The 72,089-nt window shown below is 31.6% G+C and overlaps 4 protein-coding genes across 4 annotated transcripts in view; 3 read left to right on the forward strand and 1 right to left on the reverse strand.

Annotated features, from left to right (window-relative positions):
- Nucleotides 1-9,572: 9,572 nt before the first annotated feature.
- LOC143052744 (uncharacterized) lies at nucleotides 9,573-22,687 on the forward strand. The gene is made up of 5 exons (XM_076225849.1): nucleotides 9,573-10,030; nucleotides 14,312-14,470; nucleotides 16,406-16,529; nucleotides 20,327-20,512; nucleotides 22,441-22,687. Exons 1-5 carry the CDS (start codon nucleotides 9,609-9,611, stop codon nucleotides 22,630-22,632), a joined length of 1,083 nt encoding a protein of 360 aa, XP_076081964.1. The 5' UTR covers nucleotides 9,573-9,608; the 3' UTR covers nucleotides 22,633-22,687.
- A 5,550-nt stretch (nucleotides 22,688-28,237) lies between these two features.
- Nucleotides 28,238-46,639, reverse strand: LOC143052745 (ferrochelatase, mitochondrial-like). Its single transcript, XM_076225850.1, has 11 exons — nucleotides 46,541-46,639; nucleotides 44,409-44,487; nucleotides 41,926-42,045; nucleotides 41,378-41,526; nucleotides 36,708-36,780; nucleotides 36,277-36,448; nucleotides 35,644-35,742; nucleotides 35,061-35,168; nucleotides 33,834-33,998; nucleotides 33,085-33,141; nucleotides 28,238-32,027 (listed from the first exon to the last, which is right to left on the reverse strand). Exons 1-11 carry the CDS (start codon nucleotides 46,560-46,562, stop codon nucleotides 31,842-31,844), a joined length of 1,230 nt encoding a protein of 409 aa, XP_076081965.1. The 5' UTR covers nucleotides 46,563-46,639; the 3' UTR covers nucleotides 28,238-31,841.
- On the forward strand, nucleotides 46,547-54,534 carry LOC143052746 (uncharacterized). The gene is made up of 4 exons (XM_076225851.1): nucleotides 46,547-46,788; nucleotides 50,058-50,120; nucleotides 51,042-51,544; nucleotides 54,155-54,534. Exons 1-4 carry the CDS (start codon nucleotides 46,743-46,745, stop codon nucleotides 54,518-54,520), a joined length of 978 nt encoding a protein of 325 aa, XP_076081966.1. The 5' UTR covers nucleotides 46,547-46,742; the 3' UTR covers nucleotides 54,521-54,534.
- A 13,411-nt stretch (nucleotides 54,535-67,945) lies between these two features.
- Nucleotides 67,946-72,089, forward strand: part of LOC143050890 (IgGFc-binding protein-like) — a 4,622-nt gene continuing 478 nt past the window's right edge. The window contains exons 1-3 of the mRNA XM_076223995.1: nucleotides 67,946-69,156; nucleotides 69,980-70,067; nucleotides 71,323-71,439. Coding sequence (XP_076080110.1) covers nucleotides 67,963-69,156; nucleotides 69,980-70,067; nucleotides 71,323-71,439 — 1,399 coding nt within the window. The 5' untranslated portion in view covers nucleotides 67,946-67,962. The remainder of the gene's footprint in view (nucleotides 69,157-69,979; nucleotides 70,068-71,322; nucleotides 71,440-72,089) is intronic.

Raw genomic sequence — 72,089 nt, forward strand, 5'->3', positions numbered from 1 at the left:
CCCTTTTTATCTAATTTTTTGGGAGTAAATTATTTTCTTTTTTTCTTCTTTTAGCTCTAATCACGACCCTCATTTACGTTTGTTGTGCATGCGAGATATAAACTGCAGTCTCGCAAAGCTATACCTGTGTGAACTTAAGACAACTTAACAGTATCAATGTTTCATATACTTACTATGAAGTAAATATAATGCATTTCTTTACGTACATAAATACATCCGACAAATGTTTGCAAAAATAAGCAAATATTTGTCAGCATTTACTTTGGTTGTAAATGTTTTATAAACCGCGGTCTCTCAAAACTTTGCATACGTCTATAAAGATATGTTGCAAATATTAATATTTATCAAAATAACTATGATAGTGGAAAGTATTAGTAAATAAAATACATGTCTTTACATACATAAACTATATCGAGAAATGTTTGCAAATATAACACAAACATTTGACAGCATTTACTTTGGCTGTAAATGTTTTATAAACCACGGTCTCTCAAAACTTTGCATACGTCTGTAAAGATATGTTGCAAATATCGATATTTATCAAAATATTTATGATAATGGAAAGTATAAGTAAATAAAATGCACTCCTTTACATACATAAACGATATCGACAAACGTTTTCAAATATAACACAAACATTTGACAGCATTTACATTGGTTGTAAATGTTTTATAAACCGCGGTCTCTCAAAACTTTGCATACGTCTGTAATGATATGTTGCAAATATCGATATTTATCAAACTAACTATAATATTGGAAAGTATTAGTAAATAAAATACATTTCTTTACATGCATGAACGATATCGAAAAACGTTTGCAAATATAACATAAACATTTGACAGCATTTACATTGGTTGTAAATGTTTTATAAACCGCGGTCTCTCAAAACTGCCCACACCTCTGTAAAACAAATATGTAAATTTTAAACTTTGCATACATCTCCTATCCTGGAAAGTGCATGCAAATCTAAGGCCTATCTTTACATATCTTTAGAATATGAATAAAGATATGGAGATGAAATTATTATCTTTATCATATCTTTGAGAACGTCCTAAATAATGCCAAAGGAATAATGCATTTACATATACATTAGTAGGTCCGCAAATATATCTGGCAGAAAAGTAGTTACATTTGTCAAACATTTACATGATTGACCAAATTGTTGTAAATCTGCCTTTTCGTGTAGTGTTAATACCAATTTAGATACAAATTAGTGTCATTCATGACAACCTAAACAGAATCCACATGATATATGCGACCATTCTTGGATGAAATCAATATGTATAGATTATAACATGCCCTTTTCTATATTAGCCCTGGTATCATCCCGAGACTCCCATATCGGTCTCGAGGCTTAGCCGAGGGCCGATATGGGTCGAGGGATGATACCAGGGCAAATATGGAAAAACATGTTATAATCTTTTAGCTATTTATCACATATTTAAGTGTTGCAGAAAAGGGGGGAAAAAGTTCAATTATAACAATTTAATGAAACATAACAGGTAAATCTTAAAAATTTATCCGTATCCGTAACAAATATGTGATAAGATATAAATAACACATAGCTGAGAGGGTGATAGAGCAGATTGGGTCCCGAGAAAACATTGTCAACCGCGGCGAAGCCAAGGTTGACAATGTTTTTTCGAGGGATACCGATCTGCTCTATCACCCTCTCAGCTATGTGATATTTGATTTATTATACTGAATGTCCTATCATCATTTTCTTTAACAGATGAGTTTTATTATAAAGTATTTTCTATGTAGTCACGTACTTGACAGCGTATAAACGGGTATTTGAAAAATCATCCGACGTGAAGTAAATAGACGATAGTAGTGCATTGACTTGACATATCAACGATACAAGGATTAGGCCCGAAACGGGAAAAAAGCTCTGCTTTCAAGAAAAAAAAATATTTTCAATTGTTGTTATTTTGTTATTGTTATTTATTTTATTTAAATTTTGGGTAAATATCCCTTTCAAAAGGCCTCATATCTGGCTGAGAAATATACATCACAATGAACATGATGAAATGTACATCACCAGTTGAAACCCATCGATGGTGAACGAATGCGTTTAATATCAACAATAAGCATAACACACAATGATTTATAGGTTTTAAAGTAAAAATATTAACAAGTGAAATACGTTTTTCCAACAATTGTAAAAAAAATAAGTTTGAGTTTTACGCTTCGTTGTATAGTAAATTAGAACTTTAAGCATTGTCTATAAAATAACTTGATGTAGATTCAATTCATTGTCGTTTAAACTGCCGATTTTTGATTGGTCTAGCCGAGAGGGTGACATTCCAAAAAATTGTCACCCGCTCAGCCATGTGATAGAGTAAATTAACACCTTCGTATTAGGCAATCAAAATATGGCATTTTAACATGATGTATAATAATACTTTAATATTACACTTTTTTATATCAGTTTTCAATATTCATGGCCTAAATTCATTGTTCATGTCAGTGTTTCCGTATATATTATGTTTCATTGCTCATGTGTTGTTTCCGTATATTTTAGCCACTCATCTTGAGCCTACCCATTTGATCCGATAACACCCCATACAGCAATACAATTATACTTGTATTGCCATTCATAACTCTTAACAGACCAATTAACAGACCGGGTTTTATACATCCGACCCATTAACAGACCAGGTTTTAAATAAAGATTGATTTATGTCACCAAAATACAGATTTTTGTGTAGATTTTTCACACAATGATATCAATATGGTTAACAAACATAATGCCTGTCTTTGTTTGATGTTCAAAATATCGAATGCAAGTAAATTCAACCAACGTGTCTTTTTGTGTACATTTTGTGTGTGTAAAATGTGTATAAATTTATTGATGAGTAACACGCCTTTTCATTTTATAGATCGTACATCGAAGCTAGAAAAATAATAATTACACCACTGGATTCAGTACACTGAATTGTTTTGTTAGACATGAATAATTTTTATGATAAACATATATTTAAAAAGTTATACAATGAAACATGCAGAATTTTCAATGATTTCCTCGATAACACCTGATTAACAGACTTTAGCCAACCCGATTAACAGACCCACCGCCGATATAGCCACATACTCAATATAGATTAACCGACCAATCTCTCGGTTAGCCGAGTGTCGGCCGTGTATTTCCTTGGTGTGTTCTCATTTAGCCTTAGCTGTGAATTCCAGGTGAAAAAGGTAAAAAATATACTAAGGCCAGATGAGAATTGAACTAAGGCGAAATGTGAATTTAGATAAAAATATTAAATAAACAAATTTCACCTCTGTGTTTTTATAACAATTTAAACAACATGTAATTAGGGAATTGTTTCTCTTGAATTATTATTTTTAATATAAGTTACCATTTTTATGATTTCAAAAATTGTGAAATCAGGAATATCTACAATAAAAAAAAATGTAGTTGGAAAGTTGTTTCTCTTGAAATATTGTTTGTTTCATATTTAATAAAAGTTTCAACTTTTTTTAATTCTTGCAGTTAGAAAATCAAAATAATTTAATTATCCTTCACATTATGCAACACAAAAAGTTTAATAGAAACAAAAACCACATATTTTCCCACAGACTTGTTTTAAATTACATAACAGAAACTTTGATAAAAAAAAAATATTAAAAAATCTTCAAAACTGTGCTAATTATATTTTTAAAGCAAAATCCATGGTATTCAATGACTTGACCTCTTCAAGAACAAATAACTAATTATTAGTAAATATCATGAGATGCACAGACCATTGAGACTGCACAAAATCTGCCTTCATTCGGAAGCAGGAGATCAGCACTCTACCAGACAAAACTGCAATCACTTTACCAAATACTTAACCAAGAATACACACCTTGGAAAACGCACCACAGATTAATGGTGCACCAAGTTAACGTATAATTGTGATATGAAGAGAGGGCAGATACCCACAACCAACCTGGAACCACCACCAGACAGAAGGACCCAGGACAAATAAGCATTTAGAGGGCTGGCATAACAATCTCAAAAAGAGAGCCAAAACAGCACATCCAAACATATTTTAAATTATCAATGTGTTCAAGAAAGAGCAAGCAGCTTACGAGGCAAAGAAAGTACAGTGTACGACAGATGGCAAGATGAGAGGAAAAGCAAAGATAGTATAGATAAATAGAAGAAATATTCACCACTTTAAAGGAAACCCTACACAATGGTACAACTGACTACATTCAGTATGGAGATGCAGCATCTTACATCCTCAAACTTGGAAACTAAATTAACCTTGAACATTCAAATGCGTATATCAGTGCCTTGTACTTGTATGATATTTTTCTTTATTTATTCATTAAAATATGAAATGTTCATATCCAATTTGTCATCTCTAATAAGACTTTATTTACAAAATATAACACATGAGTAAAAAAAAAAACACTCTCAGAAAAAAAAGAGCAACTATAAAAAGTGGGACACCAAAAAATAAAAGAAATACCTTTCCTTTAAAAAGTATTTCATGGTAGAATTTGACATCAAAATAACAAATATCAACTAATTGTAATACAAACAAAACATAACTTAAATACATTGTTTACAGAAGCTCTCATTTCGCCTTAGCTGTCAAAATTTATATATAAAATTAATCCCAGTTTGCCTAAGTACAAATTTTCAGGTACACAAGAATTAACTAAGTTGATATTTGTTATTTTGATGTCAAATTCTAAATGAGCCTTTTCCTTTTATTGTTTAGTAGTATGGAACCATTTTCTGGCATTTAAATTATAGTAGTTGACTATGGTTACGATTTTAAATCCAATGAGCATGTATATATGCACATTAAATAAGAAAGAAAAACAAAACAAAAAACATAAACATAAACATGAAAAATATGTCATATAATTTTATATTTCAAATCTGAGATAATTCCTTTGAAAATAAAAAAAAAGTCATTGGACAAACGCCAAATTTCATCCTAAAATTTAGGAGATATCAAATTGCACAATTTATTGATGTTAATTAACCCATTCAACATATTACAACCTCTTATCATACTCCCTGCTGGTACAGATTAGAATGTCAGATGATTGGGTATGAAACTTTTATCTTTGACCATGGTAATCAGACCACTGACCATAGACTAAATCAGAAACAATATATTAGTGTATATTTCAGAATTTGTAGAACACTATTGAATAGAAACTTATAGCGTGAAATCTGTTCCAGGCTAGGAATACAACATGTGTAATATGTATATTAATATAAATATTTTTAAAAGAGTTCTTTGTATAAATATATTTGAAAGGATTTTTACAGGAATTAATTACTAAATTAATAAAGGATTTTGAAAAGGGGATGCAACAAGGCACCGTAAGGAGTACCTACATTTGAATATGACTCTAATAAAGTCTTGAATTAAAATTATTTGAAAGCATTTTTTATCAATATCATTACCGGTATTTAGAAAATAATTCAAAATTAAGGTTTGAGAAGGTTATTGATATTTGTTAACTTAAACCCTAGACTGTATCTTCTTAATATTTATTAAACAAAAATAGTACGTTCTAATCATCAGCAAAAAAACAGAACAGTTCAAATAAAAACAAGACAAAATGATATCACCGCACTCCACTGTGAAGTTACTGTATTATAACAAAGTCAATGTTGGATTTTCTTAAAAGATACTATTGTGTCTGGAAAACAAAAATGATGCCCCCCCCCCCCCCCCAGATGCAAAGTGTTATTCAAGTTTAAGTACACAAAGTTAAGCATGGGAGTACATAGGTCTATGGTTCACTGTTCAAGGAGTTATCCAGAAAGCAATGCACCTCTGATGCAAGTATATACTCCAAAAATGACAAAATTCAACTATTCCCCGAAAGGACAAATTCTAATGACAAGAGTGCACAATCATAAATGTCGACTTCTTTACAGACCATTGATTTATGATCCAAGATAATGAGGTCAAGGTCAGATAAACCAAACCAAAAATACATGTACACCCAGCTTACATTCATTCAATACACCAAATATAGTTGACCTATTGCTTATGGTTTCTATGAATCAGACTTAAACTGGAAAACTAAACATTATCAAATGAATCATGAAAATAAGATCAGATGAACCAGACATGTACATGCACACCTTACAATCAATCTGTGCGTTAAATATAGTTCACCTATTGCTTATAATACATGTATCTAAAAAATGTACATGAAAAAAAAAACTTAACCATGAAACCAATGAACCATAAAAATAAGGTCAAGGTCAGATGATTCCTGCCAGACAGGTATATACACCTCACAATCATTCCGTACAACGAATAAAGTAGACCTATTGATTATATAAAGCTTTTAAGAAGTTAGCTGACGCCACCACCGAATCACTATCTGTATATCACTTTCTGCGACAAAAGTCACAGGCTCGACAAAAATCAAAAGCCTGACCACTTTCACATCTTCATGCACATACAGCCAGTAAAGTAAAAACTTCCTAGCATTCAAACTTATAAAAATTATGTGGAAAAGCTATATACCCATAAAGGGACAGACGGACAGAAAGATGGAAGGGCGCAGGAATTACGAACCAGGGGTAAAAATACCATAAAACAATATGCCCCCTCTCAACTTTCAGTTGCGGGGTCATTAAAACAAATTTTGCTTTTCTTAAGTTGCCTTTTTTTAATCATGATGAAAATTCTGTCCCTGTTAAAAAAATTCGATAAAGTTATAGATATTAATTTGAAACTTTAACCCAAGACTAAATAACAGTAAAATATTGAGAAAGGTTATAATTTAGTTTAAAAACAGTATTTTATTTTTCAAAAGTGCACATGTTGCAATAATACAATAGAAATGTAGGGATTTGGAAACAAGAAAAACGTATATAAATCTGTTCCCCATAGAAGGATTGTTATGTCTAGATTTGGCCACTGTATATGCAGGCTTGACAAATAGCAAATTGTACATGTAAAACTGGAACTATTAAAAATGTCAAAACTTGTGTTGGATTTTTGACACCGTTACTAGGCTTAAAAGAGAAAACATTTTCAAAGTGTGCCTGTGGAACAAGAAAATTAAATTCGATAACTTCTCAAGTTTCATTAAAGTATACAAAAAATTACTTTACAAAATCAGTAATTTCTTGTTCATATTTATATTGTAAATTTAGTTATACGCTTAAATATAAAAAATAAAATACTAAACACAAATACTTTGCTCTCAAATGTTTGCATTGCCAAAATTTGTATCATAAAAAAGGGGGGTCTTGTATAGATAGAATTCAAAAGTCATAATATTTGCCACTAGCTGATTCTGATAACAATCTATTTATGTGGAACAGTCCTTGACAGTACATAGTACACATGTGGTCATTTCTGGTCAGTCATCTAAAATATTGTGGTAATCAGAAGATTTCCTGCTGTGAAGACAAATAAACAAGTGTTTGAATAAATGACTTATCAATAATCTGTTAATTGGATAATGTTCTGGCTATTTTGCTGAAGAAACTAAAAATCTGGCGTTTGTCCTATAACTGCAACATTTTTGTAATTTTTTTCTTAAATCTATTTATCAAAAGATCAAATGTTATTTTCAAATTTCAGAAAAATATTTTGAGAAATAAAAGGGTAATTGGCAATTTCATCTGGTCCTGTCATTGTCGAGGTTGGTCATGTCAGTCAGCGATGGTCATGTCACGTTTTCGAAATTTTTTGAAATAAATCTATATATTTTTATAACATTTTGGTTTCAAAATATGACATATCATTTTATATTTCAAATCTGAGATTATTCCTTTGAAAACTAACAAAGTTATTACTGCGCACTTTTATTTGGTCCTGTCATTGTCAATGTTGGTCCTGTCATTATCAGAGTTGGTCATGTCACGTTTTCTAAAGTTTCTTACATATTTTTTTATTTTTTTTTTCATAAATCTATTTATCAAATGATGAAATCTTATTATATTTTAAATTTGAGATCAATCCATTGAGAAATGAAAAAGTTATTAAAATTGAGAATGGAAATAGGGAATGTGCCAAAGAGACAACAACCCGACCATAGAAAAAAAACAACAGCAGAAGGTCACCAACAGGTCTTCAATGTAGCGAGAAATTCCCGCACCCGGAGGCGTCCTTCAATTGGCCCCTAAACAAATATATACTAGTTCAGTGATAATGAACGCCATACTAATTTCCAAATTGTACACAAGAAACTAAAATTAAAATAATACAAGACTAACAAAGGCCAGAGGCTCCTAACTTGGGACAGGCGCAAAAATGCGGCGGGGTTATTCTCAGATCTGTAGTGACATGTAACTGACCAATCAATGATTAGAATTTGTGTAATGTAAACAATGTTGAGAGGTGATGCGAAGAAGAATCCTCTAGACTTTCCATAGACTTCAATGCAAATTAATTTAATTGATATATGTTGTTACCAGTTGAATATAGTAATTTTACTCTTTTAATATTGTTAAAGACACTATATAATATCTCCATTTTGATTTTTAACATACTATAACCTCTGGTTAAAAAATAATTGGCAATATAAATAATCAGTAATCACCTTCAAATAGATGAAAAATCTAGAGGATTCCTGTTCGCATCACCCCCTGAAAAATGTAAATGCCAGGATACACAAGAAACTAAAATTAAAAATAATATAAAGACCAGAGGCTCCTAATTTGGGACAGGCGCAAAAATACATGTTTGTGAGATCTCAACCCTCCCCCTATACCTAAACTGGACCCCTGTTGTGTTCACTTATCGCTACACTGACAACAGGTATGGCCTAAATCCCGTGGTCAGAATTCTGACCACGGGATTTAATAATTCGACGAGACTAGTACATCATGGGCTATGTTTAATTACTGATAGCAAATCAAAGAAAAATTAGCACATTTATTAGCCTACTGAGTTATCAAGGGAATAAAAGATACCGGCTCAGTTTGTCAAGAACATGTTAACATGCTCGTTGGTCATTTATCTGCGCTACTACCATGGGGTTAATTAACAGATATTTGTTTATTTTGCGGCATCGCAGTATTAACATTTGAGGTCAATTTCCTATCACTTTAATTAGCCCATTTTATTAGCGAATCGTTGAATTTGTAAGACTGGTCCAATAAATGCCAATGTGACAATAGTTCCAACCCGTTCCTTCGGTGCAAAGCTATAGATAGAACGGCGGACCAGTTTACCCCTATACCTCTAGCCAATGTAGAAAAGTAAACGCATAACAATACACACATTAAAATTCAGTTCAAGAGAAGTCCGAGTCTGATGTCAGAAGATGTAACCAAAGAAAATAACAAAATGACAATAATACATAAATAACAACAGACTACTAGCAGTTAACTGACGTTCCTCAATCCTCAATCTTATGGCCTTATGGCACAACTCTTCTCATTGGTGCATATTACGCCCTATGTGTATCTTCCTCCATGTATTTTCCTCCATGTACTTTAATTTTGTTATTGCTGTTACGATTGAGGTTGCGGATGTTCGGGTAAGTCGAAACGTCCTGTTTTTGAGATAAAGGCCGCATTTTTCATTTGGTCCTGTCATTCGGTCCAGTCATTAGTGTAACCCGATGTTGTGTACCGACTTACTGTGGGGCGAACTGTCCTAATAAAAAGCATCAATATGGCGTCGTTGAATATGAAAGTAGATTTGTCAAAACAATGTTTTCCTGATTCATCACATGGTGTGAAACGGAGCCGCTCTGATTATGAAAAACAACCACTCTCCAATGATTTCCAAATCAAGTTCGACAGTGACACTTATACTTCAGAAGATTATGACGTATTTACGAAGGGTATTTTGCACTTTATTGAAAACTCAACATGTTCTGTAGTATTCAATCTTTTTTTGAAAGGTCGAAGAGAGGATATTGAAAAATATGAGTGTTTTCAGCATGCACTTCTTGATGTTTTTGACATTGACTGTTGTGATATTGATGATATTGATAATGAGGACCTACAGAAATTAAACCAAAAGATTGAAGACTGTCATTGGATTGACAGTTACATCGCCAGGACCGATTGTAATCAACGACTAGTCAGAAGGTAGTTACAGACCATAGTTCAGCCCAAGATACACTGTTTTTAGGAATTAGCTCTGACAGACTCCTTCTACATGCTCTAAGCAATGCACATTTACACTTTAGAAAACAATTAGAAATGTGTGCTTTCAACAGGTTGGACCCAATCTCCCTATATGTTGATAAGACCTGCATAGAGTGAATGAACACTGTTCGCCAAAAATCATGTTCACTCATGTTCTGGTTGGTATCAGATCCTTACAATACCACTATACGTTCACCGAAGAGGTCTGTTCGCACCCTACCTCAGTCAAGGGTCTAACTTAAATAAGTTATCAGAGAAAAATAACATGCATGTGTTATTACAGAAACTTTCATGGGTTGTCTACTCTTTTTTCCTTAATCTGTAATAACATATGTTTGTTATGGGTTAAATATATTTTATCTTTAATGGGCACTTGGAAATTCTTATAACTTTGCGCAGTAGCTTAATATATGGACCATAATTTGCTATTGGGCTCGTTTCCTATAACTATAGAAAAGTGATAAAAATGTGTATTACTGTACTGCTGTAAGAAAAGTTGTGACTACATCTAAAGATGCCTTAATTTTTATCAACATACAAGTGTATGCTACTCTTCCCTAAAAAAAAATTTGAAATTAACAAATTTTAAAGATTATACGACCGTATTTTTGTGTCGTTTCTCGCGTTACTTTTCGCATCCGAAGTGCATAACGCTGACTGATTTATAGATAATCGTCACTGGCAAATTCGTAACTTTTGCTTTCAAATAATAAAGAACATCGACCAATAAGAATAGTCAGAAGAAAATGCCGAGAACTATAAGTATTTCTGTAGCAGGTGTAAGAACACTAGCGTTACTTTGGTTTCCAATTTCGTAAAGCAAATTTTAGATGATGTAATCTGCTTTGTTGTTATAGAATTCTTTATAACAATATGTAAATATGAACTCTCGCGAGATGTTCAAACAGGTAAATCAGAGATGATTTACATTCTAGTTTTGTTCTTCGTAATAATTAAGTTAGAAAATGACGTTATCGTTATGCGTTACATTACTAACGAAACAGAAGTCCAGTTATTTCCTTTTTTTTATTAAAATTGTTTTTGTCGTTAAGTTCTAATCATTTCCGGTCATACGTGAAACATGTGACTAACATGTGATCACACCCTTACAGCCGGATGTATGAAATACTAGGTCTAAACATTGTTTTTGTTTCCAACGGGATGTTAGCAAACATAATCTGTAGACTTGTTTCGTCTTGTTTAAAAAAGGAAAATACAATTTTCAAAGAGATTGCGCCGGGGGTCTATTATTTTTCATATGTGCATAATGTTACATACGATCTTGTGTGAAAATAAATGCCCAATGACTTGACAAAATCGATTTCAGATTTGACAGACGTTATAACACACTTTGTTTCCTGATAACGATGTAAAGGGTCCTTGGAAAATTCAATAGACATTACGTCTCTTATCATTGTGCCGATGCTCGTTAGATTGATTTTGCTTCAGTAGTAAATATTACTGGATATTTTAGGTGCATAAAGATAATTTAATAAAAAATACATGTTAATATACCGTTACACTTGGAATGTACAAAGTTGGTATCTTTGTCACAATTTTTAATTATTTTTTTTTTATACATGTTCTGCAAACACTTTTCAGAAACGCAATAAACTTGTCAAAGGAGAAGTAAACTTTTACCATGCATGACTTGAAAGGAAGTACTTTATTGATTTTAGCCCACTAAAGTAGGTTAAAATGTGGAAACCATGTAGATGGTGTACAGGTCACAAGTATCACATGGTGCCTATTTTAAAGATTTTAATTCCAAGTTAAAAGTTTTTTTCTTTACTGAATTTAAAGAATTTTACATTGCCAATGATTTGGAATAAATTGTATATAACTGGAATTTCAAAACCAAATATAAATACATTTTTTTGGCTAAAACATCAAGATACAACGATTATGGTATCCTGTATCAATGAAGAAAATATGAAAATTTCTGAATAAATTGTACTAATTGTTTTCAAAACAAGCACATATTTAGGAGTTTTATAATACTGTTACATTTAAGATGGATTTTAAGAAAAAGTATACTGTTCAGATTATTTTAAGCAGATTTTGCAATAAAATAAAACTAAAAAAATGCTTTCAGTTTCTTATGGTTTCCTGTCGCGTTTAAAAAAACTTTAATTTAACATTGAAAATAGATTTTAAATATGAACATGAAGCAAGTAACACTAGTAATGGTGTTCATTTATGTCTATTGAAATATATTGTGCAAAATAAAGAAAATAAAGATTGGTTTCCTGTTTGGTTTCCTGTCACGTAAACGGTGAATCAAAATGTATTATTTTTTTCTTGAAAAACTCAATTGTTCCATTAATACTATTCTAACACCAACACAACCCACAGAATAAAAGTTAAAGTTTTAGAACTTATAAAAAAGGATACAAAAAGAAACCAAAGGCCGAAAATACCAAATTACATGAATTATGGTCCATATTACCTTGATTAAACTAATTTTCTAATTCCATTAATACAATTTTGATCAACTATGTTATCACAGTTTTTTGATAATTTAGCCCACAATAATAACATGTATGTTATTTTCTCTAATACATGTATATTGTGCAAAATAAAGAAAATAAAGATTGGTTTCCTGTTTGGTTTCCTGTCACGTAAACGGTGAATCAAAATGTATTATTTTTTTCTTGAAAAACTCAATTGTTCCATTAATACTATTCTAACACCAACACAACCCACAGAATAAAAGTTAAAGTTTTAGAACTTATAAAAAAGGATACAAAAAGAAACCAAAGGCCGAAAATACCAAATTACATGAATTATGGTCCATATTACCTTGATTAAACTAATTTTCTAATTCCATTAATACAATTTTGATCAACAATGTTATCACAGTTTTTTGATAATTTAGCCCACAATAATAACATGTATGTTATTTTCTCTAATACATGTAACTTATTTAAGTTAGACCCTTGACTGTACATGTTCACAACCAATTTAAAAAACATGATCTTTGTATTGACATGATTATCCTGCTTTCGTGTAAATACTGCATATGTTTAGCTTGGTATATATATATAAGTAAAACATTGAAGATTTTAAATGAAAAACATGAAAGTTTATTGTTCTAAACAGCTTTGCCCATGTGTCTCACTTTATTTTGAAACAATGAAAACAAATGTCTAGCATGTATTATATAGCAACCAACACTTACAATGTATTTTCAACCTGAAATAATCCACTAATTATTGTAAATATCAAATCCTTTGTGTCAAAGATTCGTCTTTATGAACTTTTTAATTTAAAATTTCATAAAACATGTTAAAAATCTTCAACATGTTTAAGGAGATTTGGTATAATTGTCCATTAGCTAAAGACAACTATCCACCAGACATGCCAAAGACCAAATGAGATAGACATGATAGATAAAAATAGTTGTCAATAATTGTAGGTCATCAACAAGACCAAACCCCATACCATATACATGGTATAGGAGACAATAAAAGGCTCACACATGCATGACATGACAACATGTTATTTTGTATTCAACATGTTATTTTTTATTATTAAAAATAACATGAGTAAAACAAATAAAAAACAACAACAAAAAGACTAAAATTTGGATCATATTCTTTAAAGTCACAAGAAACCTCAAATTAAAAAAAATAATGCATATTTTGTAGAACTCAATTGATAGTTTTTATTATAAAACTTATGTACATATACTTTTTCTGAAGAAAATTCTTCAGTTTGTTCATATTTAGAAGAAGTTTACTTTATTTTAATTGCTTCCTTCAACGCTTTGGCTTCCAGGAAGCAATTCCCCAACATATTTTCCCTATGCAAAGTGACCTCAGCATGATCCATCTCTTAAAAATCCAGTGATCACAATACGCATGCATGTCCTTAAAATAAACTTTTATCTGATTGTTCATGTTAAACACATGCTCAACATTCATGTTGACATTGAATCCTTAAACTTCGGCTTCAAAACACGAACTTTAATTACCTGCCATATTTTCACAACAACACTGACTGATTGAAAAAAAAATTGACGATTAAATGTAAGTTATGCGAAAAAAAATGATAAAATTGTGCACAGAAGACTAAGTTTATGATGTTTGTATGCATTGGTTCAAGAATTGGAATAACATTATTTTTCACCAGTCACTCGTTTATTATGACTTTAATGTTCATTATTGGCAAATTTCTATAGCTTTTTATTTCATTTTACTACATGTATATTTATTGTAGACTTTGTGATCGAGAACTATGTTCAAGTCTGAAGATATTTATGTGGCAGCTATTATACATGCATAGAAAACAAAAAGGAAACAAACCAAAGAAACTATCAAAAGGAATGTATCAAGAACTTTTTGTCTCTTTTGCAAGAATATTTGGCTTAAATATTGTGTAAGTATATAAATATCATGAATATATTATAAAATTTAAACTTATTTCAGATTTTTATTAAAATATTACATGTGAGCTACTTCAAATAGAAATTGACCTTATGCAAATGAATATCATTCTGTAATATAAAAAAGAAGATGTGGCATGATTGCCAATGAGACAACTATCCACAGAAGACCAAAATGACACAGACATTAACAACTATAGGTCACCGTACGGCCTTCAACAATGAGCAAAGCCCTCTACGGCATAGTCAGCTATAATAGGCCCGATAAGACAATGTAAAACAATTCAAACGAGAAAACTAACGGCCTTATTTATGTAAAAAAATGAACGAAAAACAAATATGTAACACATAAACAAACGACAACCACTGAATTACAGGCTCCTGACTTTGGACAGGCAGTCTTTAGTATTATACCCCAAATATACACAGAAAAAAGTCCCATAAAATCTTACTTGAGGAAGACTAAAAAAATCACCATTTAAAATTCCTAGGAGATTTGCATTGAAAAGGGAGATAACTATTGCAAAAAAGGCAGAAATATCAATAAAAATTGATACAAAATTATAACTTTACCGCTTCTATTCATCAGAATGTATTGATTCTTGATTTTTAGCTGTCTTTAGAGTAGAACAAACAACTCTGAAGGTGTTTAAATATACTTTATCAAGCTTTAATATAGATTTCTTAATTCATTAGTTGACAATTTATTGAATTTTTCAACACGTCAAGGTAAAGAATCTCAAATTTAATAAAAATAATTAAGCATGTATTCTTCTATTTGTGGTTTAAAGTTTCTTAGATAAGTAAGATGCTGAAAAAATAAAATATACAGATATAAACAATACCAGATTTTCACATTATTTTTTTCAAAATGGTCACAAAGCTTCAAATTTGCAATTTCTTAAATGAAAAATGCTCAAAAAAATAAAACTACCTATAACACTTCGGTTTTGTACATTTCATGAGCAGGCCAGAGGATTATACAATTTAGTCAAATACAAACTTATAACGCCATCAAAGTATCATACTTTACATAAATTTCAAGAAAATCAACAAAAAAATGACCAAAAAATACTATTTTTTGCAGAGTTATCTCCCCTTCCAATGTTAATTTCCATAGGAAATTAAAAATGCTGATTTTGAGTTTTCCTCTAGTTAGATTTTATGGGACTTTTTTCTGTGTATATTTAGGGCATACTGCTATAGATTAAAACTAAAACATATTCTGTTGCAATTAGTTTGAGGTTAAATCTTAGTTTGACTGGACTATATACATTTTACCTGTACATGTACATGTATATGTGCACTTGCACAAGGTCAATTTTTATCCGACACAGCTCATGTACCGTATTACAAGTTTGCTATCTTGCTTTATTTATTCATAACTATATGTTTTTAAATCATTTGTAAACATGGTAAACAGATGTCACAAAGTCATGTGATTATTTGACAACATAACCTAGAAAGCCTATAGTTGATAAACTCTTATCAGCATTATCATGTTTAACATGTTTATCATGTTTATGATTCTATCTTATTACATGTAAGAATAGAAAACCATGATGAAACAATAATAATCATGGTTTTATTTATATATATTCAATTGAATGACTACATTATCTTGCACATGAATTATTCTACATATATCATTATATAATTCAGACAAAAATGAAGTCTGTCAGACTTTTTTCTTTGAACATGTCTATTAAATTTAATTGTCAAATCTTGTTTAAAGATTAAAAAATATAAAAAGTTCTAAGTTATACATTAATAGTGACAGCAACCCATGATACAAATGACCATAATATACTTTCAGTATAAACTATGCTTTGAATTTATACTATAACTTTGATTCATTTGTTTTAATTTTAATAGCTGGTATATTGAACATGTTGAAAGGGACATAATTCTTAGATTCTTTGTTTTAGGAGTGGTTCTAATGTTGAAAAGTACTCAGTGACAATTAAAGAAAATGACTTTGTTGCAACCCCAGATGCAGTTATATGCCATCCATCTGCCTTAGATAGTGACAAAATTTTTGCTGTTATAATGGTATGGTGAAAAAATATATTTTGGGACCTTCTGGTATGAAAAGGTTCATCATGTTTGTAGAAAAATTTGTTGTTTGTTTTACTTGAGTTCACCACAATGCATTTATCATGTTATAAAAAGGCAGAAAAGTCTATAAGAATAAGAATAGAATAAGAATACGAATATTTATTATTCCAATCAAGGGCCCTTGATGGGCAGCATAACATGTACACATAAAACAATACATCATGATTTGTAACAGAAATACATTTTTATAAACTAAAATGAAACATTAAAAAAAATTTAAGACAGATGTTATTATCTTCAGGCTATAAACATGATAAAAATCATATAAATTTAATTCCAGGCATAAATAAGACCCATTGGTAGCACTTTATTTTCAACTTTTCTTATTATGCTTAGTGCTTTTCAACTTTTGTCATTATGCATAGTACATGGTCTGTGTTAGCTATTGCTATCAATTCATGTACATGTACATTTTAGGAATAAGATTTGTAATCATGATGATAACCATAAGGCCACAATTAAAAATATTTTGGTTTGCACAAACCCTATCCAAGGTTAAGACAGTGAGTAGGTAGGTAGGCATTTTTAAAAAATTGAAGCATTGGATGTTAATTAGTGTTCATGCATATCTGATTAAAAAAAAACTTCTTTATATCAGGACAATAAAAGAATTTGAGTAGGCAGCTTTTTTCTGGGTAGGTAGGGTTTGGGCAAACAAACCTATTCTTGTTTATGGCCTAAAGACAACTTTCCACCTATTGAAATCATATAGAAATTAGCAATTATAGGTCACCGTACATCTTCGCTAGCCAAGGATTATGATCCTATAGCCTCATCTTTACCCTTGGCTGATTAGGACAGAATTTGTGTATACAACAATATGGGATCTAGGGACAAAAAGCCATTACTCTTACTTAGATTACATCAATCTTGACCAATGACAGCACTTTTCACTTCAATATTTAGTCCACTACTGACGAAGTACAAGGGGATTGTAGGTTTGCACTCTGTCTGTCGTTCTGTTTGTCCATCTGTCAGTCTGGCAAATCAGTTTTCCAGACCAATTTTCCGGATTTTAACTTTTCTCATTGTTCAGTTAAAGCCCTTTCCCTAAAATACATTTTTGTCGAGCCTTAGACTTAAGTCGAAAAAGCGACTAAGCGATCCTACATTCCGTCGTCGTTGGTGTCGTCGTCAGCGGAGTCCACAAATATTCACTCTGTGGTTAAAGTTTTTGAAATTTTAATAACTTTCTTAAACTATACTGGATTTCTACCAACTTGGACAGAAGCTTGTTTATGATCATAAGATAGTATCCAGATGTAAATTTTGTAAAAATAAAATTCCATTTTTTCCATATTTTACTTATAAATGGACTTAGTTTCAGGCCTCTACAATAACTTTTTTTTCAACTTGTCCAGTAGGACAAGTACATACCAAAACTTACTTGTCCGAATGAAATTGTAACTTGTCCAAAAAAATCTTAATATTAACCTTTTTTGCATTTCAGGTTGATTCTAGGAACAAAATGAATTAAAAAAAATTGAACAGAATTTGATTTATATCCTTTGAAATACTTTTAAAAGATATGAGCCATGAACAACTGAATTTAGTTGTGTCACAGGACTTAGGTTCTAGTTTTCATCAATGCTAAAGTCTCATCATACTTTGCACATGAGGCTCCATCTGATTGGCCTCTAAATGTACACTCATTGGATTTTTATCCTATTTTTTTAACAGTTGAAAAAAGTTTATTCAAATGCAATCAATAAAAAGAATATGAGGTATGATTGTCAATGAGACAAAAGACCAAATGACACAGAAATTTTAAAACAACTATAGGTCACTGCATTGCAAATATTGTTTTTTCTACATAAAGATCAAACATGATTTGATGATTTTTATGGTAAGTAATTTCCTCATTCTTATTTAAAAAAAACGGTATGGACATTGGTATTAATTATTATAAAGCAACAAAATAAGGTAGGAAAAGAGGTTCTGATTTTTCTTGGTCTAGAAATGTCTACTGCCTTGCCAAGCTGTCTATTAATCATGTCTATGAAATATGTCTCCTACGGTGCCCAACTGTCTATTAAACTTTGAGCCGAATCATTCCGAGCTGGTGACGAACTGTCTTTTAAAGTTACCTTATCTAAAAAGCGCATGGTTGAATGGGATCGGTAAGACTGGTTTCCGAGAAAAGTGTGCTTTTTACCTGTTAAAGTACTTGACAAAGAACCAGTTTTAAATTATCGATTGCAAGTTTGAGGGGTCTTGAGAAATAAAAAGTTTCAGTTTAAAAAGAAAAGATGTCAAACAAATCTTCTTTTCTTGTTTTTTGGTTAATAATTATACTTTGTTCATTAAAGTTGAATTAAAATTCATTTTCTGCAGAATGATTCTACTTGTCCCATTGGACAAGCTTGGTTAAGCTTTTACTTGTCCGACCTTGTTTACCTCTGGTACCGGACAATAGGACAAGCGTTATTGTCGAGGCCTGAGTTTTTTCTGCGGGGAAACATTACATTCACTCTGTGGTTAAAGTTTTTAAAGTTTTTATAACTTTCTTAAACTATCCTTGGTTTGTACCAAACTTGGACAGAAGCTTGTTTATGATCATAAGATAGTATCCAGAAATAAATTTTGTAAAAAAATAAATCCATTTTTTCCGTATTTTACTTTTAAATGGACTTAGTTTTTCTGTGGGGAAACATTACATTCACTCTGTGGTTAAAGTTTTTAAAATTTTAATAACTTTCTTAAACTATCCTGGGTTTGTACTAAACTTGGACAGAAGCTTATTTATGATCATAAGATAGTATCCAGAAGTAAATTTTGTAAAAAGATAACTCCATTTTTTTCTGTATTTTACTTTTAAATGGACTTAGATTTTCTTCCAGTTAACATTACATACAGTCTGCAGTTAAAATTTTTAAAACATTTATTAGATTCATTAACTATCCTAAATTTTTACCAAACTTGGACAGAAGCTTCTTACAATCATAAGATAGTATCAAGAGGAATATTTTCATTGATTTTTTTCCTCATTTTTGTTGAGCCTGCCATTTACAGCAAAAGTAGGCGAGACACAGGGTTCCGCGAAACCCTTACAAATTTTTTGATGTAATACTTATTAATTAGTAGATTTTCTGTTCAAAGAGAAATAACTCTTTTTTCAAATGATTTTGTAAAGACAAAATGAAATTTTGAATTTTTTTCCTTTCTTTGGCAGTTTGGTAAAATGGTTAAAGAATTTATTGGTAGGTTTGTTTGTCATTCTTGAAGATTTTGATTTGAAAAAGTATAAAATTTTATCAAGACAAGTTGCAGATCACGTTGGAATTTTGTTCCAGTCTGATGATTTTGTGCAGAGAAAATTCATTAAAATAATCAGTTTTCAACAGTTTTCTTCATCATGCTTGAAGATTTTGACTTGATATTTTTATGTAGTTTACACCATGACAAGTTATAGATCAAGTTAGAATTTGGCTCAATTACAATGAACTTTTAACCAGTAGGGGACTATGTATTGCAATGCAATACTCACAGAATGCTTGTTTAGTTTTGAGTTGTAAACATGGAATACAATGTGTCCAGTTATTAAAAATTTCATGAAGCAAAATTCGCCTTTAGCTATTTAGGATCACTTTAACACAATTGTACGAGAAACATATTCAATGTTCAAGAACTTCAAATAATTAATTAAAAGAACATATGAAATGTTTTTTCAAATATCGTTATATATTTAGCAATGTAGATTTCAATAGTTCTATATTTATTTTTATTCTCAGGTAAAACAAGATCAGGAAGAAGAAAATTATCCAGTTGAAAGTTCAAGCAAAAAACAGAAGACATCACCTGAAGACCATATTGATTCCTCCCTGAAAGGTCAACATTGTAGTCAGTTCCTGAGTACCTTACCATTTTCAGTGTTTGGAAATCATGGAATGTACGGATTTGTTGTACAAGAAACAAATGTAAATATTCATTTACAATATGTGTATAGTAAAAAGTATTAAAAGAGTGATCAATTCAACAGATTTTGTGAACATAATTTTTTCATTATCATTATTGCTATTATACAAAATTTTCTTTGATTTGCTGACAGATAGTTGCCTTTCTCAGCTGAGTTGCATGATATGAAAATTATCGCTAGAAATTAAAGGGGCGTGTGGCCTTTCTAATGAAATTGATATGAATTGACAACTTCGTCACAGGTAAAATAGCAATAAACAGATTATCATTTGTCATCTCAACTTGATTGCTTTTCTCACTTTTGCCGTACGGGCTCAAGCAAGAAAATCAATCTCATTAAGATGATCAACAATAATCTATAATTATATTAGCTGAACAAGCAACATTAGTGATAGATACACATATATTAATATTGAGTCACTGATGAGGTCTTTGCATCGGAACTAAACACATTTATTCTAAAAACAGTTGTTGGCATGACACGGGTTATGTTCTTCTCATATATGTTATGATGGTATGATACTAAACCCCTAACGGGAAGGATTGTGCCTGATGTTCATATGATGAAATCAAAATCTTTCAGTCAGTTTAATTGAGGTCTGGAGCTGGCATGTCAGTTAACTGCTAGTAGTCTGTTGTTATTTATGTATTATTGTCATTTTGTTTATTTTCTTTAGTTACATCTTCTGACATCAGACTCGGACTTCTCTTGAACTGAATTTTAATGTGCGTATTGTTATGCGTTTACTTTTCTACATTGGTTAGAGGTATAGGAGGAGGGTTGAGATCTCACAAACATGTTTAACCCGCCGCATATTTGCGCCTGTCCCAAGTCAGGAGCCTCTGGCCTTTGTTAGTCTGGTATTATTTTAATTTTAGTTTCTTGTGTACAATTTGGAAATTAGTATGGCGTTCATTATCACTGGACTAGTATATATTTGTTTAGGGGCCAGCTGAAGGACGCCTCCGGGTGCGGGAATTTCTCGCTACATTGAAGACCTGTAAGTGACCCTCTGCTGTTGTTTTTTATTTGGTCGGGTTGTTGTCTCTTTGACACATTCCCCATTTCCATTCTCAATTTTACATTTGAGGATATAGATATATAATTCCATTTCATGCAATCCTAACCACCAAGAATGACATTTTTATTGTCAAGAAAGCAAGTCAGGTATTCATGAGTTTATACATCTATAATCATGATAATATATGATAACTCGTCCATTCATCCTAAAATAGGATTCAAAAAGACAAAGTTTTGGATGGAGTTATTTCCCTTGGTGTTTAGTGAAAATGGGTAATTTTTATGATTAATTAATATATATATATATAGAAATAAGTGGTTTGATTGCCAATGAGAAAAACATCCATTAAATTTTAAAAAGAAGCAGATGTTAGCCATTATATGTAATTTTATGGCCTTCAACAATGAGGAAAACCCATACTATATGGTTAATGGCTAAAAAAAAACTTTAACACTCAGCTGGCTAATTTCAATCAAATTTGGTCTGACTGGTCCTTAGGACCTGCAGGCTAGAATAGGATCTTCAGTTTAGAAATGATATATCTGAAGTTTCAGTAGACATTGTCACAACTACTCAACTGAAAACTATTAAAAAGCAATATAAAAATTGTGATTTGACGTCTACACAACATATGATCTGTTAATGTTCATATATATATATATAATGATTGAATATTAAACATGGCTGACTCCATGACTTAAAATATAAAAGTAATTTTTTATGCCCCCACTGTAGCGGTAGGGGGATGAAGTTTTACCCTTGTCCGTCTGTATGTACGTCTGTATGTCACAAAATTGGTTTCCGTTTTCTAACTAGAGTTGGCCTGAACCAATTTTTATGAAACTTATACACAGTGCTTATTACCACAAAAAAAAGATCAAGTTTGAACTTTTTGTTTTATATTACAGGTGACGTTAACATGTTTTAGGCCAGATGATGGATATTATGAAGATTTATGTAATGGATGTTTACAGGAAAACAAAGCAGTTGTGACATTCAGTAAACAATATAATATTCTAAAGAAAAAAGACAGAAGACAATTAATAGATACTTTGTTGGATTTTGAAAAGTTTCTGAAATTTCTTTCTGTGAAAAAATAGCCAGCAGATTTCATTGTTATTAAATTCATAGTATATAAATAATGTTGTGACTTTCTGAATGGCTTTTTTTGAGCTGCTTTCAAAGTATGAAGAGAAACTAAGGATCACTATCAATCGTCTTGCCCTGGAATCACAAGTTTCTTTTATTCACAACTCCCGAATGAGTATGAGGACAACTTAGCTGTATTACAAAATTGTAATTTTTTTATGGAAATACACATGTTTTTTGTCGAGCCTTCGACTTTAGTTGAAAAAGCGAGACTAAGCGATCCTACATTCCGTTGTCGTCGGCAGCGTCCACAAATATTCACTCTGTGGTTAAAGTTTTTGAAATTTTAATAACCATCTTAAACTATACTGAATTTCTACCAAACTTGGACAGAAGCTTGTTTATGATCATAAGAAAGTATCCAGAAGTAAATTTTTAAATAAAATTCCATTTTTTCCGTATTTTACTTATAAATGGACTTAGTTTTTCTGCGAGGAAACATTACATTCACTCTGTGGTTAAAGTTTTTAAAATTTTAATAACTTTCTTAAACTATCCTTGATTTGTACTAAACTTGGACAGAACCTTGTTTATGATCATAAGATAGTATCAAGAAGAAAATTTTGTAAAAATAAATTTCCACTTTTCCGTATTTTACTTATAAATGGACTTAGTTTTTTTGCCAGAAACAAAACATTCACTCTGTGGTTAAGTTTTTAAAATTTTTATAATGTTCTTAAACTATCCTGGATTTCTACCAAACTTAGACAAAAGCTTGTTTCTGATCATAAGATATTATTCAGAAGAAAATTTTGCAAAAAAAATTTCACTTTTTCCGTATTTTACTTATAAATGAACTTAGTTTTTCTTCCAGTTAACATTGCATACAGTCTGCAGTTAAAGTTTATAAAACATTTATTAGATTCATAAACTATCCTGGATTTTTTACCAAACTTGGAAGCTTCTTTCAATCAAAAGACAGTATCGATAGGGAAATTTTTATTGATGTTTTTCCTCATTGTCGAGCCTTCGACTTTAGTCGAAAAAGCGAGACTAAGTGATCCTATATTCTGTGGTCGTCAGCGTTGTCCACAAATATTCACTCTGTGGTTAAAGTTTTTGAAATTTTAATAACTTTCTTAAAATATCCTCGGTTGGTACCAAACTTGGACAGAAGCTTGTTTATGATCACAAGATAGTATCCAGAAGTAAATTTTGTAAAAATAAAAATCCCATTTTTCCGTATTTTACTTATAAATGGACTTAGTTTTTCTACCGAAAAATATAACATTCACTCTGTGGTTAAGGTTTTTAAAATTTTAATAACTTTCTTAAACTATCCTCGGTTGGTACCAAACTTGGACAGAAGCTTGTTTATGATCATAAGATAGTATCCAGAAGTAAATTTTGTAAAACAAATAAATCCATTTTTCCGAAATTAACTTTTAAATGGACTTAGATTTTCTGCCAGGAAACAACACATTCACTCTGGTTTAACTTTTAAAAATTAAACTTTCTTATACTATTTTGGATTTGTACCAAACTTGGACAGAAGCTTGTTTATGATCAAAAGCTAGTATCAGGAAGGAAATTTTGTAAATGACTAACTCTGTATTTTCATATTTTACTTTTAAATGGACTTAGATTTGCTGCCAGGAAACAACACATTCACTCTGTGGTTAAACTTTTTAAAATTTTAATAACTTTCTTATACTATTTTGGATTTGTTCTTAACTTGGACAGACAGAAGCTTGTTTATGATCAAAAGCTAGTATCTAGAAGGAAATTTTGTTTTCTTCCAGTTAACATTACATTCAGTCTGCAGTTATAGTTTTTAAACATTTATTAGATTCATAAACTATCCTGGATTTTTACAAAACTTGGACAGAAGCTTCTTATAATCAAAAGATAGTATCAACAGGAATATTTCATTGATTTATTTCCTCATTTTTGTTGAGCCTGCGATTAACAGAAAGAGTAGGCGAGACACTGGGTTCCGTGGAACCCTTACAAATTTTTTAATAAATTTAATGTCAGAGGTACACAGACTTGTTAATAAAATTTGTGAAGGCCAAAAAACAGAGCAGCCAACATTTCTAAAGTAATCTTTACCTGAAGGAATGGACCTTTTTTGATACGATCATGGCTTCTTGAAATTGAATATAGAATATTTTATAAAAGATCGTTTAAAAACATTATACAGATTCAACAGACCTTCATCTGCTGAATATCATTATTCCAGTTCTAAATTGTCTTGTTTTTAATACAGTATTTTTTAAAAGGGCTACATTTATGCATTTTGAGAGTTTGTCATTTAAAATAATTTATTATGAGTCAAGGCCAACCCACAAAAGTATTTCTTTAACAAAACTTTTTACTGTGGTTTGATTACAAGTTCTATACCAATTGTTAGGGATTTCGTGGGTTAAAGTGAATTCCAAATTTAAATATTCAACAAATATATATTTCCTGTGAGAGAATGTGCTGATTGGCGAAAAACATTACAATAAATTAATCCACCATATATATATACAAACAGACAAAGATGTTTAAATGCATAGCAAATAAGTCAGGTTAGGTTTTGGCTTGCATCACCTTTTGCCTTAGCTAGACTATGTGTAAATTTATTTGCTCATGTCAATTGTATCAATTCAAACATGTTTATAATGTCAGGGTGAGATTACAACTGGTATATCTGTATTAGAATAACCAGATTGTATTGTTCTATTTATTTATCAATAAAAAAGTTGTATTGAAAAATCTAAGAATTTTACAATTTTTACAAGTTTCAGGAGCTCCGAACAAATTGTTAATCATGCCCAAATTGATGTAGTGTCTGATACCCTTTGTTTGGCACAGTATTCAATGACTTATTTATCTTTGTCATTTCAATGCTGGTCTGTTACACTATCTTTCAGGTTAGGGTGAAGTTTGGCGCCTATTTAAAGGTTTAAAACCACTGCATTTGTTTGCACCTGTCCTAAGTCAGGAACCTGATGTTATGTGGTTGTAGTTTGTTGATGTGTTTCATATGTGTTTTTGGTTTCTTATTTATTAGAACGTTGGTTTCCTTGTTTGAATGGATTTACACTAGTAATTTTGAGGGCCCTTTATAGCTTTCTTTTCAATGCGAGTCAAGGCTCTGTGTTGAAGACTGTACTTGGACCTAATATGTTTACTTTTAAAAATCGTGACTTGGATGTAGTGACATTTAGATTATTTTTTTTTTTTATTGTATAAAATTCAAGATTTTTTTTTTGTCAAATTGTTTTATTTTTTTTTAATTTATTAGGCTAGCTAGCCATGCTTAATGCCAGATTGTAGTTTACCTATTAAGACTTAAACAAATCGTAGCAGCATAAATGAGCTTATCTGTCAAGATCAAAACATTACAACAAAAGGAATGATTACAGCATTCCAATTGAGAATTTATCATTTCTATTTGCATTAAGCAACATTCCAGCAGCTCCTCCATTATAGAGACTATGTATCAGTTGATACAATATTCATGGGTTTGTATTTCCTATCATTTCCCTGATAGACGGCGGAGAGTATGTCATGTGAAATACTCGCTTGTTATGAGTAAAAGGGTAATAATATTTGATATATTTTAAAGGTCAATATGTCCATCAGACAGGATTCACCTGATCTCGACCTCATTGCATGGATCAGAGATCAAGATATGTCTTTGAAGTTAATAGAAAAATAGAAGATGTGGTATGATTGGCAATGAGACATATCCACACAAGAGACCAAATAAATGACTCAGAAATTAACAGCTATGGGTCACTGTACTGCCTTCAACAATGAGCAAATTTCATATCTCATATACTAATAAGCAATAGGTCAACTATATTTGATGTGTGGATTGATGGCAAAATGTACATGTTCCATTGGAAGGGTTCAACTAATCTGACCTTATCCTCATTTCCATTGTTTATTGGTCAATGTTAAGTTTCTGTGGTTTGATCAATTCACAGATACCAAAAGCATTAGATCAGTTATATTTGATGTGTTGAATGATTGCAAGATGTTCATGTCCAACTAGCAGGTTTCATTTGACCTTAACCCCATTTTCATGGTTCATTGGTAAATGTAAACTTTTTTTTTGTGGTTTGGGCTGTTTCTCAGATATTTTTCTATCATAGCAACCAAAAACCAGATGCTCTGCAGGGCGCAGCTTTATACCACCTCAGAGTTCGAACCCTGAACAGTTGGGGCAAGTATGGACACAACATTCAAGCTTGATACAGCTCTGAATTTAGATATTGATTAAATAGTTGACACAACATAGGTTTCTGACACAGAATGAATGTGGTCTAAGAACTAAATAAAACTTAAAAACTTAAAAATTTTAAATTGGACATTTACCTATTACGGTCCAATATCCAAAATCTAAATTATACATGGTTAGATTCAGCATATCAAAGAACCCCAAGAATTCAATTTTTGATGAAATCAAATAAAGTTAATTTTGAACCCTTTAGACCTCAATGTGGACCAATTTGATAACCAGTCCCAAATATCAAAAATCTAAATACATGGTTAGATTCAGCATATATATCAAAGAACCCCATATATTCATTTTTTGTTGAAATCAAACAAAGTTTAATTTTGGACCAACTTGAAAACTGGGCCTATAATCAAAAATCTAAATACATGTTTAGATTCAGCATATCATAGAACCCCAAGGATTCAATTTTTGTTGGTATCAAACAAAGTTTAATTTTGGACCAACTTGAAAACTGGCCCCATATAAAGCAAAAATCTTAATACATGTTTAGATTCAGCATATCAAAGAACCCCAAGGATTCAATTTTTGTTGAAATCAAACACAGTTTAATTTTGGACCCTTTGGACCTTAATGTAGACCAATTTAAAAAGGGACCAAAAATTAAGAATCTACATACACAGTTAGATTCGGCATATCAAAAAACCCCAATTATTCATTTTTGATGAAATCAAACAAAGTTTAATTTTGGACCCTATGGGCCCCTAATTCCTAAACTGTTGGGACCAAAACTCCCAAAATCAATCCCAACCTTCCTTTTGTGTTCATAAACCTTGTGTTTAAATTTCATAGATATCTATTTACTTATACTAAAGTTATTGTGCGAAAACCAAGAAAAATGTTTATTTGGGCAAAATCAATCCCAACCTTCCTTTTGTGGTCAAAAACCTTGTGTTTAAATTTCATAGATTTCTATTATTTATTTACTTATACTAAAGTTATAGTGTGAAAACCAATGTGTCTTTGGACAACGACGACGCCAACATCATACCAATATACGACCGCAAATTTTTTTTGTGGTCATATAAAAAGAGGTAAACATATTCCCTTGAACAAAAGATAAGTGTCTTATCAATGTATGTCAAACTCTGTTTAGCCTTAAAGTAGTTCATCTGTCAAGACAAAGTTTGTGAGTTTGAACCCAATATCTATCAGGTGTGTTTGACCCAAATCTACATTGACTAGGATTGTCAGTTTTCCTGCTGAAGGTTTCAGAAAGTCAAAATATATATTCTGACTCTAAAGGTATTTATAGTGGGCATACAAAACAAAATCAATAATCCTTTATGTAATATGTTTATTTATATTAAATATCTCAAAGAGGAAACATCATAAATATATTCTACAACTCTAGAAAAAGTACTTGTAAATAGATCAACTTGCTAAAATTTTGATTTTTGTATAAACTCAACTACAATGTAATATTATTTTCTGTTTTAAATTCATATAATAAATATCCTGAGTTTCAAAATATTAAAATTTTCTAAAGGTTTCATGTGCAAAACAATTAATTTGTACACAATCTAGTTTCAAGTCATTTGTACCCTTTGGTTTCTTCTTCTTAATTATTGTGTTTAATATAAATGGTATAGAGGAAACAGTTCTTTGGTAGAAAAACTCAACAAATTTGACATGAATTGATAATTGAAATTATTCCAATAAATAACATTTAGAAATGACATGAAAAATTTTGATATCCACTTGTGTGGATTTCTTTTGTATATTTCACATATGCGTAGGATATCCAAATTATCTCCCCTGAATTATATATCAAATCATCTGTGCATCCCTTGGCAAAGTTGCAAATTTAGAAAATACTATTAAATCTCTTATTTTGATGGAATGTATATTGACACTTGCTCTTTGGATGTCCAGTCCATCTCAATATGAGTGACCTACTTTTTAAGATAAAAAATAAAACAAGATTTTTTTTTCATAGGATTACAATTTGCTATATCCTGAAAAACTACTTTGCATTTATTATTTACATTTAAAACTAGAATTCTCCACTATGGAGGAATATTATCCCTACATCTGGAAAACCTCTTGAAAAGAAAAACTCTATTCTGTAAAAAAGTTATATTCTAAATGCAAATAGCCTATAGCACTATTATGTTGCCTTATGTCAGGCAAGACTATTTTCCATTCAACTACATGGAGCACCAATTAGCCTGGATCGAAAGTTTTTAGCATATTTTCTTGAGGCACCATATTAAACAACAAAATAGTACCTATCATGAAAAAATTAGTTAATTGTCTGTATATCATTGAGAATAATATGAACCAGATGCTCCGCAGGGCGTAGCTTTATACGACCGCAGAGGTTGAACCCTGAACGGTTAGGGCAAGTATGGACACAACATTCAAGCTGGATTCAGCTCTAAATTTGGATTGTGATTAAATAGTTGACACAGCATAGGTTTCTGACACAGAATGAATGTGTTCTAATGAACTTAAATTTTTTGTTTCTCTTAGAGCAATTCACTATGCTGTTGAATATTAATCCTCTCAAAAAAATGTTTGAAGAAATTTTCTTTTTTATTTATGAAATTTCAAATGAGAAAAATTGAACCCAATTTTTTTAATCACATCCCCCTTTCCCTTATTCCAAAACTAATCTCAATTAAAATTTCTAATGGAGTTTGCAACAATAACTACTCATTTAAATACATAATAAAATATTAAGATGTAAAAAAACTGCTTGTTATCACTGAATGGTAAAGATTATTTTAATTTATCAGTTGGTAGTAAAAAGTGAATATACATTGTATATTGTATATAACAAAGATTTAAGTTGATTCTGGACAAAGAAAGATAACTCCAATTAAAAAAAAATCTTGCTATTGCACAATATTTTGCAATTAGATATTTCTTGCTTACTATTCTGGACAAAGAAAGATAACTCTAATTAAAAAAAAATTTGATATTTCACAATATTGTGCAATTAGATATTTCTTGCCATTGCGCAATACTGTGCAATTGAAAAGACTTGCTATTGCACAATACTTAATATAATAATTTTAGATCCTGATTTGGACCAACTTGAAAACTGGGCCCATAATAAAAGATCTAAGTACATTTTTGGATTCAGCATATCAAAGAACTTCAAGATTTCAATTTTTGTTAAAATCAGACTAAGTTTAATTTTGGACCCTTTGGACTTTAGTGTAGACCAATTTGAAAACAGGACCAAAAATGAAGAATCTACATACACAGTTAGATTTGGTATATCAAAGAACCCCATTTATTCAATTTTTGATGAAATCAAACAAAGTTTAATTTTGGACCCCGATTTGGACCAACTTGAAAACTGGGCCAATAATCAAGAATCTAAGTACATTTTTAGATTCAGCATATCAAAGAACCTAACTGATTCATTTTTTGTCAAAATCAAACTAAGTTTAATTTTGGACCCTTTGGACCTTAATGTAGACCAATTTGAAAACAGGACCAAAAGTTAAGAATCTACATACACAGTCATGACAGTTAGATTCAGCATATCAAAGAACCCCAATTATTCAATTTTGATGAAATCAAACAAAAGTTTAATTTTGGACCCTTTGGGCCCCTTATTATGTTGGGACCAAAACTCCCAAAATCAAATCCAACCTTTCTTTTATGGTCATAAACCTTGTGTTTAAATTTCATAGATTTCTATTTACTTATACTAACGTTATGGTGCGAAAACCAAGAAAAATGCTTATTTGGGTCCCTTTTTGGCCCCTAATTCCTAAACTGTTGGGACCTAAACTCCCAAAATCAATACCAACCTTCCTTTTGTAGTCATTAACATTGTGTTTAAATTTCATTGATTTCTATTTACTTAAACTAATGTTATTGTGCGAAAACCAAGAATAATGCTTATTTGGGCCCTTTTTTGGCCCCTAATTCCTAAACTGTTGAGACCAAAACTCCCAAAATCAATCCCAACCGTTCTTTTGTGGTCATAAACCTTGTGTCAAAATTTCATAGATTTCTATTAACTTAAACTAAAGTTATAGTGCGAAAACCAAGAAAATGCTTATTTGGGCCCTTTTTGGCCCCTAATTCCTAAAATGTTGGGACCAAAACTCCCAAAATCAATACCAACCTTCCTTTTGTGGTCATAAACCTTGTGTTAAAATTTCATAGATTTCCATTCACTTTTACTAAAGTTAGAGTGCGAAAACTAAAAGTATTCGGACGCCGGACGACGACGACGACGACGACGACGACGACGACGACGACGACGACGCCGACGCCAACGTGATAGCAATATACGACGAAAATTTTTTCAAAATTTGCGGTCGTATAAAAATAAATTTCTTAGACAATTGAATAAACCCTTATTTTTAATGTCATGTATACTCATGTTTTCAATATCCATTAAATAAACTTTAAATATTTCATTGATAGACAAATATTCGATACATATATAAATAAAATAATAATATGAGACCTTGATAATCACACACTTTCAACCAATTGTAACAATCTGTTGATGTGACAACTAAATTTAAATGCTATACAATGTAATGTAGAAATTGCATATTCAATACCATGTTTGATAAAATGCTAAGAAATTCACTGCATTATCATAATAAAATTTTCAAACCACAAAAACATACAGGATAGCAATCTTGATATTTTGGTCATCTATCATACATGATTACTATAGATTTTTTGATTTTTTAAAGTACCGATTTTTCAAGGATTGTGGAAAACTTGCCTCTTTGTTGAAATGTAATTTTGTGGTTTTTCCGAAGTCTGCATACACGCAAATAGAAAATTTGTTTTTTGTTTAACATTTAGATTAGTGGTTAATCTGTTCCCACAAAAAACACGAAAAATTGGTATCCAATGAATAATAACAAAGCAACAGTATTCAACGGAAAATTTAACCACAGTATAAGTAAATTAAACTAATCTTCAACATAAGTGGTATTATAATTAAGCTGATGAAACAGCTTTAGATTTTTCCTGAGATTTCATTTCATCCAAAAGCTCCTGTTGACTTGCAAAGAAAGCTTTTGTCTTCCCACATGTTCCATTCACACACAACGGACATCGTAGTAGTAACTGTTTAGAACAAGCAATATTAGATGCTAAATGATCTTTCACTAAATTAGCTTGGGCCTGAAATAGAATAGAAACATTGTAATTAACACATTGGAAAAATGTAAATGATAATTCACTACTTCAATTTTTATGCATCAATTTCATTTAATAACACAGATATCTAATGTTCCCACACTTGGTTTATAAAAATTCCCTCATAGTCACTTTTTACCTTATTTATTTGAAAAAAAAATCAAATTAGGAATCATAGCAAGTATTACAGATCTTTACACAAAATAATTTTCAGTGTGTTTCCAGGGTTTGTGCATTATCTTTTAATAACAGTTTGTAATTTTTCATATAAAAAATGTGTGATAGTTTTGATTGCTTGCTGTTAAAGCCAGTTTCAGTACTATGTGCTAATAATTTAATTTTGGATGTAAAGCGTCTTCTGATTGGCGGACATTATTTTGTCATCAGCCCATAGACATAATTAAGTCATGTGACCGTGACGTCATCAACCTTTTTTTCATAGTTTTCTACGGTTTAAAATGGAATTTAGAATTAAATTATAAGAAATGACTGTAATGTTTTTTCTGTCTATTCGAAATAACATAAAAAATGTGGTGCATACGCGGGTTATTCAGTGTACAGTGCTCCAAATTTTTTATGTTTTATAGACAGAAAAAATATTAGTTATTCCTTAATTATGCTGCGGACCGATTTCAATGGTGGAGGAAGCTGGAGGCAGTAAGCTGACAGTTATGATTGGACTCTAAAGCACCAGCCAAATGCTGGATTCCCAATTCACAACCAGTGTTAACAGGCTATTGATACAACAGTTGAACTAAGACAACTTGGCCACCAAGGACAAAGTGATAATTTTGATAAATATAATAACACATGTGGATAGATTGTTAACTGTCTACTGAATTATAAATGTCCATTTTCACTGAACTAGTATAACATTTTAGTAAGGGGCCAGCTATGGATCACCTTGGGGTGCGGGATTATCTTGCTGTGTTGAAGACCAAATAGTGACCTTCAGCTATTGTCTCTTAAACATATATTCAAAATTCCCATTCTCAACTTTATATTCTAGTCAATACCATACAATGGTGTATATGAATCTTACCTCTATAAATATAGGATTGTCATTCATGGCTGCAGCTCTTCGAATATTCATTTTATGCTGAATAATAATAAAAAAAATAATGAATAAAGGGTGCATTTTACAGGACATCTGACCAAGTCATAGTCATATATTTCTTTTCGCTTTCATTAGTGATTGTTGAACAAGGGACAAAAATATAGAGTTAATAATTTTCACTAAAAACAACATACAAATAATGCTATAAAGATTTTAAATTTCATCGTAACTTTTTAAAAACTAATCCTATCTATTTTAGCAATAAATAAAAATATTGCAAACAATTCTGAATTGACATTATTCGAAGATGGTGAGATGGTCTAGATTTTTGTTTCCAGCTTATTTAATTTACATTTAAGTGTAATGTTTGTCCATCATTTAAACAAGGATGTGTCCATAGTACACGGATGCCCCAATCGCACTATCATTTTCTATTTCAGCGGACTGTGAAATTGGGGTCAAAACTCTAATTTGGCATTAAAAAATTAGAAAGATTATATTATAGAGAACATGTGAAGTAAGTTTCAAGTTGCTTGAACTTCAATTTCGTCAAAAACTACCTTGACCAAAACTTTAACCTGAATAGGTACAGACAGACGAACAAAAGGACATGACGTACAGATGGAGGAATAAAATGACAGATGGAAGAATGGACAGACCAACAGACCAGAAAACATAATGCCCATAAATGGGGCATAAAAATCTTAAATAATTAGAGTTTGTAAGGAACTTACTTTAGCACCAAGTTCCTCAGCATATTCCAGATCTAACTCATGTAATGTTTCTATATGATCACTAGTAAAAGCAATAGGCACCAACAAGACATTCTTTCTCTTATTTTTAGCTAGACCTTCTATAGCCACATCTGTTTGGGGCCCAAGCCATGGCATTGGTCCAACCTACAAATAACCAGAAATTAAAGCAAAGTTGAATATATATGTATATAAGTACTCTGGTTGGCTATAGCTATTTTGTGATTTAAAAGAAAATTTAGGACAGTACCTGGCTGAATTGTTTAAATTCATGCAAAATTACCGAACACTCTGTGTTATCTCTATATGTATTTCCTTTTTTATTCATCTGATGAGTTAAGCTTTTTTAAATATTGATTTCTATAGTTTGTTTTTATGTTTTACTGTTGCACCACTGTCCCAGGATTAGGGGAGGGTTGGGCGCCAACTAACATGGTTAGCCCCCCACATTATGTATGTGCCTGTCCCAAGTCTGGAGCCTGTAATTCAGTGGTTTTCATATGTTGCTGTGTAATGTATTTATTTTTCCTTTATTATTTTTGTACATAAATTTTGCAGTTAGTTTTGTTTTAATTGTTTTAAATTAGTCATTTGGGAACCTTGTATAGCCTATTATCATGACTATTTGGTTTGGATTATGCTCATGAATGAAGGCAGTATAGTTACCTTAATTGTTAATTTCTGTGTAATTTGGTCTTTTGTGGAGCGTTGTATCATTGGCAATCATATGGCATCTTCAAATTTTTATAATTCCTTGCCAAAGGTCTGGTTTATTTTCTCAAACTTATTTGACATTTTGATGACATTAAAATAAATCTCCTTGTCTCGGTGCGCACTTGGTGTCTTTACTTGACCATTTATATTACTTTATGATTTTGTCTACTACTTGATTAATGACTCAGATGTCTTAAATGTCTTCTTTATCAATATCTTCTACCTTAGACTGCCAAACAAGCCTATTTCTTGCTACATTGAAGACCTGTTGGTGACCTTCTGCTGTTGTTTTTTTCTATGGTCGGGTTGTTGTCTCTTTGGCACATTCCCCATTTCCATTCTCAATTTTATTGTATCAATATCTGCTACCTTAGACAGCCAAACAAGTCTATATTGGTTACAGTGACCTAGTTTTGTATCAATGTCTCATACCTTAGACTGCCAGACTATTCTATATTGGTTACAGTGACCTAGTTTTGTATCAATGTCTCATACCTTAGACTGCCAGACAAGTCTATATTGGTTAGAGTGACCTAGTTTTTCCATAACACGGTTAACAGTAGAACCAACTTCTGCTGGATAGGGATCTCCTCTGTTTACAACCTGTAAATACAAAACATAGTATAGAAATTCCTGGAATTCCCTTTCCTTCATAACTTATTTAGCAAGAGTTATTTCCCTTTTAAATATAATGGTAGTAATTTGTAGGTTTTTTTTTCAATCTTTTTTTACTTAAAATTCATGTCATTACTTTTTTAATTTTATAATTCACCACTAAAAAGGGACATCTTGGTTTTAAAATTATTCTATGGACTTACAAATAAATGTGAAATTTGGCCCTGCAATACTTAGCTTCAAATGTTTGACTAGTCAACAAAATAACATAACCTACTCCCAAAAAGTATAAATTGTATGTCATGCAATGGGCAGAAAATAGTTTTCAGGCATAAAATCAACATATTCAATAGTAAATTTACTATAATTTCTGAAAGAGTTTTGGCAGAAGACAGTATTTACTAAAAATGTCAATAGTGTCAGAAAGGATTGGCCAAAAAAAATAAAATATGCAAATAATTACCGACATAGGCAGGGAATGTGCAGAGAACAAAATGACAACATCGTCTCTTTGTTCTGGTGTAAATCTGTCTAACTCCTTCTGTATAACATCTGCAAACGCCTACAAAGATAGATGTTTTTTTTCAGTCAATCATAAAATAAGTGTGAATTTCTGTAAATTCAGAAATTACTTTGATATTTATATTATTTCAATGTTTGTATAATCATTTGGTTGGTCATAACCAGAATGATTTAAATTAAGTAATGAGAGGAAGAAATCTTATTAGAGATCTTAGATAAGGTTTATATACATCTTGTTATGTCTATGCTACTGATCACTGTTATTATATCTATTTTAGGAAATTTTCCTTGATCTTAATGACTGATAATTTCCTTTCTCAGCACAGAAGAGTAATATGAAAAAATATTGCTAGAAACTAAGGGTGCATGTGCCATTGTCTTTGAAATTAACAACGTCATCATATGTAAAATAGCGTGAAACAGATAATCATTGGTCATCTCAACTTAATTGCTTTTTTCACTTTTGCCGTATGTTGAGATGACCAACGTTAACCTATAAGTATCCATCATTTTTTTTATGTTTATGATAACAGTAAGTATATAAATGTATCTATCATTTGACATGTAAACATACATCAACTAGTCCTGGATGTGTGGGCCATCTGTCTATCACACTCCAGACCATTGGACTTGGTAGACCCTTCTTTGTTGTAGTATAGCGATACAAGGCGTTAAGACTGCTTCCTGTTGTTGAACAACTGTATTGTGGGTACTGGGTAAAAGCCACAGCTCTTTCTATACCATCACTAAAAAAACAAAAAAAAACATACAGATTATATGCTAGATAGATTGACTGACCGATAGTGTTTACTGTAATGCTAATTCAGCACTTTTGGTTTAAATATCTTTAACAAATTTAAAATCAGAAACCTTGCCATTTAGGTAATTTGATAAATTAATTGCATCATATTTGTATAATCTTGTCACATGATCATGATAATCATAATGATCAGAGAAAATGTCTTTCTGTTGAAATATAAACTCTTTTGGTATTATCATACTCACGCATCCATGGCATCAATAGCATCCTCTGTTAAAGGTCGTACATAACGAAATCCTACATAAAACTTGTGAGGTGCTGAAAAATAACAAACTCACTATTGATAATTTGATGAAAATAACTGCAATATACAGTACAAAGGACAAGTTGGTTAAAAATTTGCCAAATTTTGAGTGAATCAAAGTGATTCTTGTTGATTGCCATTGATTTTAAGTGAATCATTGATTCTTGTTGATTGCCATTGATTTTAAGTGAATCAGTGATTCTTGTTGATTGCCAGTGATTTTAAGTGAATCAGTGATTCTTGTCGATTGCCAGTGATTTTGAAAGAATCACAGTGATCCTTGGTGATCCTAATGATTTTGAGTGAAAATAGTGTAATGTAACATCCTGTCATATTGTATCTATTGTTTATTAAAACTGAGGGACATTGAAGATTGAACTATCCCCAATTACCAGCTGAATGACTGAAACACACTATGTACAGTACGCCCAGAGAGTTTGTAATCGCGAACTTTTATCACCGATTTCCGAGTGTAGCGGTGTGACACCGCGAATCACGGATTCTACTCCCAATTTCCTCCAAAGATTCTCTCCCAACACCGCGTGACTGTTAATTGGTTTATTGCCCATCGGATGAACTGAAAATTAATGACGCGTGACAACATAATCGGATTAGCCAGATTTATTACCTTTGTACATTTAATCGATCTTGATTGCACCTGTGTGCTTTAAAATACGTTATTTAAATGTCCATTCATTGTCAGATAAAAGTGTGACATTTTTATTTAAAATAAGATAATTATTCTTGTATGTATATGCCCATGTCATTGTCATATTAAATAAAACGTAAAAACGTATAAAAATACAAATAAAACACTTATTTAGTATTTTCATTATAGTCCGATCAGGTCATAATTTTTGTTTTTTTCAACAAAGTTTCAACAAAGATGATTTTACCACAATTAGAACCTTTTATGACCTACTCAGTGAATATCCGGTTCATTAATAGTTCAATATTATATAATTAATATCAACTGGCTTAAAACAAAATGATGTTTTTACGGTAATTTGTCCAATCTAAATCAAACCCTAGAGTTCAGTGTTCTCCCCAGGCCGTTTTAGCGTCGCGGTACCGCGACGCTATATTTTTTCACCGTGATGCTATAATAATTCCCGCGACGCTATAATTATTCCCGCGACGCTATAATTATTTTGAAGATGCTATTTTACTTGTCCTCAATTTTGAACTTTCATCTATTATCGATTATGATCATAAACATTATATCACCTTTAATTATAATCCCTTTAAGTCGGACACTAAAGGCAATTAAGAGATTAAATAGCTATAGGTGTTAATTGCCCTCAGGGTGATAACTGTTTGGATGCGAATATCCCAAGCTGACACTTGAGACACGACTAATACCACGTGTCTGCAATAACCAATTTCGACATGGAAAAATGCAATCACAAAACAATTCGAAATCTACGTTTTGTATTTCGAAACTTCAAAGATTGAAACTAATTTTTTTTTTTTTAAAAAAAGGTCGTTTATTTGTGCAACTCTCCAAAAATTACTTTCTTTCTCTTCCGGTAATACGAGAGCGAGAATTTTGGTTTAGAGCTAAAATAAGTTTGATACTTCTTTAAAAAGTTATCATAATTGGCTTAAATTTATGTTTAATCCATTTAATGCATTAAAAGCGTCTTATTCATTCACAATCTCTTGTGAAACAATGTTTATTCTCGGACTCATTTTCGTAAATTTTTCTACGGCCGCCATTGCACATTTTTGTGTAAACTACGGATCAGAACCGGACCAGATATGACAAAAATCCGCATTTTCACGATAATGACAACAGATGGACAGTAGACAGAAAAAATATACCAAGAGAGAAAACTACTCTTAACAGACTATTTGTTAGATAACTTTGTTAAAAATACATATCATTTTAATGTAAAAATAAGAAACAACTGGAACTAATTCATTAAGTGCCATGAAACAATGAATTTCATAAACATGATAAAAAAAAGTTTTTAAATTGATTTTTTTTTGCTACTTTTGCTACTTTATCTTTACTTGATATACTATAAAAAAAATAGTTAATTTTGTGTACTAGATATTTAGTTTTGTATATATACAGGTTGATCTATAATGAACCATTCATTCATTTGACTTATTGTTGGGTAACTGAAACCACATAATTATTTATTTTTATTTCGCACAAGAGGAAAAAAATAATTCTGTAACTATAAATGAATAAAGAAAACATAAATTGAAACAAATGTTTTTGTGGTTATAGTTTAATTGTATTCTCAGTTATGAATTGAAGAATATAAACTAAAACATATAAAGAAATAGAGCATCAACGCGACGCGACAAACGAAATAAAAAAAAATACAGTTATTTTTATTTACGCAAAATGTGATGCTATCCAAAATTTCTGGGGAGAACACTGGAGTTAATTTATCGGACCAACAAGTGAACTCTGTTACTTTCAATTTATTTTGAAATGTAAAATATTATGTTTCACTACCTCGGTAGATTACCGACTTGAAATATTTGAATTTAAAAAAGAAACTGTAAAGTGACAAATAGTTTTGTATGCAATGTGGCAGCCCTATATTCATAAATACTGAGATAATTCCCCGCCCAGACACAACACAATCATCACAACCTTATTTAATTATATGAAGAAATAAAATCATGTGTTTTTTTATCTGTTATGATCTGTTATTGATCTTTTATTATTTAAAATAAAATTGGATTGGCGCAATCCGTATTTTACTGCTCGTTAAAAGTCCTCGGCGAAATATAAAAAGAAGTATTTCAACAATTTATACTATAGAATATTAAAATGAAATTATATCGTACAAGAAAGAAATATGTAAAAAAAAATGTGGATCGGATTTTTACGATCGACACATTTTCACAGAGGATCTCTACCAACCCCCATCAGGAACTGAACGACATGCATCCTGTTTTCATCTACCATTAATGTATAGTGTTGACTATGGAAGTATAAATAATGTCCAGGTTTATGTCCTCTGTTGACTGAAAAACGTATAAATAAAAGGCTGATGTTCGTTTATTCAGAAAAGGAATAAAATTTAGAATCCGGTTAATCAATTGTAAAAGGACCATCTAGAGCCTCAATCTTAACGCACACAAATGTCAATCATTACATGAATTTTCCCACGGTTATCCAGAAAGGTCACCTGAGTTTACTGTTACATGATACTATTTCCCGCCAAATAAAAATCTCGTGGACAAAATTGATGTCACTATTTTTAGCATTCAATATTGTGAGCGAAGTCAAGTTCAAGTTCAACCACGCACTGTTGATCACTGAGATGCGTGTCGTCTTCCCACGGCAATTAATTGTTTTAAAAATATTTAAAGATAACTGTTCTAAATACAACACAAAGGTTTACATTCATTGTGCGTAAATGAATATCATGCAACGACGAGTTGATGCAGCTATAGAAGTATTCCTGTTGTAGCCGAAATGTATTATATCCTAAAGTAATGCTAATCGTGAAGAGAAAATGCCGTAGACTTATTAAGCATAACGAATGGTGAATAGTATTTTCTTTTTTACTTGCATATACAAGTTTTAAGACACGTAATTTTCTTTAAACTGCTCACATTTTATACCTTCAGCGTTAGTTTCCGTTTATTTTCACGCAAGTATGTCTCTTTTCGTAAGTTATATCTATTACCGATAAATAAAAAACGAGGTCATAATCAAGTATAGATTTTTTTTATAAAACTTTAATGCAATTGAAAGCATTAACAACAACGTTTTGGATTTTAAAACTTTTATTTTGTAATCGTAAAATGGAAATGGCGTAGAATTATTAGCATAACAGATAAGGAATAATATTTTCTTTTTTACTTGTAGTATAAAAAACTTTGAGACGTGTAATTTTTCTTTAAACTGCCCTCATTTATTCAGCGTTAGTCTCCGTTTATTGTTGCACAATTATATCTCTTTTAGTGAATTAAATATTTATTTACTGATAAAAAAACGGAAGTCAAAATCAAATATAGTTGTTTAAAAACTTGATTAAAATGTACAGAGTAATTGAAAGAATTAACAACAACGTTTTGCTTTTTATTTTAATCTTTCATTTGTTTCAAGCAATCAGATATAACCTGATAATCAATAGACAGGAAATACAATTGTTTAATTACATTAGAAATCTCACATACCTTGACTGTCGTGTGCCGGCATAGATCAGACGGATTAGGGCAATTAATTACCTGGTGTCACACCGCGTCACACCAGACTGGGAGAGATGTCGCTAATACAATAAACAAAAGGTAGCGGATTTACGCGGAAGTCGGAGGGAATACTCCCAAATTTCTCCGAGAATTTTGGGAGGGATGTCGGAGTTTCCTGGTGTTACACCAGGAAAAATATCGGAGTATGGAGTTTGGGATTACAAACTCCTTGGGCGTACTGTATACTGCATATACTATGACAAATCACCTTCTCATGAAGATGAGATAGTTGTTAAAGTGAATTCCATGAACTAGTGAAATATTAGCAGGTAGCATATTTTGTTTATAAAATGAAAAGTACCATATTTTGTCAAAAATGAATTCCCCTATATCTTGTCATATCAAAGAAATTAAACCTAAAATTATGCATATGTTTATTTTCCATACCTGTTTCAGGACTTATTCTATCCAGAATTTCCACCATGCCTTTTCCCTGGGTTTCTGTCCATTGCCTGATTGGTGAACCACCTCCAATCTTTCTGTATTGCTCCTGTATTTTTGGTGTTCGTCTTTTCGCTATCAAAGGAGCTAGTCGACTAAATAAACAGAGATACATTTAAGTAAAAAGTTCAGGAATTATCCAAGTGTCATTTTCATCAAAACATTGTTGAAGGTACTGTGGATTCATTATTAATTGTTGGCTACCAATTTATATGGATTTTAGTGGTAAAGTTATAACAAATTACTCCAAATAAGGGCCAAAAACAAGCATTCTTGTATTTACTGGACAATAACTTGTGTGTAATAAGTTTATGGATCTCTCTAAAATTGTACCTCAATGATACATATTACAAATGACAGGCTTAGATTGAGTTAGGAGGTAATTACCCAAAAAAGTTCAAGACTGGGGGGCAAAAAAAGGGTCCAAAAACAAGCGTTTTTCTAGTTTTCAAATTGAAAAAGAAATTGAATCCAACATCTCCTTTAATTCTTACCTTTGAGCAGGTAGGGGTATCAGATCTTTATCCATAAATAGATTATTGAGGAAGAACCCAACATCATCAGTGTTCTCTGGTCCTCCCATGTTTAACATTAAAATACCTGTCTTTGGCTTTCTGCAATATAGAAGTGCAATTCATTTTGCATTATTCAAGAGATGGCAGATTCCAATAGCATTGAAAATACCAAGATACACTGGTCAGCCTACCCAAATAGTCAAATAGTTTAAACATATTTTATTGTTCAAAACAAATGGATTAGACACAAGTTTTTCAACTTAGTTCCCTCTTCTCCATAATATCTAGTCAAATGTTGTGTTGGCTACCCATGTTAAAACAATTGTAGTCTGACAGGAAAGAAATGTTTTTTTTAGTTTTGTTATCTATTGGCTGTTACTGTTCAGTATACTCATGATATTGTTTTGGTTTTGTTATCTATTGGCTGTTTCTGTTCAGTATACTCATGATATTGTTTTGGTTTTGTTATCTATTGGCTGTTACTGTTCAGTATATTCATGATATTGTTTTGGTTTTACTAGTTAATGAAGGCCATACATTTCCATGTAGTTATTCACATCCTTGTCTCCCCTCTTGTGTGGTAGTAAGTTGGTTCTTATGCCCTCATACCACATATCTTTATTCTAATTATTTATAGACATCAGAGCAGTAAGTTGTAAAAGTATGAACCAGGTAAAGGGTAATCGTATGAGGGAAAACTATATCTAAGTGATTTTTGTAGTTAAAGTTATGAAAAACCATATTGATCAATATATGGCATGAATGTGATTTATATTTAGTGAAACAAGTATTTGCCCAATAAGTGCATTAGTTTTACTTTCACAAGATTCTCAAAAAAGGGTAATTGTTTCAGTTTATTAACTTAAATTCAGTGGTTGTTGTTTGTTGATGTGGTTTATAAATGTTTCTCGTTTTTAAATATAGATTGGACCTATGGTTTTCCAGTTTGAATGGTTTTACACTAGTCATTTTGGGGACCCTTAATAGATTGCTGTTAGATGTGAGCCAAGGCTCTGTGTTGAAGACCTTACTTTGACCTTAAATGGTTTACTTTTACAAATTGCAACTTGGATGGAGAGTTTCATTGGCACTCATATCACATCTTCTGATATTTAATTACTAAACTAAGTGACCTAAACATGCTAAACATTCAGTACATCTCCTGTCACATTGTTATAATTAGTAGGGCCAAAAATAAAATATTGTTTGTTTCCCCTCACACGACCGACCCGGTAAAATCACTGCGACCCGAAAAATTTTATTGGCCATTCTTGTCCACTATTTTTTTTTTCGCTATGTTGGTTATTGGTGATATCTTTCCGATGCTGTAGTCAACGAGCGTTTTAAATCAAGGCATTTTTGCAATAAAGCGCCTACAAGATTCGGAATCAAGGAAACAAACAAAATGTTTGCCACACGATTTGTTTGCAAGGGTGATCTTTTTTGAAAATAAAAAAAACCTGAAGCATCTTTCAACCCGCTGAGTGCATCTTGATTTGCTTTGTGTCTAACCTCTGTTCCTGTTTGAAGGATAAAATCTTAACGACTTTGAGTAAAAATGGTCTGAATCGTGCTTTAAAATCTATCTACTTTGTCTTTGAACAGGTTGGGCACAAGTCAGGAAATGTGGGATACATGTATTCCCTGTTTTCAGGAAACGTCCCTGTTTTCTGGTGTAAAAAAAACAAGTTTAAATGGGATTTCCTTTTTCAATTTATGGCATGAAAATTACAAAAGGGCGCGTTTTAATGTTATAAACTGCATCAGTAGAATTCGTAAATACTTATTAAAAGTATTTTAGGAAATACAAAACATGAATATAAAGTGAAGCCTTGTTTCTTCTAGAACTCGAAAAAACATAAAAATCTTTGTTTAGGAATCAATTGACTAAGCTGCATGATCCAGGTGTAACTCAAAATCACTAAATTATGTTCACTTCTATTGAAAAATTTTATTCATTGAATTTCAATTCCCAAGATTAACATACATGTATCTTTTTGTCATCTCATAATTGATGATCAAGGTATGAATTGGTGAACAAAGGAATTGTTTTGTTGTGAGTTATGCATCAAATTAGACTTGAAATAAGCTTGATTTTTTAACTAAATAAACACTTGCTATCATTAAGCATTGTTATCACAAGTAGAATGTGCGCTTTTGTAGATTTCATTACATTAAATGAATAGGAAAATAAGGTGGTCCCTGTATACTGTTTTTTTCAACACCAAAAAACTGGGGTGTACACTGAATTAGAATACAAGGAATTAATACCCAACTTTTCTTGACTTGAGCCTTACCTGTTAAATTTTATACAAATTCAATATAGAAAACCATATCAAGGAATAAAATAAAATAATTTGCCTACCTACCTACCCATACCCTAACAACCTCAGTCGGGTGAGGGGAAACAAAGATATTTTTAATATTGGCCTAGCTTTTTTTTTTTATCTTATACCACCCACCTTTCTGCATAATTTCTACATAGCAATGATGTAGTTGGTAGTACTTTCTTGAGAAGTGTATGGCCATGTTTCTGAAGAGCTGAAAACAGAAAGAATAATATGTACCATACTAACCAATATATAACTTAAAAATGATCTCTTAAATGAACCTTTAAAAATCTTTTCTAATTGAATAATCATGATAAATCATGATATTATAAGTTATATAGTTCGCTACTGATCCCCTACAGATCCATAGAGGGTTAGTAAAATTCATAGGGGGTGAGGTTGGATAATGAAGTTATTGCATGCTGGACATTTTCGGCTGCTTTATGTTGAAAAATAAACAATGAAACACAACAACACTCATTGATGACGTCACCATTAACGCGTCATGAACCCCCTACGGTCTCATAGGGGGTCATCACGTGAAGGCGTTAAACCAATCACAACGTGACATTTTACCCATGGTGCGATAAAAATAGGTTTTTTACCCCACTTTTAGCACTATTTGCCTTTTATCCTGGAATTCAATTTTTACTGGTCAATGCTGGTGGAGGAGTAAGTCAGAGTGCCAGAATGAAAGCACTGACCTTCAAAAGGAAAATTGACAGTCCTAGTTGACTAAGACAAATGAAAGTATATATTCGGGGTCTCATTTAATGCATTTGGGGGTTTTGATCCAATATCCCCTTTACTGTTTTGTCAGTCAGGGGACTTACTGAAATAAGTGATTTTTAAATCACTTATTTGAGTAGCAAATAAGAAGTTTTTTCACAAATTGTGATTTTGTAGTTTTACCAAAATTTAAAACACATAAGTTTAAATAATATCTTTTCATGAGTAAAATTGAAAAAAAGATGTAATTTTTGCTTCTTTTAAGTAGCAAGGTTTATGCCTTTGATGCTATCATCTAGCTGAAAATTCTATTTTAGTTGAAAAAATGCTGTAATAATGGCTTTACATAATGAGCTAATACTTTCTTAACAGATTTTTCCCAGCAGTGGGAGTATTTTTCCTGTAAAGTTCAAGGTTTCATCTTTCAGATTATGTAATAAAATTCTACTGTTCGCGATAAAAATTTCACTGTTCGGGGGTGTTGAAATTAGTCATGTTAGTGGGGGTTATTAAAATAATGATACTTAAAGAAGTGATTTTTGAGAAGGAAATTGATGTATGATACTTAAACAAGTGATTTTTATGTCATTATCCTAGATTCAGTACAAGGTCATCACCTGAAATGACCTGGTCATCCTAGACAACACAGATGTTGGTTTAGATAAGTTTAGAAACATAATTAGTCCCTGGATCATTAGTATTCTATATTTAAAGCTACAGTAAAATTAAATCACTTTTTCTAGTGATTGTTTTGTACTACTTAAATAGGTGATTATTAAAAAAGGCAACTTTTACTTCCAACCTTTATAGAAATAATGTTACTTGAATCAGTGATTTGGAAAATCACTCATTTAAGTAAGTCCCCTGACTGTTTGTCAGATCCCTGGATCCTGCTTACACTTTATACGTAAACAAATCTCATTTTTTGAAATTTTCTGTGTTCTGCTACACTCCATTTCCCATTTTCATGGCACAATGGTTTGTATTACATGCTTACAAAAAATCGCCAATCCCGCATCACGCTTAGACCCAATACACCTTATTGCTACTGGATATCACACAGGTACCGGTAAAATTTTGACGTCATAAAACAAAATTTCAAAATAGAAAAGTGACTGTTATATGACGTCAAAAGTTCAAACGGCCGGGTCAGCCGGGAATAGCGATAAGGTGTATGAGACCCACTATATATTGACCTTAGCCTTAGGGTTAGGATTACCTTTTTCTCAGTTTAAAGAAAGGTACACTGATTTGTATCAGAAGTAAGTCTTAGGCTTGGAAGTTAACAACCATATCATGCTGTACCATAAAGACATTTAATGGTATAGGTTGACGTGTTATGGGTTACATAAGCAGTAATGCGTGAAAATGTGAATGACTTTACACGTTGACAAACATTTGAAACAAAATTGGCGAATGACATTTCTTTTGTTGAGCATAAACTAATTGCTTGAACAGCTCATTTCAAAATGCATATATATTTTCTCGCCTTAAATTCACTTATTTAAACTCATTTCGCTGTTGTATTCTCTTACCGTATGTAACAGATTTTGACATTTTGAAGAAATTGGAAATGGAAGAAGCCAGAGAATTACGAACATTTCCGGATTCAAAACTAGTGACATCTGGTGGAAATATTTCTGTTTGTAAACAAAAACTTCTGTGTTTCAATATTGTTTCCTATTTAAAAACATTTCGATACAGCGAGTTTAAAACATAACAAGACGTTGTATTGAGATGTTGCATGTGCAAATATTCATATTTTTCATCATTTTAAGCACAGGTAAGGCTAGTTGTACTGTGAAAAATATAGCGGCGTCTGCTATTCTCGGACTTTTACCTATAGTAGTTTACGACGACGCTTTTTCTACACATCGTTGAAAAATACCATTAAATATTATAATCAGTTATTCGATACAAGATCCACGGGTTTCTATACAACAATCTTAATATTTGATCAAACATTTAGCACCACTATAATCAGGTTTTTTCCAGATTTCAGTCAAGATTAAACTGGTTAAGGTTGTTTATAATGACTGTACTATTGGTAATGACTCTCCAAATTGGAAATTAACGGTACTTTCCGTGTTCTTACACACACAAAACAACGAAGCAAACGTTCTCAGTGTTCTCACCTTTACAAATTTAAACAGTTTTTTTCTCGACGTGTTTGTTCTGTGTCTAAATTTCAAGGCGATGGCAATGTTTAAGTATTTGCCTATATATTAAATTTGTATAGTAAATCCATGGTCTTTGTATGGTAAGTAAACATCCTTGATCTTATCAAGTAAGAGTAGGACATATGTACACAATTAACATAATTTTTTTTTATACATAGTAAATATGAGCTCTGTGTAACTGTAGCACGATCTAACACTGATGATTCTCGTATAGGGAGAATGTTTTTTCCACGAAGTACGAGAAGGAACACTTGCCAAACTCTATATATACTGTTTTATATTGTGGCTAATCCAGCGAACCCTCATTTTCAGTGGCAGTCAAAAAGATTCTAAACCTTTATTTCATCCAGCCTACTAGTAAAACGACAAGGCATGTCGTTGTTACATTCTTTTCTCTTTGATTATGAATGAAATAGGTGCCGCTGGAAATTACGCAAGTATCAATCAATTATAGAGTTGCAATACTGCATCTTTAGGCGGTTGTTAGAAGATTGCGTTGTTGAACTATTCAATGCTTATTATTTAGCATATTTCAGCAGTGAAGTTATTTACTGTTTTATCATGCAACCAAGTCATTTTCTTCGTTTTATAGTCATTAATGACGGTATTTGTTTCTAGTTAGCAGTTATCTACAAAAGGTCGACTATGGAATTTAACAGATCGGTAAATTACTAGTATACATTTTGTAAATGGCGCTTATTAGTATGGCATAAGGTATTAAGGATATTTTTCAGGACGTCGGGATTGAGCCGTTTAGAATCGCGTGAATTCGGAAATAACCATTTGAATCTTCAGGACCATAGTTCGGGATTCGTTATATATCCAAAGGATATATAAGGTTTTGCACGGAAACATAGACAAAAAAAGTGAAAACCGGAACCATTTTGACTATTATTCTATTGTCACGGCTATTTTTGAAAGTCTTTGGTCACTATATTATGTTCACCGTGTATCATCGTACAGCGGAGATAGGTACTAACCAAGCGGGCATGATCGATTTTGAGCTGACACGGTAACGAAAATCTTTGTTTTGTTTTGTCAACATTCAGTGTACATTTCTCAACATCTGAAATTCCTGCTCCAAAATAATTTTCGCATCGATTTTTTCCTATTTACAAGACAACTTTTATATACAAATAAGAACAATTAACTTGTAAATGCGCAAATAGTTGTGAATGTCAACACCAACTTTCAATTTCGATTCAATTGTCGAGACATTTACATGTTTTACCTGAAAGAAAGCTAATACAGGGCAAAAGTAATAGTTACCAATCATAAACCTACCTGTGATTACTCATTCCATGAAACTTTTTGGGTAATAAACGAGTATGAAAATTTTGTTTTTGTGTACGGTGTACAGCAACTTAACTATGCACCGTACAGAAGGATTTGTGTGGTCAGCTAAACACCGAACATAACGATTCTTTAAGTTTTCGGACAAAAATATCGAAAAAAACGTATGCATGAAAGATTTCAATGCCAATTATTGATATGTACAGCTATTCTTATTACACACGCACAGTGGCCTTCTATCAGAAAAAGAGTTGTGAGGTCAAAATCGATCACGCCCGCTTGGTTAGTACCTATATCCGGTGTACTGATGATACACGGTGATGTTTGAAAATTTCAAATAGCACCCACTTTGAAGTTCACTGTTTAGTTATTTTCACGGGAATTCGGGATTTGGCATTTAATTTCCCGGGACTTTTTGATGAAACCTACCCCGATTCTAATTCTATACAGTAGATTTCTGACATGGATAATCGTTGTTTGTTTTGCACAATGCCAAATGCGTTTGGGATGTCGAGCATAGTCAAGAAATAAAAAAAAAATGGTATGTCAGATTGCCATTGAGACACCTATATATTCATGAATGACCAACGCAGTCACAATGTCGCCACACAAGTGACAGTTGACAAAGGTCAGTAAAAGATGGTACTATGCATTACAAATGACCAGTGATTTTTTTTAAATTTAAAGCAAATCATATGTGTATTAAAATACACCCATCATAGATACCAGGATTAAAATTTTATAATTGGCAATTGCGTCAGACGCGCGTTTCGTCTACAAAAGACTCATCCGTGACGCTTGAATCGTGAAGTGTTAAAAAGGCCAAATAAAGTGCGAAGTTGAAGAGCATTAATTTGAAGACCAAATATTTCTTAAAGTTTTGTTAATGGTCAAGTTAAGGAGAATGTTTACTGTACCAAGTGTTCATGCATTACTACCTCAAATTGAATTTTATTTAACTGCAAAGTCGGTTAAGGTTGAACATAGTTCTTTTTTTTAGATTGAAGAATTACATTGCGAAAAATCCCGAGATGTTTTAAACATTTTGTAGAGAAAAGTTTTGCCAAAGTTCAAATTGCTCGCTAGACTAGTTTATTTCATTTCTTAGCACTATCTAATAGGACAAACGAATATAATTGAGTACGTGTCAGTTTAAGACAGAGCTGTTGGACACGCCATATACTTTTAACCCCTTTCTCAATAAAATTCTCTGAGTAATTATAAAATAAGCATTGCCATTAATTCGAAAAAAAATAAATAACTTTTATGAAGTTACCACAAATTACTGCAGTCTTCACACTCAATTTTTCATAGCATAGGCTAGGAGGCCTGTACATTCTGAAATCCACAGGTCTAAATTTTAAACGATCAAATCCCACTAAACCTAAATACAGGTTAGCTCCTAATTGCTTCTGCTATATAGTTAGATGTTCTTTGAGGGCGTCAGATAAACAAATCGGTGTATTGAAAACACAATATAACTATGACAGCTGAGAAGTTAGATTTGACAATAAAATTATGATATTTGTTTTAGTTATAGTTTTAATAATTTCAAGATTTTTTTCTTTTACAATTTCAGAAATTAACGGAAAAAAGATGTACATGCGTGTTCACCATCGACAGCATTATGAGATTATTAATGGTAGGTTATGATAATGCAATAGGCTGACGTCTATAAATAAAAGTGGTCTGCATGGTGTCCTTACTTTTTTAGGCTTTATTATTTTAGACCCCTCTATTCTATTCTTTATTCATTTTATCCATTCTTCTCTATTCTTGATATATCTTACACCGGATAATTGATGATATTCTCTATTTTTTTTTAATTCTGTCTGTTTTCTCTATTCTTTTTTGTTTGCCCATTATTCTGGACTTTCCACCAACACTTCTCCATCCTGTTAACCCGATCCAGACCCTCAATTCTGTTTACCCGACCCAGGCCGCCACAAAAAGAATGCAGTAATGTAAACCACGGTACATTCATTTTGCATTATAGCAATTCCTTTCAAACGTTTTGTAATAAACAGTGTTTTGATATTTATTCCTGTTGGACCAATTAATAAATCAATCAATAAATCAACCACCCAATCAATCAATCAATCAATCAATCGTCATATTTATTAAATATTTTCCATCCAGACTCATCATATCAACCAATCAAAATACTGGTTGCAAAAAAACAAATTTTGTACCCCGATCAAGATGCTGGATGTTGCAAACACAAATGTTGTACTCCGATCAAAATGCTAGATTTGAATCTGGGCATAATAATTGTGCTCGAATTTTTAATGACTTTTTCCTTGTTTGAATTTCCTAAAACGTAGATAAGTACTGAGAAAAGTTTTCGATGACCAAGGACCATGGCTATTTAAGGTCGGAGTCACTCCATCTTCATCTTTTAGCACCACTTTTGGATTTCTCAGCACTATCCTTATATTTTGAGGTTATTTGAGAGAAGGTTTGAATAATAAAGTTATCTTAAGATTTTTTTTATTAGCTCTGAACATGAATACTTCAAAGAACATACTTTGGTTTTTAAATGTTTTTTTTTTTCTTTCCACAGAATTCGAAGAACAGCAATTTGTCAGACTGAGACCTGGTGGTCATTTGAAACGTGAACTGGACGATTACTTCAGCTCACTCGAGAAAAAGACTAATCAAGATGACGGGAACAAAGAACTGGAAAAAGAACTCAGGAATATACCTGTAGACGGATCTAAGCCACACCCTTTTGTTAAAATAACTCGTAAACATAAAAAAGGAAAACCATGGCATTCTTTTCTTACAGAAAAACTTAAAAGAATCAAACACTACATTGCAAGCAAATTATTTTCCAGAGAAAATTCAACTCGAACCAATGACCAACGAGATAACAACTACAATACGACTGAAATCAACATAACAGATGAATACAGCACAGCAATAAGGCATAATGATACGAAAGATTTGCTCGAAAAAATATTGAGGGTTAAAAGATCGAAAAACTATGTAGACGCTAATGAGGGCTGGGAGCTTCAATATTCAACAACAGGGGAACCTGGATCTACCAATAAAGATTCTCTTCAGGTATTTTAAAATAAGTTGAACCCTGCCACCTTATTTATGTATGTGCCTGTCCCAAGTCAGGAGCCTGTAATTCAGTGGTTGTCGTTTGTTTATGTGTAACATATTTGTTTTTCGTTCTTTTTTTTTTTTATATAAATTAGGCCGTTAGTTTGAATTGTTTTACATTGTCATATCAGGGCCTTTTATAGCTGACCATGTGGTATGGGCTTTACTCATTGTTGAAGCCTGTACGGTGACCTATAGTTGTTAATTTCTGTGTCATTTTTGTCTCTTGTGGACAGTTGTCGCATTGGCAATCATACCCCATCTACTTCTTTTACAGTAATGTGATGCTTTTCTGTTTTGTCTTGATCTGATGAGTGAATCCCTTATCAACAGCTTTTATGTTGTTCTGTTACACCACTGTCCCAAGTTAGGTTAGGGTTGAACAATGTTAACCCTGCCATATTCTTTATGTCACCATGTGCCTTCCCGGAATCTGTGTAAAAGTGTTTGTCGTTGGTATGACGCGGAATTAGGGTCATAAACAACCGAATTTAGCAGATGCTGAAATCATTTTAGCATATGCTGAATTATAATATAGCATATGCTAAAATGATTTAAGAATATGCTAAATTCGATGTTTATGACCCTAATTCCGCGTCACTGATACGTTGGTTTATGTCTTGAAATTGTTTTCGTAAATTGCATTGTTAAAGATTATGTTGTTCGTTTTTTCCTTTGAATTGTAACATTATTTTCATATCGGATCATGTCGGCTTTTATAGCCAACTATACAGTTTGGATTTTGCTCATTGATGAAGGCCGTTTAGTTGCCCATAATTACTTGCATCAACTTCATTTGAACCGGTAGTTTGTTAGACAGATGTCTGCACATCTCATTATCTTTATAAAGACACGATACACGTGACTTCAGACTGACACATAGTCATGAGACAAGTTAGACTATTATTTTCATCTCATTCTATCTGCGTGTTTATGTCCCTTAAGAACAAAGTTGTCGAGGCCCATATAGTTTACCCTTATCCGTTATTTCGTCATTCTGTCATTCCGTAAGTCAGAAATCTATTATTTCGCCATTCTGCAACGAACAGGTGTACGGACTATTTTTTTAAACGACTCGCATATAAAGCTGATTAATAGTACATGAGTGTTCAGGTTTGGATCCTTTCCGATGATTTCGCTTAAATTACTTTTACGGTTATTCGTATTTTAATCCTCAAATTCCCATTTCTAAGCCTTGTTCGTGAGCGACACATGTGTCACATCAATTTTAAAATTTAACACAATACGACACTAGAAATCTCCAATCGTACTCGACAGGACTACAGACAACAAAACAATACCACAAAAACAACCAACAACCTAGCTATATAGTCCTATTAAAATAGAACTTACAATATATGGCAAACAACAATGCCGGAGCTCGCCTTTTTTGACAATAGGTCTGAAAACAAAACACAATAAAAATCATTCAAAGTCCAACTACCACATGTACCAACAGGATGTCCACTTACGTGAACAAGTTTCATAATTATGTTCCCACGCAGACGCTAGTTACAGGAATCGGGATATGAAGAGGTGTAGCCGTGTAGCCTCATAGCTGCGAAGAATGAATATCGGAAGTCACTTGAGAAATCTAAAATAAGCGGTATTTGAGATTCTTGTAATCTATATTAAGGACTAGATGGAAAATATTGAATAGTATCTAAAAGGTGCCTGATGGGGGAGTCTCATCACGTTTCACAGAAAATAAATTTCCATGATCACGGATCACGAAAATAAAAATAAAAAATCAGTAGAAAAACGGATCACGATAGCGAAAATGCGCCGATCACGAAGAACGAAAATAACACATCAGGCCCCTCATCTAAGTCAAACGTGAATAGGTTAACATAGAGAATACATTAGAGGAGAGAGAGTGGAGTAAGACAAGTAATAAGAAAAATGTTGAAAGACGACTTGGAGAAGGTTTGGATCCCTTAAAAAGTTTAATCCCGTTGCAAATGTTTGCACCTGTCCTAAGTCAGGAATCTGATTTACAGTAGTTGTCATTTGTTTATGTAATTTATACGTGTTTCTTGTGTCTTTTTTTTTTTTTAATTGTATATAGATTAGACCGTTGATTTTCCCGTTTGAATGGTTTTTATACTAGTAATTTGGGGGCCCTTTATAGCTTGTTGTTCGGTGTGAGCCAAGGCTTCGTGTTGAAGGCCGTACATTGACCTATAATGGTTTACCTTTTTTTTTTCCTTTTTTTTTTAAATTGTTATTTGGATGGAGAGTTGTCTCATTGGCTCTATTATTTTTTTTTTTTATAGAAATGAAGACCCCATAAAGATCTTGCTAGATGAAGATCAGGAGTCGATTTCACCAGGGATTTGTGTAGCGAGACTCACTATACAAATCCTTGATTTCATAAAAACAACTTACGACTAAGATTGTTCGTAAGTTATGAACAATTCAGTATACTTACGATCAATCTTAGTCTTAAGTTTTTTTGTGAAATCGACTTCTGAGAGTACTCTAGTTTCAGTGAGAACCAACTGTATTTATTTTTACCGGAAGTTTTCCATTTCAAAGCATACTTTCTCCATATTTTTATTTCAGATAGGGATCGACGCCAACGACATCAAAGGAGCAGACAAGTCTAAAATAAAATTCATATTAAAAATGATTTTTGTGACTCTTGGAACAATTTTGTTGATCTCTTTAATAGCATACTGTTTTATAAAAGATCCAAAGACGTGTATTATAGCGTTTGGATCTGGTTGTCCATGTTTGTTATATATGTGTCCATGTTTAATGAACAAGCTAAAGATGTATTTAGAACCGAACAAAATTGTACAGGATCAAATGAACACGTATATGCCAGGTTTGATCATACACGAGGACGGGAAACTTGAAAACTATAAACCCACACCGGAAGAAATGGAGTGTATCTTGGATATTGTTGATATAATTGTTGATAAATAAATTATTTTCGTTTACGTTTTCTGTTGATAAGCCAATATGCAAATGCAATACATGTGCATTGATATAAAATTGTTATCTAAGTTGCTTATATAAAAAAAAAAAGAACAAAGAGTTACTCTTTATTCCTTTAAAACATCGAACGTCTCAGTCAAAATTAAAAATATTTTTTTTTTTAATTAATTGACATAAATCTGTGTAGATTTGTATACATTTATATTTCAGATAGCTATTATGTATTATAATGCTTCCAATGTAAAAAAAAGTTGATAAAAATATGATCTGGTAACTTCCAGTGATTGTTTTTGTCTTATTTGCAATTCTATGTTATGTGCAATACTGTCCGTCGTACTGGACAGAAAACTTTACTCATGTCATCCACATTTTTATTTGAAACACAGATAGATTATATTAACCTAACACTTTTTGCATCTTCGTCAGTGAATACTCTCCAACTTTATTCCCTATAATAGTATTCATTCAACCTTCTATGAATTGTTCCCAAAACACAAAAAGCGTAAAAATGGCCATTAGAACCATAACTGTATATGAAGACAGCTGACAAATATAACGATGTGTATGCTGACCTATTTGGAAGTCTTCCATTGTTGATAATTTTAGCATTTTGGTTAATTTTTTGTATATCTCTTTTATTTTATAATAAATGTCAAAAACTCAAACATGCAAACAAAAAGAAGGTTAATTCGTCATTTAAGGCAGTAACTTAAAACAAACGATTTCAGCAATATCAACTTAATTGTAAATCTTGGATTGTAAATCATTTTTGATCTCTTAAATTCTTTCTAATAATTAAAGGTTTAACATAATATGCAAAAAATGTCGTTTTAGGACACTTACTTCTTGTAGTAACTGATGAGTTTTGCAGTTTGACCTGCTTTTGTCTTACTGATTACTTCTGCTCTTTTAAGTGTCTATTTATCTTATATTTGTTTTAAAGATAATATGCAACAAAGCCAAAAACAGAAGCAAAAATTTCATTACAGGTGAATTACTCGTCTGACAGTTTCTGAACATGTTCTGCCCTTTCATATATAGATAGAGGCAACAGTAGTATACCGCTGTTCGAAATTCATAAATCGATTGAGGAAAAAAAACAAATCCGGGTTAAAAACTAAAACTGAGGGAAACGCATCAAATATAAGAGGAGACACAACGGAAAAAAATTCATTAAAATATAACACACACAGAAACGATCTATAAATATTATATAACAATGGCCATTTTCCTGACTTGATACAGGACATTTTAAGAAAAAATGGTGGGTTGAACCTGGTTTTGTGGCATGCCAAACCTACTGCTTTTGTGGCAATGTTAAATATATCAATAAAATGATATCATTACATAACAGGACTTTTATACAAATAAATGGGAGCACATATAGGACAGAGAAACACACGAATAATAGCTAACAAAAGGTATCAGGTTTAGAAATTAATACGCCAGACGCGCGTCTCGTCCACACAAGACCAACCAGGGACGCTCAGATGAAAAAAGTATGAAAGCCAAAAACAAGTACAAAGTTGAAGTGCACTGAGGACCGAAAGTTGTTCCTAATACGGCTAAGGTTTTCTGCCTATATATCGTTTTCAAGAGTACCAGTGAGAATAAGAAAAACATTCCATTTAGAGCTAGTTTCTAAATGCATGTATCTGCAGTAATTCAACAAATGTTGATCTGCAGTCCAAAATCATTTTTTTTTAAATTCGATGCACAATTTGGATTGGTCGAACATTTGAATAAACTTCTGTTCTGTATATAGGAATGATAGAATCGGTAAAAAGTGATATTAGTATTATCATAGTTTATTGATCATTTTCATAGTATAATATAACGATTGGTTGTTTAGCCAGCAGATTTTTTTCTAATGATATCGATAACGATAGATGAGTTATATTCATGGAGATACGCAAATTCACATAAAAGGAAAAGAAAGAGACAATCGTGTAAATTGACCAGCTTTTATGATAAGTAAAAGGAAGAGAGAGAAAGGTGAAACTTATTGACCTAAAATTGAAACTAGATGATTTATTACACACTTTTAAAAGAGGGACGAAACATACCAGAGGGACAGTCAAATGTTATACATGTTTACCTACTTCCAAATGATATTTGAACTGAAAATGAATTATAATTATATATATATTTATGATTTTATGATACTTGAAGGAAATAGCTGTAAATAAGTGATTAAAAGCTGTAAAAGTTAATATTTATTGCATAATTGACATAAGTATTATGAGGTGTGAGGGGTCTTTGACTTATTTAAAAATAATACACAAACAACCAGATATTGGACAAGTCTAATATTATTTAAATGATTTTATCCGCAACAAGAAAAAAAAACATCGCCTTCTTAAAATTGCAATGGTTAAATCTACAAGTGCTATTACTTTTCATTTTATTTTGGATTGTCTAATTGTATATGTGTGTTGGCGTTTATTTTTGTTGCACTTCAGTGTTTCTGTTGTTTCGTTGTTTTCTTTTTAAAGTCAATGTGTTACCCTCGGTTTTAGTGTGTAACCCGGGTTTGTTTTTCACTCTATCGATTTATTACTTTTGAACATCAGTATACAACAGTTGCCTTTATATATACTCTGGAAGCAATTGACTAATGAGACCTTTGTAACATTGTATCATTGCACATATGCTTGTTAATTTACTTATGTATCAAGGTTTTTCATTGCAGTACAAAACGTCTATTTCTGGTCCACAAACAATGTTATTTGAAGGCAATTCAATTCATTTTTTTTACGTCTCACTTTATGTATAAGATAAATTTATAAAAGACATATTTTGTATACATAAGCCGGGCGTATGACATTTGCGCCAATTTTGAAAATTTTCATTCTTTCATTTGCGCCGATTTCATTTATTCATTTGTGCCGATTTTATATTTTCTCCGAATTGGATTTACAGGTAAGTTACGGATACTTTAATACTTTTTAGAGCGTCGTAAGGATACACAAGTTTTACCAAAATGTAGAGAAGATGTGCAAACCGCTACTGGTTTCATGGTAATTGAGACAAATAAGTTGGAAAAGTGCCTGCTTGCAAATTAAATGATCGCGAGAAAGTTATACTTCTTTTTTTTCACACCTCAGTCTTAAATGTCTTTGGCTTGATATGTCTGCAATTTTTATAGATGGAACTTTTAAGTGCTGTCCGAAAAACTTGTATCAGTTATATACTTTACACGGCTGTAAAACTTGAAAATGATTTGCGATCTCTGCTGTGGTGAGCAGGGGACAACTGTTATACAAATCCGGTAAATAGTCTTATAGTCTAATAGATGAATTACGGGGATTCAAAGTGGTCAGGACAGTTTAGGGTTGTTATATGTGGTCAAGACAGTTGAGGGTGACATAAAGTGGTCATGACAGCAGCACCACTTTTATTGAGCGTGGTGCCGCAATATCTTAAAGTTGTCCTAGATATTTTAAACCTAGATGAAATTTGATAATACATATGTTCAAAACATGCATATTGATTTCGGGATTTTGAGACACTACAAACCATACATTAAGTATATTTGCTCTTAAATTTATCAGAGACATATAATACAATATGTCTCTGAATTTATCAAAAGTATCATAAAGTTAGTAGGTTAAATTGTATGCATGATTTGAACTCAATCAACATGATCTATGAGCAATTCCTAGCAAATCTACCAGCCCAGAATATTACCCCGTTTAAGGATCAATGGTCTTTCGTAAAAAAACAATAGAGGAATAAATGTCTAAAACATCATGTTTGTAGTGGAGAGATCTTCAGATCTATTTAAGTTGCTTGATTCAACCGAGCAAAGAGTAAATGTTCATTACTATTCAACTCTCAGTCAAATTGTATGATGTTGCACTTTTAACCGTTAGTTCAATTTCAACCCATACTGTATTACCAAAATTTTAAAAAATACACTATTAAACGATGTGTCCTTGCTTAATGAATAAGTTAAAAGCGTAGTTAGAACCAAACGAAAATGTTTAACCATAAACGAAGACGTAACACTTGACAACTGTAAACCAACCTTGAAATGTGTTCAGGTTATTAGGAATGGCATATTTTGGCTTTGATATTGATTCACTTATAGGGTCTTTACATCGGAAAAAACCCATTCATTTTTAAGTCAGTTGTTGGCATGACAAAAGGTTATGTTCTTCTCATTTTTTTTTTTATGGCGGTATGATACTGAACCCCTTACGGAAGGGATTGTGCTTGATATTCATATGAAGGAGACATACTATTTGAATCAGTTTAAAAGAGGGACGAAAGATACCAAAGGGACAGTCAAACTCATAAATCTAAAACAAACTGACAACGCCATGGCTAAAAATGAAAAAGAAAAACAGAAAAACAATAGTACACATGACACATATAGAAAACTAAAGAATAAACAACACGAACCCCACCAAAAACTAGGGGTGATCTCGGGTGCTCCGGAAGGGTAAGCAGATCCTGCTCCACATGTGTTTAATTGAGGTCTGGAGCTTTCATGTCAGTAACTGCTAGTACTCCTTTTTTAATCTATTATGTCTTTCCACTTTTCTATGGAAAGATGAAAAGACAAATTGAAGTTGTTTTGATTATTAGGTCTTTCTACTTTTCTTTGGAAAGACAAATTAAATTTGTTCTGATTATTAGGTCTTTCTACTTTTCTTTTGAAAGACCTTTTGAGTTACTTCTGATTATTAGGTCTTTCCAGTTTCCTTTTGCTTTTGTTCTGATTAGTTTTGTTTTCTTAATTTTAGTTCTTGTGCAGTATTAATATTTAACAAGATGTTGCTTATTTGGTATATGCTATCGAGCAGTTAATGCGCTTTTGAAACTGACACTATTACACGTAATGCTTTTCTTGTAAGTGTTATCTCCCAATAAACTGTTTTCTTGTGTCTGTGTCCACTACTCCTTCGCAACAGTATAAGATTAAGACAAATTTATTTTACCAAATTGTTCACTTTATCATTAGGATGTTGAGTTTGGTTTTCACAGAAGCGTTCTGAAGACTATAAATGAGAGTAATTCCCCTTATGCATTTGATTTAAGTAATACACACTTGTATCTAGTAAACCATAAGTGACAGAGATATAAGTCTTTGTATTTGAGGTCATTTGTTAAACAAAACGAAAATAGGATCAAAGTCAAAGAATAAGGTCATATTGTAGATTTAAGTTTTTGATCATTTTCAATTCTTTTCTTTTCCTTTACGATTTTGAAGTCTAATTGTTAGTTACGACATGTCGTAACACATATTCTTTGCATGACGTTGACATTTAATACGAGTTTTCACTCCTCTTCAATTTAATATTATGCGTAGATGATATAGCTTATTAACCATACACAATAAACACCTATAGTCTTTTGATTGAGGTTTTGGTACATGACCTTGAAATTGAGCCTGTATGATTGTTGTGGTATATTGTCTCGCTATGTATAAGAGTAAGGACATTTACTGAATTTTGTTCCATTCGTGGTTCTTACAAAAGAAACGGATCATACTTTTTTTAAGTGTTCCCAACTTTTCAAATTTGAAAAAAAAATGTTCTCGCAGTGTTTGTTCTCTACCGAAATGTCAAGGCGAAGAACAATTTATGAAACTATAAAAAAAAGGCAATGTTCAAATGTTTGCCTTATTAAATGTCCTGTTTATTATAGAAAAAAATTACTTCTATTATGATAATTAATTGATCATTGCCATAGTATAATGTTACGATTGTTTGTTACTGGAACAGAATCTTATACTGTAGATGGCTGTATCATATTATACCGTTGTCCGCCCCTGAAGTTGTCCATCTTAGCATATTTATCTTAAAATAAACTTTGTATTGCAGTAGAAAATAAACACTTGTAACTTGAACTTAAAATTACTTACAATTATATATAGATAGTATTTCATATTTATTAACGATGTTATGATACTTGATGGACATATCGTCTGAAACTAAATTAATTAAACTTACTAACATTAATTTTCCTAAAGGATACAACTATTGACTGGTTATGAGGTTAAAAGCAAGTTTGTTTTCCCAAAATAAAGGCTATTAAACGATTAATAGTTTTTGATTTTTTTTTTACATGTTTTACCCCAATAAGGAACACAAGTCTTTTTACATTTCAATGGTTTAACTTGAAAGTTCTATTACCTTTAATTTAATTTTGAATTGGTCATATTTTTTTTACTCTGCTTGAAGGAGAAGACTTTCGCAACATTCGCTCATTGTAAGGTTGTTTGTTTGCTTATTTTGGTTACACACTTTTCAATGCAGTATAAAACGTTTATTTCTACTCCAGGGCATGCTAGCAATATAATGTTCACTAATTCATCTAAATTATGGATATTTTTAAATGCAACAACAATGAAAAAAGTACCATACATCTTTCCTTCAACAGCCTCTATGACCAGTAAAAGGAAGAGTAAAGGTGAAAACTTGTGACACAGACAAAATATCGAACTCACCTGAAATATTGTAATAGACTTCAAAAGATTTATTACCAGACTTTTCACCTTCTTCACAAAAGTAAAGCTTTAATTAAGTTGTACAAAGCACAAGTTGATGATTTTATAATACTTAAATGAAATTGCTTTTAACAAATATTTCAAAATTTAGAAAATTGTTTTTATTGCCTTATTGACAAGGATTATCAAGTGATCTTAGTTCTTGACTTTATTTATATAAACACATACTTAGACGCATAGATATTTGATAATGGCTTTCAATTATATTCTAACCAATAAAGTTATACATGCAGTGCGACGTTTATTAGTGCGAGATTTTTGTTCGTGTGAAAGTTTTCTTTATAACTATAAACTTTCAATCTCAGAACTCAAATGAATTTGATATAACCAGGGAAGTATTAAATTGACAGTAACTACTACGACTCGACTTTCAACGTTTCGTGTGCGTTGCGGCTCACAATTTGATGACATGTTTTAAATTAACTTGAAAATATGGCACATTATTTACACAACAGCTTGTTACTCCCTACAGTATTGCCATTCTCAGTTGCCTTCACGGTTACAGAAATAAACAGAGAAATCGAAAGTTGTGATCAATTTTAAGGGAACAAGAAACACTTTGGCGATAAAAATTCCTCTTGGAGGAAACTGCACTATCTAGATATGTATTTCAAATTGTGCTTAATTACTGTTGTTAACTCCAGTGCATAAATTTTGTGTACATTTAAGACGATTGTAAAATGATGGTTCTGATTAAAATAAGAAAACATTCTGAATCATTTGGTAACTGTCTTACTGACGTACTCGACCTTTCCTTTTCCATTTTATTTGAACTTTGGTTGATAGCTGTCTCATTGGAAATCATACCACATTCTTCTTATTTTATATGCAATACTAGCATATATCATATTAATTGACCTAACATTAGATTCTTCTATATATACGTGTAAAATCCTTTTTAAGGATAATTGATATAAAGGATGTTGGCAATTATAGGAAACCATACGGGCTTCAACAACGAGAAATTAAAAACCATACCCTATAGGCCCTATAAAAAGTTGAAAAATATGACATATTTCAACTGAGATAACTAACGGCCTAATTTTATAACAGAGCTATTTACGAAAAACGAATTTGACACATGAACCAATGATAAAATACTGAACTACCAGTTTCTGACATGAAACAGGCACATGAGGAATAGTTCATTTAAAGCTTGATCATCATTTGAAAATGAACACCAAAGATAAAACTGAGTGTTATGTTTAATAAAATTGTTTGTCCTTGAAATATGCTATCGTTTAAACTGAGATGGCCATTAGTATTATTCTGTTGTAGTCTAATCATTCTTTCATTCATTTTCATTACATTAATATGGATACAAGACATTATCAAATCTATGATGAGCTTATTTACAACCACTGGGTCGATGTCACTACTGTTTACAAAATGTTTAATTTTTGAAATGCTAAAGCTGTTTTACCTCATGAATAGATTATCTAAGCTCTATATTGCAAAATTTTTCGGAAGTTTGGTCCTCAATACTCTTCGTACTTTATTTGGCCTTTTTTACTTTTTTGGTTTCGAGCGTTACCGATGAGATTTTTGTAGACGAAACGCGCTTCTGCCGCAATTTTAAAATTTCAATCCTGGTTTCTATGACGAGTTTATTTATTATTGGAAGGCATCACTAAAACAAATGCAACGATTCCATAAGTTAAACAACAACAGTTTCCAGGTACCACCATTTGCACTTCAACACAACGTTGACATTAGATAGACTTGGCTATTCGCGTCGGACTGCTTCTTACCTTTGGACAAATAATACGTTCATGGTACATCTTCTTATTATACATTGCAAGCACATAAGGGAAATTACAAAACTGCTTAATCTTTGATGCTGCCATATTTTCCTTTTTAAATATTATCGAGTATTAACTAGAATAACTTTGCTTGATGTGTTATATTAAGAAAGTATAATTTTTGTTGTGTCCATTTTTGTAATATTGCTTTTATGATTGACTTTCAGTATAGTTTGAGCATTCTTGATTACGGTTAATCCTCAAAATGCTATTATTTTCATGATCTTTTTATTCAACTTTTATCTGAAAATTTTGTCTTTGGTACTGATATTTCCAAATCTTACTATAAAAGTTGCATACAAAGATTATGGGGTGAATTTATGCTGAAAATATTTTCGTAAATAACCTCTTAGTATTGATCAGACGATCGATTTAAATAGTGTGTGAAATACATACATTTTCACATGCACTCATTGACACAGTACTAAATGACTAACAGACAAGGAAGCGATCTCATATGGTTTTGTACTAGTTAGATCTTCCTTTTTCAATTAAATTGATTTACCCTACTGGTTTGAGAACAGTTTTACAATTGACTTTATTAACTGTTTGTCATATTTATTGTACACAATGAATATATAAAGACTATAGCTCCACATTGTACGACCTGATCATTTATAAACCACAATGATGCAGTTCCTTCGCATTGTGATTTTTGTTACAATTGGCTGTTTGAAATTGCAATGTATCGACTGTACTGAAGGTAATATATTATTATTAGATTTCATTATGTTTGATATGACTATTGTATGTATATCTAAATCAAAACCACATATATTGTGTAATTAGAAACAATCATGTCTTCTGCTTTGACCTTAAATGACTATACCTTTATTTTTCAATATTTAAGAAAAAGAGTAGTTATTTAACGATCTTTTTATAACAATTGTTCAAGATATATATTGGTAAACAATATTTTACAGTTCTTATATATTTGGAAATTTTGATGAGACTGTATGATATGATCGAACTAGAATTATAGAACCTGTAGAAATATCAATGCCATATATTATTAGTTACATTGTGTGCTAGTGGCCTGATATGATATATATGGGGTCATTAAATTTCATATGAGGTGAGAGGGAAGCGGATCATGTCACTACCACACTATGAAACGAATCTGTTTTACCGACTATTTTGACATGTAATATTTAATCTAGTGGCATATCTTAGTACTCAATTCTTTAAAATAGTAAGTAATAAGTTTCTACTTCCATTGGCCTTTATAAATGCCAACAATTACAACTTATTAGATTAAACATGTTTGATAAAAAACATTAATCGTTCATCATCAATTTTTTTATCTGTTGAAACCTTTTAGATTTTCCTCTACATTGTGTTGTTTTAAAAAGGGACACAACACCACTACTTTCCGTGCATTGAAATTGTTCACATGTGTTTATTTAGGTTTTGCTTACAACGTGTTGAAGGTAAACGTTTCTTGGCCTTCTATTGGAAGAGATGATTACATATATATATATATATATGTAATCATCTCTTCTCATCATATATTCATTAAATAAAATAATAAAATAAGTAAAAAGTTAACAGTTCCATTCTATCGATTTCATCCTTCCATTGGGACTCTTCAGTTATCCTGAAGAGTCCAAATGGAAGGATGAAATCGATAGAATGGAACTGTTAGCTTTTTACTTATTTTATTATTTTATTTAATGAATATATATATCTGCACATGTGAAAATTATTTTTTACGCCTATATATATATATATATATATATATATATATATATAGAGTCTATAAGAATCTACCAACCAGTAAACTTAATAGGTATTGGATCATCAAAATTGACAATACTACACAAACAGGAAAAATTATATGAGTCTGAAAGATTGTGTAACAATACCGATAAATAGATGGAAAACAAAACACTAGTGTTTTGTTTTCCATCTATTTATCGGTATTGTTACACAATCTTTCAGACTCATATATATATATATATATATATATATATATATATATATATATATATATATATATATATAACTCGTCTAAACATCAACCCAACAATGTTAGATCTGTAAATTTGCTTTCCCAACTTTTTGGTTTTTCCCTCGCCGGGATTCGAACCCATGCTTCTGTGATATCGTGATATATATATATATATTTGGTGTTCAGATTAACTTTGTTTAATTGTAGCATGTAAATTATTTTTACATTTGCCGTACAGCAACGTTCTGTTAGCAATAGTTTACGAAAATGTACGATCTAGCAACTTTAGAGGCACTTTAAAGTTAGCGAACTACGACGGTCAGCGACAACCAAGGTGAACGAAGGACGCAAACTGAAAAAAAAAATGCTTGTTGAACGCTATGTTTTTTTTGTTTTATTTGTATTGATTTTGTTGCACGTTATTTAACATGTTTAAATATCCTAAGTCACAATCACTACAAACAAGTAAAAGTCTTAAATGGCCTATATCATCCGTTCTGTTTTTAACACGACAAATCTGAATTGGTCTGAAAGTTTACATTGCGTGGCTCTGTAGTTATTCATCCCGTTATTGTGCTATTGTAAAACATGTTTGAATACTTGTCGTTCATTTTTGCTTTGTGCTTTTTATGTTTATTTGATACTCGAATGACGTGGCTCTGTTTTTATACATTCTGTCACCGTTTTATTGTACTATAGTAAATTTGTGAATTCTTGTCTTTAATTTTTGCTAATTTGCTTGGTTAATATGCCATTGTGTGCTTCTTTACATTTTTTTTAATTGATTCATATTATAACACAATGTTGACTGCTGTTCCCCTATTTTTTTACTTTTTTACCTAACATGTCTGTTTGTTTTGTTTTGTTCAAGCATCGTTGTCAAAATTATGGAATTTGATGCGACTGTCATACAAGTGAGAGGTTTAGATAGCTATAAATCCAGTTTCAATCCATCATTTTCTAAATAAGAAAAAGCCTGTACCAAGTCACAAATATGACAGTTGTGACTGCTTCGTTTGATGTGTTTTATCTTTTGATTTTGCCATTTGATAAAGGAATTTTCCGTTTTGAATTTTCCTCGCAGTTCAGCATTTTTGTGATTTTACCTTTTACTTGATAAAACTCGACTGTTGTCTAAACTATACTTAATCGTCTGAACTTGTACTCGACCTTATCTCGACCAGTACTTAATCATTTTATACGAGTCGGAACCATGCTCAAACTAGCCTAAACCATACTCGACATAGTCTGAACCATACTCGACTTAGTCTGAACCATACTCGACCTAGTCTGAACCATACTCGCCCTAGTCTGAACCATACTCGACCTAGTCTGAAACATACTCGACCTAGTCTGAAACATACTCGATATATTCTGAACCATACTGACCATGTCTTAACGAACCTAGACCTATGTTTTGTATTTATCTGTTATATTTTATCAATTGATGAACTGATTTTAACAACAGCTATTTCCCCTGGCTAGAAATTGTTAAATTGCGTCCTATTTATAGGTTAGATAATACTTGGTCATGTTTAATGAAGATTTGAGCCCGAGGGGAAGCCGATGGCTTAAATCTTCATACAACATGACCAAGTATTGTCTGACAAGTTAAGAACATATTCACACTTTCGAGTGACATTCCAAAATTATCCCCCCTCCCCCATTGTAATATTCAAACCTAAATAAAAGTTAACTTTTATAATGAATTAAATGTAAAACATATGTAATGATCAATTCAACGGATGGAATGAAATAGCACTGTCATAGTTTGTGAGAACCAAAAGGATAAATTGTTTTTCTTCTCCTATATATCTTGAGTTTTTTTATTATAAAAACACACAATGTTAGATAAACCCCTTTTTGATTTTTTTTTTATAATTATAAAACTCACTTTATAAATATTTGAAGTCAGACCAATCAACATTAAATGCTTACTTTTTGATTGATAAATTGACATGTATTGTGTTTCTCCGACCAAATTCTTTGCTTTATATATCAGCAGTCTGGCATGGTTTTTTTTTAAAGAAAGGTACATATATGGCTTTGTCTGTTTATTTTCGACATATGAGTTGCAATGTCCTTTCTATATCTTTCGCCCCTATTTTAAACATTACTATCTATTGTACATTGCAACGATTTGGTCTTATGGCATACAATGCGAGTATGATAGAGCAGAAGTTAATCTTAACAGACAATGTATAAACTTTATTGAAAACAATATATTGCATTGAACTATAGGAATGTTCAACAAGGAAGAGCTTAGATATTTCGTACTGATTTTATCTTCCCTTTTCAATACGCATGATTTATAATATTCGTTTTTAACATTTTTACTTCATAAGCTTATTTATCTTCGACTCTTTCCTGTATCAAGAACATATATAAAGACCACTGTGCAAGTTTTTTCTGTTTTGAAACGATAATGATGCAATATCTCTATTTTGAGATTTCATATCTCATAGGCTGTTTGCAATTGCCATATATTGTCTGCATTGAAGGTATACATTTTCAGCTATTTGTAAAACCAATAAGGAATTTGTTTATAGGTTGTGATTACATTAACAAAAAGATATAAGATATTACTATGCACAGCGCACTCCGGATTCACATCAATTATAAATTACCTTAACAGTTTTAAAGAGACCAAATACTTTAAACTAATAAGTTATTTTTAGTCTTAATCGCTGTGATAAATTCAGTACTAATTAACTCACCAACAGTCATATAGTGTTACAAAATATTATAACTACTGACACAAAAGTCGCATTTCCTCTATTAAAATCACAAAATAAACAGGACTGGAATAAGACAGACTCTCATATTTAAATGGGGATATCAATGTTTGTTATGGATTTTTAGGACCGTACTCTTGAATAGCGTTTTATGTGATTTATAGAAACTATCTCGAATCTTCTGTTCATATTTCTGAAAACATTGATTTGTAATAGCTTTGACTTTTTATGTATCTTTCTTCAACTAAGTATTTGCACACTATTTTATAACATGGTATTTATTGAGAAATATCTACTAAAACACAAAAATCTACATTATTTTGTTGTTTTTTGGCTAGACAAAATATATTTAATATTGGAATCGATTCTCATTATTTTTTTTTGCAGGAAAGGATAATAAAGGCAAGCATTTTATATTTGGTTTTATGTATAACCCTGGCGGTCCGGTACAGGAAGTCTTCATTACTACCGACTGTTCCTGTACAGTTATCGTCAATGTTTCAACACCCCTCTTTGATCCCAATTTCTTTCAAACGTTAAGGCTTTCAAAGCATCACGTATCTAAAGTAACATTTAGTTCTAGCATTCAGGATGGTCCAGGAACTATATTGAGCAATAAGGGAATTGACATAAAATCGGATGAAGAAATAACTGTATATGGCGTTAATAGAGCACAAGCTACAGCAGATGCTTATACCGTCTTCCCCCTCGATACGCTTGGTAATGACTATTATGTTATAACATGGGCAAATACAGCAGAATTTATGATTATAGCAACGGCAGAAAATACAGTCGTGAAAATTGCTATTGCTAATGGGACAAACGTTGTGTATAATAGTATAACATATACTGCAGGAATGATATTGAATATCACTTTGAATATGTATCAAACATTCCATGTGTATGGAGGACCTGACTATACCGGGACAAGAATCCTTTCTAACAAACCTATAACTGTCATTAGTGGTGCATCATGTACCACGATAGGAGTAGGTGGCTGCGATCATCTTTCTTCTCAAATGACACCAGTTGAAACATTTGGAAGTACCTTTGTCACTTTCAAAATGGCAAATTGTAATACGCCAGTACATTTTAAAATTGTAGCGAGTGAGAATAAGACAGATATCAATATAACAGGAGAAGCCACTGTAACTTTGTCAAAACCAGGTGACAGATATATTTTTCAAATTACCGATAGTTCTTCAAAAATAGTCACTAGTAACAAGCCAATTGCTATAGCATTTTTTTCTGAAGGTGGTTGTGGCCAGCCAACCGGTGACCCGGCGATGCTTCTATTGCAACCTACACAACAATTTGCTGCCGATTATACTTTCACAACGATCGATAACCCAATCAACCAATTCAAGGACGCTCTAACAATTGTCGTTCCAGAATCAAAAAGAGAGGGCCTTATATTGGATGGCAGTAACTTTACAGCAACTTGGAGAAAGATTGATGGGAGCGATGATTTGCGTATAACAGATATCAATATCACTAAAGGAGCCCATTCTATTTATCACGTTAATCCCATTGTCACATTTCTAGCAGTCTCAACAGGTTTAGCATCTTCAAATGGATATGCGTATTCCTCGGGACAACGCTTAGCACCAATAAATAGTGTAAGTCCTAAGAAGTATCTATGTCATTTACAAATATTTCCTATAATGACGATAATAAAGAAGAAGACATTTTACAAAATAAAGAATCATTCAATATTCTACAAAGTATTTGCATGTAAACAATTTAACGATAAGTCAATTCGATTTTAACTAGTTCTTCGCATAGTTATGTTATTATATCAAATTTCATATCCCCAAAACATTTATCGTTCACGTACTTCACATAGTAACGTCGCATAGGAATGATTATGCATCTGGTAAAAAATGATATTACTCGTAAAATTCAAACCAGAAAGTCCCTAATCAAATAGCAAAACCAAAAGTGCAAACACATTAAACGAATGGACAACAACTGTCACATTCCTAAATTGGCACAGGCATATTCTTTTGCAGAACAACTACCTCAGGCATAGATGACCTTAGCTGTATTTGGCAACACTTTTAGGAATTTTGGATCTCAAAGCTCTTCAACTTCGTACTTTATTTGGCTTTTTTGTTTTTTTGTTTTTTTGTTTTTTTTAAAACTTTTTTGGATTCGAGCGTCACTGATGAGTCATTTGTAGACGAGAAGCGCGTCTGGCGTATATATAAAATTTAGTCCTGGTATCTATGATGAGTTTATTTATACTTGTAGTACATGCAAACTATTTATCTGTATAAGAAATGAATATTTCTTTAATATTATTTTACTATCATCCATCAGGCAGTCATACATATTTGAATCGTTAATCTTTAAAAATTATATTGAATTACATAATCTATCTGCCTTTTATATGCCTACAGTTCAATAAATTTGATCAAATTTATAAAGGATATATTTTAGAACTGTACACCAACTATTACTGTACCAGGTGATATAATCGACAATGACTGTGATGGTTTGATAGACGAAGAACTTAAAGATGGTAACGGTAATTAAAATTTTACTATTTCAATCATATCATATATTGTATACTTAATATGACAAGTACACTTAACAAATGATAAAGTAACATTACACCTCAAACTACTTCAATAGTGATTTACAATTATTACTTTATACACAATTGTCACAGTACAGTGAAAAATAAGATGTTTCTACATATAACGTATGTGGCTGATGGCAATGCTAACGCCTCGTATTTCCTTATAAAAAACCATAAACAAATAGATTTTTTGAAGCTTTTAGAAAAGCTAATTTAGATTAACAAACCTGAAAACGCTAATTTAGATAAACAAACCTGAAAACGCCTCGTATTTCCTTATAAAAAACCATAAACAAATAGAATTTTTGAAGCTTTTAGAAAAGCTAATTTAGATTAACAAACCTGAAAACCATATACTCCGAACAATCTCTTCTCAGCTTTGTTGGGGCCGTTGTTTCCTTAATTAAAAACGGTTATTTTTAAGTATGATATCAAGATGTAAAATTGATTGATAGTATGATTTAGAAAATACCAAATCGATATTCAAATCGAACGGACATTCTGTAAATCAATTTTAGTACAATCTGTTTTGTTTATACTAAAGAGTAAGGAAACAAAATTCTGTGACGACAGTAAAGACCGGAAAAACTAATGTATAATAGTGTTCATATACCGATTACAATAAATCAATTTACCCAATTATTGTTCTTACAAACCTACAAGTTCTAAAACGTTCTGACAATAAATTTACCATGGGACATAATAAAAGGTTCAATGCTTTGTAAGCAAATATGTTTTGAAACTGCTGACTACAAATAAATAGTAAATAACACAGATAATTTTACTACAACATTATAACACTGTTGAAGTATATATGCGTATTCGCGCCTTTTCAGATGCAATGAGTAGATAAGGCGATTTTTGGACAAAAACAATGATGTTAATCATTGGTAAATTATTCAACAATTTTTTCAAACAAAAGTTGAAGCCCAGTGTTGATGTTTTTGAAATGTGAATTACTTTAAAATAGCAGTCAACTGTGTTTGAAGGAATGTACTGATGTGTTATTTAAAGAAAAAAAAAACCAAAACCTAAGCAATCTGATAATGAAACACACATTAGTATAGGATTACTAGCACTTTTTGACATACCTGCTCTTCACCTTAATTAAATTTATCTTAACTATCAATAATAAAAGACACTTTCATGAAGAATTTATTTACGTATTTAAAAAGAAGTATGATTTCACTGCATTTTAAAGACAATGATGGTGATGGTGAAATTGATGAAGATTTGGCAAAACCCTTTGAAGAATTTAATGCAACCTCTACGTCTACAACAACATTACCAACACGAACAACACCGTCTTATATAAAAAGTGAGTTTTGTGATAATTGTAAGATGATTTAAAGATAACATTTTTATTAATTATATGTATTTATAGCTTGAGGCCGGGAAAAGGACTTGCTGTTATCATTAGTTTATTTGAAATCAACTAGAACGCTAGACTATCCATTACAGATATTGGGTTGTATTTTGTATTTGATAAAAAAAAAAAAACACAAACCCTATTTGCCTGAGTAACCAAGTCCCGGAAAAGGCAGTAGTAATACAATAGTCCGTCTGGATGTTGGCGTTTGTTAATTGTTGCAGCACAGTATTTCTATTGTACCAGGATTTTCCTTATATAGTTTATTTGTTTCCCTTAGTTCGGTTTGTAATATGGATTTGTTTTCGCTTAATCGATTTATGACTACATAGTATTGGACAATGGTGTAAAACTGTGCTTATATTTTAAAATTTGCCATAGAAAAGATTTCAATCTCAAGTTTATAACTCAGAACTCAAAATTTATAAATGTCAGCCAAAAACATGTATATTTTGTATCTAGGATGTTCGATTTTTTTTTCAAAGCATGTTACGTTCTGTAGTCTCGATAATTCATGGTGCAAGACATGGCAGATTGATTGTTGTGAATGGATGACTACAGATTTGTTTTAATACATTTAAATACATTATACTACTGTC

Source organism: Mytilus galloprovincialis, chromosome 11, assembly GCF_965363235.1.
Source record: "Mytilus galloprovincialis chromosome 11, xbMytGall1.hap1.1, whole genome shotgun sequence".
NCBI lineage: Eukaryota > Metazoa > Mollusca > Bivalvia > Mytilida > Mytilidae > Mytilus > Mytilus galloprovincialis.

Bases quoted from the DNA above. Each gene is read 5' to 3' on its own strand.
- LOC143052744 (XM_076225849.1), top strand. From the start codon at position 9,609: ATGGCGTCGTTGAATATGAAAGTAGATTTGTCAAAACAATGTTTTCCT. The intron at 10,031-14,311 runs GTAGTTACAGAC...TATTTATTGTAG, and splicing joins AATCAACGACTAGTCAGAAG to ACTTTGTGATCGAGAACTAT. The intron at 16,530-20,326 runs GTATGGTGAAAA...TTTTATTCTCAG, and splicing joins AAATTTTTGCTGTTATAATG to GTAAAACAAGATCAGGAAGA.
- LOC143052745 (XM_076225850.1), bottom strand. From the start codon at position 46,562: ATGTCAAAATCTGTTACATACG. The intron at 35,743-36,276 runs GTATGTTTACAT...CTATCTTTGTAG, and splicing joins CACATCCAGGACTAGTTGAT to GCGTTTGCAGATGTTATACA. The intron at 32,028-33,084 runs GTAAGATTCATA...ATTCTATTTCAG, and splicing joins ACAATCCTATATTTATAGAG to GCCCAAGCTAATTTAGTGAA.
- LOC143052746 (XM_076225851.1), top strand. From the start codon at position 46,743: ATGTTGCATGTGCAAATATTCATATTTTTCATCATTTTAAGCACAG. The intron at 46,789-50,057 runs GTAAGGCTAGTT...TTACAATTTCAG, and splicing joins TTTCATCATTTTAAGCACAG to AAATTAACGGAAAAAAGATG. The intron at 51,545-54,154 runs GTATTTTAAAAT...TTTTTATTTCAG, and splicing joins CCAATAAAGATTCTCTTCAG to ATAGGGATCGACGCCAACGA.